At 42.1% G+C, this 69,952-nt stretch overlaps 7 protein-coding genes across 8 annotated transcripts in view; 5 read left to right on the top strand and 2 right to left on the bottom strand.

The window, feature by feature from the left end:
• The window catches only part of tesk2 (testis associated actin remodelling kinase 2), a 27,432-nt gene extending 4,330 nt beyond the window's left edge, over window positions 1–23,102 (top strand). Inside the window, exons 3-13 of the mRNA XM_079173549.1 lie at window positions 171–290; window positions 5,286–5,407; window positions 7,713–7,761; window positions 12,400–12,546; window positions 13,809–13,891; window positions 15,371–15,455; window positions 15,948–16,031; window positions 16,689–16,775; window positions 18,285–18,423; window positions 19,976–20,509; window positions 21,203–23,102. Of these exons, the coding sequence (XP_079029675.1) occupies window positions 171–290; window positions 5,286–5,407; window positions 7,713–7,761; window positions 12,400–12,546; window positions 13,809–13,891; window positions 15,371–15,455; window positions 15,948–16,031; window positions 16,689–16,775; window positions 18,285–18,423; window positions 19,976–20,509; window positions 21,203–21,528 (1,776 nt within the window). The 3' untranslated portion in view covers window positions 21,529–23,102. The remainder of the gene's footprint in view (window positions 1–170; window positions 291–5,285; window positions 5,408–7,712; window positions 7,762–12,399; window positions 12,547–13,808; window positions 13,892–15,370; window positions 15,456–15,947; window positions 16,032–16,688; window positions 16,776–18,284; window positions 18,424–19,975; window positions 20,510–21,202) is intronic.
• Window positions 23,103–24,755: 1,653 nt separating this feature from the next.
• Window positions 24,756–28,643, bottom strand: LOC306706797 (uncharacterized protein). Its single transcript, XM_079174019.1, has 4 exons — window positions 28,156–28,643; window positions 27,971–28,074; window positions 27,278–27,368; window positions 24,756–26,698 (listed from the first exon to the last, which is right to left on the bottom strand). The coding sequence occupies exons 1-4, from the start codon at window positions 28,367–28,369 to the stop codon at window positions 25,731–25,733; spliced, it is 1,377 nt and encodes a 458-aa protein (XP_079030145.1). The 5' UTR covers window positions 28,370–28,643; the 3' UTR covers window positions 24,756–25,730.
• Window positions 28,644–31,343: 2,700 nt separating this feature from the next.
• LOC306705722 (uncharacterized protein) lies at window positions 31,344–41,569 on the top strand. The gene is made up of 13 exons (XM_079172550.1): window positions 31,344–31,665; window positions 33,345–33,447; window positions 33,549–33,693; window positions 34,390–34,472; window positions 34,913–35,020; window positions 35,793–35,911; window positions 36,075–36,249; window positions 36,511–36,608; window positions 36,909–36,980; window positions 37,526–38,272; window positions 38,363–38,544; window positions 38,670–39,271; window positions 39,483–41,569. The coding sequence occupies exons 1-13, from the start codon at window positions 31,578–31,580 to the stop codon at window positions 40,960–40,962; spliced, it is 4,002 nt and encodes a 1,333-aa protein (XP_079028676.1). The 5' UTR covers window positions 31,344–31,577; the 3' UTR covers window positions 40,963–41,569.
• Window positions 41,570–42,080: 511 nt separating this feature from the next.
• LOC306706787 (uncharacterized protein) lies at window positions 42,081–45,656 on the top strand. The gene is made up of 2 exons (XM_079174005.1): window positions 42,081–42,411; window positions 43,482–45,656. Exons 1-2 carry the CDS (start codon window positions 42,138–42,140, stop codon window positions 44,468–44,470), a joined length of 1,263 nt encoding a protein of 420 aa, XP_079030131.1. The 5' UTR covers window positions 42,081–42,137; the 3' UTR covers window positions 44,471–45,656.
• Window positions 45,657–46,335: 679 nt separating this feature from the next.
• Window positions 46,336–53,647, top strand: LOC306706425 (uncharacterized protein). The gene is made up of 4 exons (XM_079173504.1): window positions 46,336–46,707; window positions 48,764–49,390; window positions 49,948–50,754; window positions 51,246–53,647. Exons 1-4 carry the CDS (start codon window positions 46,479–46,481, stop codon window positions 51,983–51,985), a joined length of 2,403 nt encoding a protein of 800 aa, XP_079029630.1. The 5' UTR covers window positions 46,336–46,478; the 3' UTR covers window positions 51,986–53,647.
• A 1,958-nt stretch (window positions 53,648–55,605) lies between these two features.
• On the top strand, window positions 55,606–58,671 carry LOC306706795 (uncharacterized protein). The gene is made up of 4 exons (XM_079174017.1): window positions 55,606–55,939; window positions 56,211–56,272; window positions 56,905–56,998; window positions 57,102–58,671. Exons 1-4 carry the CDS (start codon window positions 55,732–55,734, stop codon window positions 58,154–58,156), a joined length of 1,419 nt encoding a protein of 472 aa, XP_079030143.1. The 5' UTR covers window positions 55,606–55,731; the 3' UTR covers window positions 58,157–58,671.
• Window positions 58,672–63,912: 5,241 nt separating this feature from the next.
• Window positions 63,913–69,410, bottom strand: pnp5b (purine nucleoside phosphorylase 5b). 2 transcript variants are annotated; one of them, XM_079172513.1, is made up of 6 exons: window positions 69,316–69,410; window positions 67,632–67,795; window positions 67,428–67,531; window positions 66,375–66,550; window positions 65,366–65,556; window positions 63,913–64,899 (listed from the first exon to the last, which is right to left on the bottom strand). In XM_079172513.1, exons 1-6 carry the CDS (start codon window positions 69,333–69,335, stop codon window positions 64,676–64,678), a joined length of 879 nt encoding a protein of 292 aa, XP_079028639.1. In that variant the 5' UTR covers window positions 69,336–69,410; the 3' UTR covers window positions 63,913–64,675. The 2 variants fall into 2 exon arrangements, with proteins under 2 accessions (XP_079028639.1, XP_079028640.1); XM_079172514.1 differs by having other exon boundaries at window positions 67,632–67,753; window positions 69,316–69,354.
• Window positions 69,411–69,952: the final 542 nt, after the last annotated feature.

Genomic DNA, 69,952 nt, shown 5'->3' with positions numbered 1-69,952 from the left:
CAGTTTATTCTGGTGCAATCAGTCCATGCATCTAGTTTCTTGCCCCACTTAAAGGCAACATTATCCACCTCTGTCTCAAATATCTGCACAAGCAAGTTGCAGCAGCGGCCCTTCAGCATCACATAGAAGATCCTTACCTGTTGATGCCAGTCAGTTCTCGTCTTCTCCAGGTGGGCAGGGTGTGGCCCTCATCCTACAGAGCCCTCATCAGTGCCTTCTCCTGTCTGACGCGCCTTGATGACTTCACCTGCGAGTGGATTGGCTCTGGATTCTTCTCTGATGTCTATAAGGTTGGTGGAGATTATACAGTTCTCTGGGATTCCATAGGCTCTCCTTGATTGTCTTGCCTTTTCTTGATTGACTTTATCTTTTGCCACGTTCAGTCTCTGAGCTTAGACCTCATTTTCTATTCACGCCTCACTCCTTCCCACCCAGCCAGGGTGGATCATCATAGGTCAGACACTCTGTCTGACACATACTCATTTGACCCTGGGATTGATTTATTTTCTCCTGCTACGTGACGGAAGTCGTGCTCGTGCCTTTTGTGCAATGGTCAGGATTAATAGTCATAGGAATAAAAGGGAACTTGTTGTGCATGCATGGCCTTCACTAGAAAATAGCATTTATACAAACTTAAACTGTTAAAACCGAAGTAATATTCCATATGATGTGATCATGTCATGTTAATATGCTTGGTGGGTCAGAGACTTGATTGTTTCTGAGGTATCTTGGTCTTCACTCAGACAGTTTCAGGTCAAGTTAGACTGCAGTCACTTCAAAGACATCACTTAAACACAGACTTATTGACCCCGTTATTTAGTTTCCTCCCCCTCCAGCCGAGCATGTTTGGCATTATTTGTTTGGTTGGTGATGTTAACCAATCAAGCATCAGCAGATGCATTTATTTAGTCTTGTTGGTTGTATTAACAAAGCCGCCGTAACTGTGTGAAAGTAGGGCATGATTCAGTGTGATGTAGATGAGGACCACTCGTCTAGCAGAGGAGCTGAAATAAGCAAGCATGGCCTTTGACGTTGTGACCACACACCACTGTGTACATGCAGGACTGACCTCTTGTTATGTAAAGGTTTAACACGGAGAATAAAGTTGACAAGTATGTTTGTGGTCTCTCGCACATGAATGGGAATAACCGGATTAATGAAGAATAATGGCCTAGAAGACATTGAGCCAGGCTCTGTTTAATTTAGCAGTATTTATTAATTATGTATTATAATTAACAAGGGCTTCTATCTTCCGCTGTATGTGTTTATTGGAATTGTAATATGGTCTCAGTGCACACCGCTAAGCCCTCTACTGTACATCGATGTAACAGGAGATCTCTATTGGATTGGTGAAGTGGTTTGAAATTCAGTTTCCATTGTGTCTCACTGTCGGGCACCAACTCAGCGTCATGCTGATTGATCATAATGTTGATGGCGTCTGACAGTTATTGGCGAGTGTTGGGACGACCCAGGCTGACCTTTAAAGATATGTATTGGAGCAAATCATGGAATATTTAATGGATATTTAACAGCCATATTAAGCCATTTCTTTATTGTAACCCAGCTGTCAGAAACAGCCCATTGTGGGACTGTGATACTGGAGCTTATTCATAACGCACAGCGCTGTGAGTGAGTGAACTACAGAGACATCCACATTCACAGCAGGTATCAGTGAAACAAGTTCGGCCACTTTGCTGTCGTGCTGCTGTTTTTAAAACTGCGTTTCAGCTTCAGTTTTTTGATGGTGACCCGGTGAAGAGTATAGTTGCCCGAATATCATCCACAACTTTCTGCCACACCACTTACATTGTGACCCTTCTCTCTCCATAGATATGATATAGATTATATAAAAGACTGAGACTATAAACCATAACTTTATACAATAAACACTGGCGGACACATGCTTTACAAAACGCTTTATTAAACTATATAAAACAATGTATTTATATTTAGGAGGTGTGATGCAGGTTGTAAATTGTCTGTTTGAAGCTAAGTGTGCACTGTGCAGTTCTATTATTTAGGAAAATGTATGCTAATAGTTGAATCATGACCGTAATGGCTCATAAAGAGTATTGTTTCAAATCAGAAGTGAGGAAAACAACTGTAATAGAACGTCATTTATCTAGCTCTATAGATCTAGGATAGATCACTTACCATCTAAACCAGTTGAGGCTCTCATACATGTTCAGACACAATTTAAACTTCAGACACATAATCAAGCTAACCAACACATCTACGTGGGCCGTGCTTCCAGTGTGCAATTTATTCTAAGTACCACCGTGCCCTCTAGTTGAGTAATGGAAATATCCGTTAATAGTTTCTTTTTTCTGTGAGAGAGAGAGAGGAATGCATAGGTAAACCGAGAGAAGGGGAAATGGAGCAGAATGATGAAAAGCCTAAAGTCGAGGAGGATGACAGACAGAGACGGGAACAAAAAGGCGGTGAAATTAATGGTGACAGAGGTTGAGGCTAAGAGAGGGAGGAACCGGAGGAGGACAAGCTACTGATGTGGGAGATCATGGCAAGACTATTGAAGGGGATGAAAAATGGGGATGTTTTCATCTAAAGAGCGCAATTCTGGAGAAGAAGGGGATGTAGAGGTTTTCTAGAGCTTTGGCTAGGAAGAGGAGATAAGGGAGGAACGGTTTTGGTATATTTGGTATATTTTCAAGAGATATTAGAGAGAGAAGAAGAAGAAGAAGAAGAACTTGGGCTTGAGTACTGGGGGAGATGAGTAGATGAGGATTAGGGGCGACGGTTTGTCGGAGGCCACAGCGAGGAGGAGAACGAGGGGGATCAGGAATACATGCAGATGGGGGGATGTGAAGAGTGAGGAATGGGGGGTCGGAGGAGGAGGAGGAGGAGGATAGACCCAGGATGTGGGGGAGGAGGCCTTCAGAGGAGTGGCCATCTGTTGTTTCTGCCGTCCTGTGGTGGAGCCCGTCGGCTCTTAGCCAGGCCCCCTTTCCTTTGAACTTGAAACAGAGCGATTTCTGTCTCTGCATGTACGAGACAGACCGAGGAAGAGAGTAGCGTACACAGAACACTCCCAACGTCTGTGATCTGTTGTTCTTTTTCTGCTATATATATATGGAGGGATTTGATAACTTTGCTTTTCACAGCAACAGACATGTCCATTGCCTTTTTATTTTAACACCTCCTGTATAACTAATATAGACCCAACTGTCCAGTCCCGTACCGGCTGTAAGTAAGTGAAACTGCCCATCCGTCATCGTGGCTGTGATGATGGAGGTTCTCAACCTTTTTGATCCCTAAAAATGATCTTGCATCCCAACACAGAGAACCACCGTGTTAGCAGATGATTTGAAGCCGCCCACTGTTATGAATATGACTTATAGTGCAACATATTTCCATAGATGCACCTTTTGTAGGATTTTCCCACTCTGAGCTGTTGTCTTCTGCTGTTTGCAATGATTACCCAAGAAAAATGCGGGCTAACCAAATTATGCGCCACCATTTCTGTTAAGGTACACGCATGTCTAATCATACATACCGTGTCACAAGTGCATGTTGGCAGCATTGACACCTCCCTTTTTTTCATACATCACGTCTTTAGTGGTTTAAAATAGTCAAGCTGTTGATGTAATGTGACAGTAAGCAGCTCTAGTCTAATATCTATGAAGCTTCCCAATGATTTCCTGTACTGGGGAGCTCTTGATAATGTTTGAATGGGCTCTTTGTTGCTGCAGACTCCCCACCTTCAGACGCAGGAGTATATATTTAGGCCTTTCAGACTATTGTATTAAAACCTGCATCATGGTCTGATTACGTTTCTGCTGTCAGGAAGTGCGTTAGTAAGAGTCTGCAGCAGCTCAGTCATTTGGAGCGCTGCTCTCTGTGGTTTGCAGGTTGATATTTCCTATCTGCACCCACAGGAGTGTACTCGGAAAGAAACCTAATTCTTGGTAATTAATGCAATGCTTGGTTGTGCTTTTAAAACCTGCGGTGTGAAGACCTCAGGTCACTTTCCTATTTCAAAGGTTGGGAAGTGATCGGGGGCGATGAATAGACATGCATCATGGGACTCCCCCGTCTTTAATGGGAGCCAACGTTTACAGCACACTCATTTGTATTTGCTTCATTAGAGAGATTAACTGTGTTTAGAGCTCTTTCAGAGGCTTTGCACCCTGTTCAATGGTGTGTTTGGAATTACTTCAAATTTACATCTTTGAATTACAAATTCACTCTTGAACACATAACACTGCCTGTTTTTTTTCAAGAGGACAAGAGGTAAAAGGCATGTTAGGAGTGTTTTTATATTTTATTTTGTATTGACAACTATGCACTAGTTTCTTTATTTTTTATTTTGTCCAAGTTTTCTTGGCTTTAATCTTTTTAACGCATTACTAACATAATACCAGTATAAGCTGCTGTATACGGAGTATACTGTAAACTGGCATTTATACATATACTATACATATCCACCTACGCTGTTTATATAGCAACCTGTTACATTAGTTATTTATTCCAGTATATTCCAATGTGTATTTTGCACTACTACTACTACTACTACTGTATTATTGTGTGTAATTCATGAAACAGTCTGACTTATAGACAGTTCATACATGCACATGTATACTTTTCTATACTTGGAATTTACTCCAACCAGACATTGTTTACATTTAGCTTTTTTTCGTAATGTGATCACAACAGTAATTCAGTAATATTAATATTTTTCAAAGATTTGAGAAACAAAACCATTTGACTTCTCTTGCTGTGGCCACATTTGTACTGTTTGAAACGTCAGTAGGAAGTCGGTGTTGTCTTCATGTCGTGACCTGTCTAGTGTTTGCTTGCCTTCCACCAGAGGCATGCTGGGATCGGCTCCAGCCACCCATGGATGGGTAAATGGGTGGATGGGTGGGTGGATGGGTGGATGGGTGGATGGGTGGATGGTGACGCTACCGCCATCTAACATTTAGATGGAAACTAAAATCCCATTGCTCAATAATACAAAATTGATTGTGCAGCTCTGGGTTGACACGTCGACTTTGTCATGGCTGGTCAGCGGTGTCTGACCCCATTTCAGTTCTCTTTTATGAGCTGCCGTCCTTTTCTGCTTCCTCTGTTTCTCTGCTGCATGAGCCTGAAGGCACCATAATAGAAAAGCTTCAATGTGTTGATTTCTTTTGTCTTATATAATCCCAGTTTTGTTTTTGCAGCCACCAGAATATAGTTAACATAGCGCAGGTACTGGGATTCAGCCCTTTGTTCTGTTGCACTTGACTTCATTTTAAATGTGGCATCGTTTGACTGTTTTACAGGTACGTCATCGGGCTTCAGACCAAGTGATGGCTCTGAAGATGAACAAGCTCAGCAGCAACAGAGCTAACATGTTGAGGGAGGTCCAGCTAATGAACCGGCTCTCCCATCCGTACATACTCAGGTTGGTAACTGAATAACTGACAAACTCATTATATCCAAGAGGCTTACTGAAAGTGTTCAGATTTGGCCCCGGTCAAAGAAACTGATTATTGTTTAAAAGTCTAATCCAAATGGCCTGTCAAGTATCAGTTCATTGTCACAGATTCAACAATAAGATGCGATAATCATTTGGAATGAATACATTCACACAAGGCTTATTTTAAGGCTAATAATAAATTGGAGAGAAAATCCCCAATATTTCCGCACAAATGACGTTACTCATTATATTAGTCATTTCTTTTAACACCTGGCGCTTTGTGTGATATTATATTAGTGTCTGCCTCTCTCACTGGCTCATGAGTCTGTGGTTGTGACCCGTTTCCTTTGGATTTGGCTAGAAACTGTGTCAAAACTCGGAGCCTATTAACTGCCAGCTCCTGTTAGAGCTGCAGCAGCTGCCTGGAGGCAAAAGGCGAGGAGGACCCTTTTCTGTGACAAGTGAACAGGACAAAGCTCTGAACATTCAGGTTCATTTTTTTTTTTTGGGGATTTCCAGTCAATGATTGGCCAAACTAAATGAGCAAAGCATGATGCTGTGTAAGCGCCGTACGCCTGACTCTGTGGTCCCTGAAGCTTTCGGGTTCCATCAACAGCCAGCAGTTTTTTATAGCGGTGGCTGCAGAATATCAACCACATATTTTTGTGTCACAATAGTAGAGTTTATTTAAATAGCAAGTTTAAAAACAACCAGAGTTGAACAAAGTGCTTCGCAAGTACAAGTGAACAGCGAGTGTGCACAAACTTTGTCAGAGCAATTTATAAAGAAATGCATTATTTTGAATGCTAAAACTTTAAAACTGCTAAGAGCAACCAAAGGCCACTGAGAGCAAGTCTGTCTGGAGGTTTGTGTCGATGACACAAACAGTGAAACTGCTTTTAGCTACGAAGCTGAGAACAGATGGAACCAACTTCTCTATGATCTTAAAGGCGCCCTTAACTTTAACTCTCTCAAATTTAGATGAAAAATCCCCCTGTGGTCCTGCGGTCCCTTTTTGTTTTAATGTCTCCGCTGAATTTTATGTCCTTTATTGAATTTAGGAAAATCTAAATTGTAATTGTTTTTCTGATGCACTTCTTCCTCTTATGTAAAACATTTTAAACTGCCTCTGTATTTAAAAGGTGCTACACAAATAAATGGACCTTGCCTCGCAATTTATGACAGGAAAAGGAAAAGTCTGTAGACTAAATAAAAGTTTATAGCGATGAGAATTCAAATGACTTCAGCAGCCCAGAATAGTATCACTGTTTGCTTTCTTGTAGTAAACATGTTCTGTCCAGCTCACATTCTGCTCTGGGCTCCTGTGTGGGAGAGTGTGTGTGTGTGTGTGTGTATGTGTGTATTAACACGCACATACATGCATAGATGTGTGTGTGTGTGTGTGTGTGTGTGTGTGTGTGTGTGTTCTTGTGCATACACACACGCAGTATCTTTTACAATACCATCTTTGTTGAGCCAAGTGTATTGTGCGAGTGTGTCTGTGTGTTAACGAGCAGACACTGAGGGGGTCATTGTTAGCTAAAAACCCAACAAGGACCCACAAAGTCAACCTTTTCATTGCCTTGAGAATTACGAGGCCTTCAACGCTGCTCGTGAACAAAGTGGCTCTGCTCACACACATTGTTTCACTTTAGTTAAAGGGGTGCATGGTCCTTTTTTGGCTTTAGGATATTCTCCAACCTCTTCGGCTTAAAATGCATTAAAAAAAGTTAAAAAAAAGCATTGTCATGAAGCTAAAAACAAGGCTTTTCTCTGATATACTGGCATCCAATGTGATGGAGCAACACACACAAGCAAAAGAGCATTGCGGAAGATTCCGCTTGTGTTTATTAAGAATGTAGAAATTGATAGGCTTGCTTTAGGGAGAAATGGATGGTATGCAGGTGAAGCAACGGAGCTGTTATTATCCCGCTGATAACAGACAGTCTGGCAGTAATCACTTGTCTCGTCTTGCCCGCTGGAATTTTAATCTTTTCTCAACTGCTCTTCCTGCTTTCTCTGTTTACTCGCTGCACAGAGGGTCATGCAAGTGTTATGGTTCGATATTTCCACATTATTTTCATATACATGACTCATTTGCATGTAGAGCAAGCGCTTGAGCTAAGGGAAGCCAAAAGGGTTGATGTACTGGGAAGATAAGTGAGACAGCCTCAATGCTCTTGATTTAATTGCTTCCTGTCAAAGTCTAACACATGTCCTTGTGTTATCTCAAAGATTGAATCATGGAATTATGAGCACTTAATCCTGCATGTCTTCTGTGGTTTTGCAGGTTCAAGGGAGTGTGTGTCCACGAGGGCCAGCTTCACGCTCTGACCGAGGTATGAAAACACACATTTCACATTAAATCTTTGTTACAGACTCACAATAAGTGAGATCAAAGTGTCCCTACTAATGAAGGGTATAGTGCACTGGTTCGCTATGTTCCAATGCTTCCTGTGAACTGAGACACCCACGTGTTTGTTTATGTTCGTACTATTTTCAAGTGAACATCACGTCATCATGAGCACAACAGAGAAGCACGCTGGTCTGTAATTGTGGAAAACTAAAAGAACTTAATGTTCCAAAGTGTAACACTTAGGCTGTGTGTGTGTGTGTGTGTGAGAGGAAGAGGGAGAGATACTTGTGATACAAGCAGCTGATAAAATCCTTCAGAAAAGCTTGAGGTTGTGTGTATTTTCTGACACAAAGACTATATTTAACCTGTGTTTGTGTGAGAGAGGGACAGATGACTGTGTGTTTGTCATGATCATTAATTAGTCAGGCAAAATGCTTGATGAGCAGTTGATATATTTATCTCCTTCATGAAAAAGCCGTGGCATATTTCTCCTTTTTTGGGAGAGAAATGTGAGGTACAAAGTACAAATATAACCTGAAACCTAATTAATAGGGCATTCCTGTGGTCGCGAGTTGCTCCTTGAATTAGTTTTGGTTGTCTTTAGTTTTTTCTGCTCTAAAAATACACTGAGCCAATGTGAAGCAGATGCACTCTGACAGGATGTAAAAGAGGATATTTGTGTCGATATTGCACTGAGCTTCTGTCGGGGGGTTACGCAATAACTCCTATGGGATAAATACAACTTCTCAAGACCACCGTTAAAATAGAAAATCACTCGTCTGACAAACACAGAAGTCTGAAAATATTCTTCAATTCATATTTAGAACCATTAGCAGGGTATCATAGGAAACACTGCTAAATGATGCATTCTAGATATGACAATTATAGAAGAATTTCGGGTTAAGCTGACATGATTATGCAATTAATGTAAATTAATCAGCAACTGTTTTGACATTTTTTGAGTTTTTGACCACTTTAAATGCAACCGAAAAACTCGCTAGCAGCACTAGCTCCAAAAAATCGATTTGTTGTTTTCTGTCTGGATGCAAAGAACATTTCAACAACTATAACAAAAGTGTTTCTCCAGTACCCACTCTAGCTCTAATAGAGACAATAATTCCCAGATAATTAAAAGAAGCGTGATGTCCGGAGCCGTGGGATGATGTTTTATGTCCCGTGGTCCGTTCACGTATCGGTGCACAAAAACACACATTCACGACCGATGTAACTGTAAACACGTTTGTGCTGCAAATACACGTAACTGTGGACAGATGGTACAAAACATTTGATTCATCGCACTCTGGAAGAAAGCGCACACTGTTAGAAATGCTTCCAGGCGCTCGCACATGTCCGTGATTATACTGTCGCTTTGCTCAGTGAATGCTCTTATTGTAGCTCTGACAAACAAAGACAAACACCAACTTTCTGCAGGAACAGAACACATCTTAAGATGCCAAATACACACACACACACATTTTTCTTCCTATACTGCAGTTGCAAAGTGAACCCAAACATTGTTAGACGTATAAATATACATACACGCACACTGCGGTAGGTCTTGTTTTCCTGCTGCAGGGTAAACAGATCCTGTTGTGTCGTGTCAGGAGCAAGCTGAAGTCTCTGACCCCGGTAGCAGGCTCATGCTGTTTTGTTACCTGACCCCCACTATGAGGCCGTGCTCAGAGGAAATAGAGAATTAAGTTACTGCGTGGCCCAAAGCTACGTCGAGAAACTCGCCGTCTCTCACGCACGCACGGACGCATGCAAATCCACAGACCACTGCAGAACAAACAGAATTTAGGCAAAAGAAAACTGTTTGAAGCACGTATTTCTTCAGAATTAAGAACAACGCGCAATACCACAGCTATTAAGACGATGGATATCCTTCTTCCTCAAGCAGCCAAAACCTGTCCATTAAGCAGTGAGCCAAACAGTGTTCGCTCTGATTTTATTTGTATTGCTCGGCTCAGATTCAGTGTGTCAGACTGTGTTGAGGGCTGCGATGTGTCAGTATTTTCTTTTAGCTCTTTTTACCGCTTGTTCTGACGGTCACTGTGAAAAAAAACGTCTCTATAAATGTACAATAAATAAACAGTGATATGATTCATTTCACGGCACAGCTTTGCTCGTCTTCAAGGCACCCCGGGGTGCTGCATCACCCACTTACAGACCCACTGAGCACCAAGCCTCGCTTTGTCTCCGCTGACTCTCAATCCAATGCACTTCATAGGAAAGGCTCCTGCGAGCATAATCTGGGCTAACGGTAATTCATGACCCTTGGCAGGATTATGCTGCTGTTTGAAGCTGCTCCCAGCAAACAAGGATCTTTCTGTTTTGAGTATTTCCAGGTTTTCTTTTTAAAACCTGAAACACAGACAGTGTAGCGGAAACAATTTCCGAAACAGCATGTTTCTCATTTCCTGGGCAATCTAGGTTGAACACGATGATGGCGAGGCCCGTACATGGCTCAAACATGTGCTCCGTCAAGTAATTACTGCGGTATATCAGTAACTCTGCAAATAGGATGACGCAAATTCCAGGAAAAATACCGTACACAGCAGGTGCACTCTTTCACTAAAGCGTGTGATTGGCATATTGGATCAGGCACACCTTGCCCTCGCAGCATATTCTGTGAGCGTGAGAATAAAATGGCTGCTGTCTGGATCTTAAATGAGATGATAAAGGGAGGAAGTTGGATTAGTCTGAGTTTTAATTGTCTCTCCAGTAGAGTTTCCCCTCTCAACCAGGCAGACAACAGATGTTGAGAAATGAGGAATTTGTTGGACAAATACTGTAATCCTCTGACATCTTGATTTGTGTGTGTGTGTGTGTGTGTGTGTGTGTGGCAGGGAGCTCAATGTTTTTAAAGCATTGGTTTATCTTTTCGTCCACAGACATTTCTAAATAATAGCAATAAATAAAAGACGCAGTAGACATGACAGAGTATTCATGTCTGGTGGAGTATTTTTATTAATGGATGTTTCACTCTATAGGATCCAAAGATTTAATTTAAATAGAGTACCAGGCTGATCAAATGGTTGTAGGCCTAAGTGTAGATCATATGTGAGACAATAGTTCAGCTCACTTCTTATCTTCATCAGGCGACATTCTAGCAGAAGCATTTCCACACATTAGGTGACATACTGACATCGACTGTCTGAGCTAACTGTGTCGCAATGAATTTAACTTCCATATAAGAGATTCTGGGCTTCAATCGAATGTGAATATGTTTATTCTGTATTTTTATTCTTCTTCAAATGAAATCCCGAATGTACAAGGATACCTTCTTAAAGAGGCTACTGATTGATAACTAGTTGTTATCTGTTGATGTCGTCCTTGTCCTTGCTGAACCATGACAGCATTTAAGATTTAAGTGGTCTAAAGAGATGATTAGGGACGTCAACCTGCTTTCAGCTGGAAAAGTCACGCACAGCTTAGTAGTAATAATGGTCTTTGTGGTAAGAAGGCTTCTGATTGAGTTGATATTGTCATTGTCTTGGTCGGGTTATATTATCTTCACCAATTTTCCCAAGACGAATTCATTTAATACTCACTGTAAATATAGGATGAGATCATTTTAGAATTAGAATTAATCGGACGATAAGAAAAGATAAGAAAGGAAATTTGTCTTTGGCTCCAAGCAGCTGCATCACTTAAATTGCTTAAATTTACATGTTGAATTTGAGACAGAAGTTCTGAAAAATATGAAAAGAAAAGAAAATTGTTTCTAAAAGATAAAACCAGTTATAATCAAACCATAAAATATAATCAGGTCGCAATATATTAGTCCCCAATAAAATCATATCATATAATACTACGTGTTGCTATTTAGTATTTGAATGGAGGATGGAATTAATTAATTAATTTTGTTGTCTGGCACTTGAGGGCTAAACCGATAAAAAAAGAACCAGTTTACTCAACAACCACTTTATTCAGTCGCGTGAAGAAGTAGAGACTTCAGCAGCAGCCCCCTTATGTCCTAATTCTCTGTCGAGTTAACCACTGTTGTGCGTGATATGTGACATGGGATTAGTGCGTCTGTGTGTCTGCATGCAAGCGAGCAGCGAGGTCAGACAAGTTATTCTGGATCAAAGCCGACAGGCAGAGTGAAGGACCCCGGACACTTTTAAACCCACTGAGCTGATTTGTCCTCTTGGCTGCCCAATCTTCAGCCGGTCCACATTCATGCACGTGGGAAACTAGCAGTTCTGAGAGCCAGTTGAACAAAGCTGCCAGCCAGATTTTATTCAGCCTTTTGCTTGATACAAGCCCCCCCAGGGCCACTGTCACCAATCAGGCATCCACTCTGTGAGCCAGCTGGATAGACGGTTAATTGGTCTAATGTCATTAGTCCCTTATCTTTATGTAGTTTAAACGTGTCACCGGTTGACCGATGCATTTTCAAGGCAACTAACCAGTCGAGTGTTTTGACACTACGTCTACAACATCTCACATTCATTTCCTGTGAAATGTGGTCTGACATCTTCCCCCAGCTCGCTAATATGATGGCTTTATGCAGCTTTGTTTATGTTGTTTTATTCATATTCTTTCTGATTTACGTGTGTGTGTGTGTGTGTGTGTGTGTGTGTGTGTGTGTGTGTGTCTCTTTGTCTTTCTCCAGTACATCAACGGTGGAAACCTGGAGCAGCTTATAGACAGCAACAAACACCTGAGTTGGCCCACGAGGGTGAAACTGGCCTCCGAGATCGCCAGCGGTTTGTCCTACTTGCACTCCAAAGGCATATTCCACCGGGACCTCACCTCCAAGGTTAGCTCGGCGGCTAATTGGTTGTTAAGAGGAGAAACCGTAGCTCTAAATAGAACTGCAGGCCTTCTCGAGGGCCTCGGTACAACACATTAGCATTTCCTGTAAATTTGTATTTTTACATCTCCATTGGCCTAGTATTTCTGCAAAGTACTGTACAGTATATATTCAAGTATTACTGCTTTTGACAGCTCACAGTGCAATATCTGTGTTTGGTCCGAGGATAACAGCAATCTGTGAACATAAGACTCGTCTTCGCTGTCAGATACAAATGTTCGAGGTGTGAGGTGTCCTGACACACGTATCTCTTTTACTCCTACACCCGATAACCTCTCTGTAAAGAACACAGTGTCACAGTCCGATGTGATAATCTGTACCAGACAGCTTCTAGTTTTCCAACTTGACCCGGAGCCATGTTGGCATGGAGCTGGCAGGGAGCGGGGGGGCAGCATTCACTCTGCTGTTGACTCGTGTCCATTGCCTGTCTAAGATAAGAATAAAAAATATAAATGATGCGGTCAGAGCAGTTTATAGTTCCTCAAATTAATTTGTTATGACTCATATCTCAGTCATGAAGCTCAATAGACAAAGCAAATGTCACTTTTTATATATTCTATTTAATGTAATGTACTTGTTCCAGACATCTCTCCTTCCAACTGTAACTTTATGCTATATCCTAACATTGTGATAAGTTATAAACTATAACTTAAGTACAAGAAAGGCAAAGGAGAAAGGCTGTGATGTAGAGGTATAAAGGGCAAAGTGACGGCTGTAAAGCAAACATGAACCGTACACTGAAGCAGCAAAGTACAGCACTCTAACCCATTATCACCAAGTAGAAACAAATTGTGAGTATATATAGAACATTATCGTTCAGCTCAACTCAGTATAAAAGGCTTCCAAATGTCGGATTGTTAGCTGTCATGTTGTTGTGCACATTCAGTTTTTTACAGTGCAGTTACAGAACGGCTTGGGTAATATGAACTATTGTAACATCTACGGTAACTGTAGATTTACAGATAGTTCCGTTTAGAGAAGGAGGAAGAGTCCGATCTTCATATCTGTGCATATTCATGTCCTGTTATTTCCTATTTTATAATCTACAGAGAATGAGAAGGGGAAAAAAAGGCCCTAACTTCAATCAGGAAGTGGAGGTTTTGACTCAAAATTGTTGTCCCACAATTTCATTTTTCTTCTAATCATTCTGTCACAACTTCCTCAACGAAACATGAGAAAATGATGACGATGCTTTTGTGTGTTCACAGAACTGCCTGATCAAATGTGAGGACAGCGGCTACACAGCAGTGGTGGGAGACTTTGGCCTCGCAGAAAAGATCCCCACCAATCCGTAAGATGTGCTCCGTTTCTTTCATTTGTATCGGTCCGAAGACGATCATGCATCCAGTATATAGTTGTGTCGATGCTCCTTTACATTTACGTATAAAAATATGGAATTATATCCATGTATGTTCACAGAGGATATAAAGGATTGTATTTTGAGATTGGAACAGTAATAAATATACCAAATAAAAGAAGGACTTCAATGAAAAATATAAATCTTCTGGAAGCTCATCTGTTTTATAGTAAGCCTTACTAATTCATTATTCTCTACTTTCGATATTAACGTTGAATCTGATGAATGTGAAGCGAGAAATGAGCCGTTTTGGTTTTTACTGGCACAATTACGTAGTTGAGTCTCAAGCTACTCTCATTAACTCCCGTCAAGTTGTACACAAACCCATAAACTACCTGCCAATCACCAAACGGTAAACAGACAGCTAGTGTGTGTGAGTGGCTGAAGAAGAAAGCCGAGCATTCAGCAGTTAAAGCCCATAAAAGAAGAATATTAGACTTTATTTAGGTGGCGAAACACGACTCCAATGGCGTGTTAGAGTTGTTCTTTGTCTGCTTGATGTGTGACCGGGCAGTTTGTTGGTATATACTGCCCCTCATTTTACACCAGGAGTTAATCTTCTCATTGACAAGCTGTGATGTATAACATCTGGGGGCAACTTCTTTAAAATAGCCATAAAAAGAGAAAATGTCCAAATTCTGTTTTTCCTGTTCCAGCTGTTTGTAACTCACTTGAGCGTGTTCCTCCTCCTCATACCAGCGACGGGTTATTTATTAAAGCGGGTGTGTCTGGCACTGACATTACCAGTAAGCCGTACAGATCACATTCCTAACTTTAGTGTTTTGATAACAGGAGGATACCATCAGTGCAGGGTTGTGTTACTGTAATGCTGCAGTAGCACAATGAAGGAGAGACGATTATCTTCTAAAACATCTTCAGGAACAGAGTTGACGCGACTCAGAAAACAGCTGAGCATTTATTTAATATTGTGTATCTATGCATGTGTGTGAACATGTGTGAATAATGCACAGATGTAATGTAGCTACATATATATTGTTACGCCTCCTGCGGGCGACAGCGGAGGCCGGAGGCGTTATGTTTTGTGGGACGTCTGTTGTCCGAGCTCTTCGTTCTCGCGGAGCCATAAAACGGCGACGCGGTAAATCTAGTGTGTTTTAATTGAGAAGGTTTGGTTTTTGCCAGAGAATGACATTGAGATGAAAGCTCTGGTCGACTTCACCTTATCTAAATCTAAACGGATGCATCCGGGGACACAGTGAGCTTATTAGCTTCTTTTATCTCGCAGGTTGTTCTTATTAATGTTACAGAGACATTTGGAAGAGATGACTTCACACACTCCCACAAAATGCCTCGGAGCCTCTGAAGTTTTATCTGACACAAATGGCTTCCTCATTATAATGTACCAAATACATTAACATGTTGTACGTGATCCGTGTGTGTGTGTGTGTGTAGTGCTGAAGTAGAGAAACTGTCAGTGGTTGGTTCTCCTTTCTGGATGGCTCCAGAGGTCCTGAGAAATGAACCCTACGACGAGAAGGTAAAGTCAAGAACCTCTAACCTCGAGTAGCAAGTAGTGGTATAAACTGAGATGATGTGGAAATAACTGACTATTTTAGTATTTTTAAATAACAATCTTCTGTTGTCTTTGATCAATCTCTGACACAAGAATCTCCTTCGGGATGAATAAAGTTAAACTCAAGTATGATTATATTAGATGAGTTTTAATTAAATGTAAAGAAAAACAGGGAAAATGATCATAATAACCAGCAAAACATAGGATACAGATTAAAGTAAATCACCAATGATGCATAGAAAACAAAATAAGGTCGGATGAAGATGCACAGTTTTTACTGATCTTGGAATTTCTGTGAAATTGGAGCTCAGAGAGTTTGGTGCATCTGTAGCATAAGTTAGAGAATATCAGGGAGTTCCACATGTTTTTTTTACTTTATATTAAACCAGTTTGAAACCAATGAGGACATTTTTTTTGGTGTTTTCATGTCTTAACGTGTGTCTCTGTTGTTTTCAGACCGATGTGTTCTCCTTTGGGATCATCCTGTGTGAGGTCATTGCACGGGTCCAGGCTGACCCCGACTTCCTTCCCCGCACGGAGGTGAGCGCTCCTCTATTCTCACCTGTTGTCCACCTCGTATCACTCCGCCTGTTTGCTTTGTACACAGGTTGATCTGTTGCCGTCCCGTGATGCACACCCTGTTTATACCAATATCAATTATAGCTTATGTCATACAGTATTTATGTATCCAACATATTTATACATGATCTTAAACAGATATGGGTTATTGTATAAGAGGCAGATTTTAAAAGGCCAGTGTGTTGCCTTTTAGGGTGTTTTCTTTATTGTATAATCATTTCAAAATAAGAATCGTGTGTTTTCAAATATTGATATCGGTATTCGGCCGTTTATCAACTGCAGCTCTTTTTGCAGGTTTTTTTTATGCATGTTTATTCATTATTTTTTCAAAATATTGTAAAAATATGAAACTGAGCTTTTGGAAACCCACAGGCACATTTCTTTTCCACACAGTGTTATTCGAAATGTCAGAGCCAAACCGCAAACTTGGCATTCGGCAGGAGCGTGTCCGAGGGATTAGTTTGACATGAAGCTGGTTTTGGCAGAAGAGCTGCAGTCTGTCAAACATCTGATGAAGCTCTGTCTATCTTTGCCTTCATCCCACTTTCAGAATAGTAAATACAGATTTCCTGTTTAACGATTCTCTCCGTCGCTCTGTCTTCTCTCCCTCCTGAGCAGAACTTCGGCCTGGACTATCACACGTTCCAGCACATGGTTGGAGACTGTCCACATGACTTCCTCCAGCTGGCCTTCAACTGCTGCAATGTGAGTCCACCAATCAGTCCGACTCAGACTCTCTCAATTAAGACATTTCAGTATTTGTAACGCTGTCTCAACATGTGTCTGTGTTGGGAGAAAGACTTTTCCCAAATGGCTAGCCTTTGTTGTTGTTTCTTGGGATTCCCACTGTTTTATTTTTAATTTCTTAAGTAACTATTAGTTGTTCAGAATAGAGGGGCAATCTGATTATCTGAGTAATCTGATTTAGTTCACTATCCGGGGGGGTCTTCTGTTCACTAAAAGCTAGATCAGTTACTTGGCAGACTCGGCTTTTCTCTATCGTCATTTATTTAACTTATTTAACTATTGAGATCAGGAGGAGATTAAGTAAATCAAACCAAAGCAAATACAATTTATTTTTGGTTTTGCTCACATCCTAATCACTGGACTGGAACTGTGGTTTTTAATTACAAACCACAGAGGCTGAGGGCATTAAAGGGTTTGGAACCCCTGCTGATTGATCCTGTATTGGCTCCCTCCATCTCTTCTCATCCTTGTCTGAGGAGTCTTCCAGGACACCCCAGCACCCCATTCTTTAATTTTCTTAATGAATTAATCAGCTGTCTTCATCTTTAGCCACATTTATGTCCCCCGTCTTGTTTTTTCTCCCTCTTATATCTGTTCCCCTTCCAAACTGTCGATCTAATTCTTCTTATTCCTCCCTGTTTTGTTTTGCTTCCCCCCTTTTTTCATCTTCAACTTTAGACCATAATATATCTTTGCATTTTCCTCAGTTTTCAATATTTTCATCAAAGACACTTGATGTCACATCTTGACATGTTAAAGCTACTGCGAGGAACTTTCCTCTTGTCTTGATTTGGGCGTTTCCTGAGGACAAAAGCGATAGTGTTATAGAGTCCCTTTTAGAAAACCTCTCATGTTACTGCAGCAGGGTCTGACAGTCCTGGTCCTGGTTCTCCTGGGCCTCCCTTCCCTCCAGTGGGCCCAGCAATACAGCAACCCCAGCAGTGTGGTGTCGGAGTTGGCTCCCAGCGGGGGGGGAAGCTCTGCTCTTGGCTTGGGATCGAACCCAATGACAGAATAACTATGTAGAAATAGCCAATATGCTCACTGATGGTCTGGTTTACTCCTGTAGGTCATATAGAGGCAACAGTATTACACTTAGACTGTTTCATAACCAGTTAAAAGTTCCTTGTAGTGACTTTAGGATGAGAAACTGCATGTTTTCAAAGTAAAGTGCCAATAAAAGCCATAAAACAATCTCCCTATGTGCCATAAAGAAATATAGATTTCCTGGAAAAACAACTTGTAAAATAAAATGCAAATGCTTGTAAAAGGCGTCAGCTCTGGTCTTGTTTGTTTATGTTTATTATTATAATGTTGGATAATAAACATGGTCATATTTTATTCATGTTTTTTAATGTAAAGTGAGCTTGTTGGTGTACGTTACTGTTAAATACTGATACTGATAAATCTCATCCTTCTCCATCTCTCTTATGTTTCATATCTCTTATGTTTTTTTTCTTCCTCTAGATGGACCCTAAACTGCGTCCTTCCTTCCCGGACATCGTCCGGCACCTCGAGGGGGTTGTCGCAGGCCTCAAAGTTGAAGAGATGGAGCACGAGTGCGACCCGCTCAGCGGGGACAACGACAAGAAGACCGTGTCCAAAGGTAACGGCGCTGCGTGACGTCTCACTCTGTCATTTCAGCTTTAGCTTTACAGTCAATATAAGTCCCCTCATTTTTGTTTACAAGACACCTGCAACTTCCTGTATGGGTACCATCCTGTAATCCAATGAAGGCAACAGAAACCTATTTTACTGTATGGCCTCTCTAGCCTTTCCCCTCCAGGCTCTGCTCGTCCTCTTATCTAGTCAGACTGTCCTCCGCTCGGCTGATCAATGTTTCCCTTGTCGTGTCGATACCAGTTCTTCCTGCAAAGCACGCCGTTGATTCCATGTTTGATTCAGTCAGTTACAAGCAAACGGTTTACACTGTCGTCCTCGCCCCAAACCCAAACCCACAGCCAGGTTTGTTCAAGATATTAAACTTTACTAGTCAGCAGAGTAAGATCTCTTTTCCCATCTGGATCTCCTGTTCTTTGCACCGCAGTAAGTGATTCAAATAAAATCTGTTCAAACATTTAACTGTATCGCACTTCAAAGAAGTCTTTTAGATGCCTATTTTGAGATACTTGATCCACGCAGGCCCAGGTTTCACTTCTAATTTGGTCCAGCGTATCGCCGCCTGCATGTCTGACCGTCCAGGAGTCGGGAGGCAGTAATGTAATGTTTTTGTTCAGACGAGCCAAAACGGCTCCTTTTTCCTCAGTTCTTGAAGAAGGAGAGCCACGAACATATGACGTTCCAGGTTTATAGATGTGACACTTCTGGTGTAGTTCAGTCTAACATCTAGATTTACAGTCTGTTGGCATAAGTCATATATCTTTTATCTTATTATGTGGGGAAACATAACCTGGATCTGACAGTTGTGCTGCTCCCTCCTCCAGCTCCTTCGCTCTGTTTATCTGATAACATCACCATTTCCTCAAAAACCAGCATCGTAGTAGGAAATATTTCTGTTGCGTAACCACTCTTTAGCCAAACATTTTGGTCTTTTTTTGGCCCTCATGAGTCACATGAGTAATTCTCTCAGATATTTCCTGGCATAAATGAGACGCACAATCTAAGAAGTGCAGCACTAAATGAGATGTGAGAGGAGATTAAAATGAGACGTTTTCATGGTGAGCTCATTTGTTTATATGTATCAACTTTGGGAATAACTGATTTTTACAAACTAGGGAAATCACTGCTTTTGTGCCTGTATGAACAATCTCCTTCTTAATAATGTGACTCCATTTCAAGACGTGCCATTGTTTTCATCGCTGTTTTCAGTCATACAGTTTATGAGAATATTGAGATCCAACTACAATTAGGTGTAGATTTCTGTTTGGAAACATTTGAAGAACCGGGATTTAAGGAACTCATGCCGTATGCCGCCGTTGTCTCCACAGGATTTAGCCTGTATTGCCACCTAGTGGTGTCATTAGATTATCTATTGTACTGTCGGAGCACCAGCAACAAGATATATGGTATCTCTATTTCTCTCCAAAAAAGGAATATACACCTCTAGAATTAAAACTCGTGAATTTGACTATCAAATGTTATAGTTTTATGTAACTTTTACGCCAAAAAGCATCACAAAACTCATCTGTCTCTTCAAGGGGAGAAGATCCAGGGCTTCAAGCGACTGAACCCTCTCGGTTTCCAGGATGATAAAATCCCTCCGAAATCGCCACGCCCCCGACGAAACATCTGGCTCAGCCGCAGCCAGTCGGACATCTTCTCATGTAAGCCAGGGAGAAAGGTCAACGTCCAGGACCCTTACTACACCCCTCCCATTGCTGAGAGAGCCTCCAAAGCCCGCAAGATCAACCCATTCACCGCCCGAGAGGACCTGTGTGGGGGCAAGATAAAGTTTTTCGATGTGCCCAGCAAGTCGGTCTTCTCGCTGGTGTTTGACCTCCACTCGCCTCCGGGGAGCGTGTTCAGTCCCCAGCCGTCTGCTCATGGACCCGGAGGATCCCGACAGGGGACGTCTTACTACTGGCGGCAGCTGCCAGGAAGACAGTGTCACTCTCTACCGGTGTCCCCCAAGCTGCCCCGCTCCGAGGCCTTCCACCTCGCTGCTGATGTCAGCACCAATAACAACGGTTCTGTTGCCTGTAACTCCAGCCAGCTCGCCGCAACGCTGCTAGGTGAGTTGTCCGTGAGGTGTCCTTTGAGCATTTTTTAAATGCTCTTAAAATGTTCCAAAAAATAAAAATAAAAAGCGTTTTTGATGCTTGCAAAGAGCTTAAAACGTGAAACAGCAATGCAACATTATTTAGCATTTATTCATTTGGGATGCTCCGGATTTTGATAATGTTCATCATAGACCCATGAAAAACAATGTAGATCTATTTAAGAAATATAAATTAAATGTGGAAATATAAAGAGGATTAAATAAAAGAAATATTATAAATAAGGTAAATAAACAAAATGTGGAAATACATAAAAGTATAATAAATAATAAATAAATGTGGAAATATAAAGACAAATAACAAAATAATAAATATAAACTTTATAAGTTTTTAGAAGAATAAAGAAAAATAAAAGGAATACAATTATATAATTACATAAACAAATGAAAATAGACTAATTTATTTGCAACATATATATATTTAAAAGTATACAAATAAATATATACAGAAATAAATGTGAAATAAAATAAATTGAAATACTTATTTTTCTGCTATATATATATTTTTTTATATTTTATATACGAATATATTTTCACATTTTAAAATGTACTTTATATTTCTTCATTTATTTTCTTATTTTACAGATATATTATTTTTATGTATAAACGTGGCTTTTGGCGGTTGGTTTCTCTTGTTTCCTCTCCTCAGGAATTAACTCCAGGTCGGACGCAATCCTTTTGGGAAATGACGTCCTGCAGAAAGCGGTGCTGAGTGGCTGGGCCAAGAAATACGTCGTGGTTGAGATCCCACCTTACTGCAGGCAGCAAGGAGGGGAGGAGGACGGAGAGGTGGAGGAGAGGAAGGAGGAAAGGGAGGAAAAGGAGGAAAAGGAGGAAAAGGAGGAGGACTTTGGGGAGAGCCGGTCTCCGATGGTCCCCAGCATTGAGAGAAACAGTGGAGAGGCGATGGACTGCTCCAGCATCCTGGAGGAAGAGGAGGAACGAGAGAGAGGGACCGACCCCTGCCCCATGTAACACACATGTAACTACACACACAGACACACACACACACACACACACGGTGGAGGTGGTGGGGAGGATGTGGTGGATGTGGACAAGAGACGGAGACTTTTAACTCTGGATGGAGGACATGGAGGCTGTAGACTGAGACCTCACACATTTAAAGAAAATTGGGAAAAAGACAAAAATGATTTTTATCTTTCAAGTGAATGTTTCATGTTGATTCATAAAAGCACACCTGATGGAGATAAATAACTAACTTTCAAAGATGTTATCGTCCCAGGTGGGACAGAACAAGTCTCCATTTAGCACACAGAAAACCTGCTTTTATCAACACAATGGACACTCGGCACAGAGATTATTTTTTTGAAAAGGTTGTTTATATTTAATATTGTGAGATGATGTAGATTTGTTTTCTTTTAAAGGTTTCGTATATTAATGCGTCTTGTGTATGGAGATCCGTCGTGTTGTGTACGTGTTTAAAAATCAAAGCTTGTGTTTTGATACTTTCCCTTTGTGTTCTTTGTTAGACAAATGTTTATAAGAAATCAAATCTGATTCATGAGACGAGATTCAGACGAGAAAATGAGGCGATTTATAATAACTGGGTGCCTGAACAACACTCAGACAGTTGTTTCTATGTTTCACACCAGTCTCCTCCAACGGATTCACAGGGAACTAAATGAAATGGTGAATTTAGAGAGGAGGTGGCTTTAGTTCAGGATTAGCCAGTCGTTGACATAGTGGCGTTTTTTGTTTGGTCAGACGCGCGATAAATCAGCATTCATCCGTCAAAGCAGAGGATTCACAAGCTGGTGTTGTCGAGACATTAAATTCAGAACACGCAATGTAGGCAAACATGAATATTGTAAAAATGAAAAAGTCCTTGTAAAGTTTTTTTTTGCTGCTCGAAAGCCAACTTTCAAATCTCAGATGTCAGAGTTTACTTGAACTCGCCACACGTTTTCAAAACAATCCCGTCTTGCAGCTTTATTAACACAGCATGAAAATAAAGGTAAATATTAGTGAAAGAACAAGTTTAAAGCAAGACTATGTAACTTTTGAAAGACACAATAACACAATATTTCTCTAACAAATGAAGAATTGAATTCATAAACGATAAAACTCACCCTGTCTGTCTTCAGTACACTCAGGGATTTAGCCGCTAAAGCCTCTCTTGGTAGCTTATGGTGGCTAATAGCAGCAAACTTCAGATGTTGATGACTCACACTATTTGTGTCACAAATACAGTCTTTGAGGACCAGGATGCACTTTCACCCTCGAGAATAGTCGTCATTAAAGCAACTCGCATCAACCATTCCTGAGAAATAACCACAGCCATCACACTGTAGTTACCACATGAGGCCACAGGGGCTGCTGTTCTGATAAAGTTACACAGTCTAGCTTTAAAGTCAAACCTATAAAACCTATAAAACCTATAAAACCTCCCCTATGCTGAAGGAGATATGAAAGGAAACATCTTTCGATGAAGAAATGCGACTGTAGCTGCAGGCAGCTCCTCACAGGACGTTGTCTCTGTCCGTGCTTTGGCTCACTGGACACAAACACATTCCTTGAAGCAGCAGGAGGAGGAGGAGGAGGAGGAGGAGGAGGAGGAGGAGGAGGAGGAGGAGGAGGAGGAGGAGGAGGAGGAGGAGGAGGAGGAGGAGGAGGAGGAGGAGGAGGAGGAGGAGGAGGAGGAGGAGGAGGAGGAGGAGGAGGAGATGTATTTTCATGTTTTTGAGAACCTTCCAAAAAAAAAAAAAATCTTATTGCACAAAACAAGAAGTCTATTCACTGTGTCAAAGTCCTACAAATATGTCCTGAAACAGTGTTATGAAACAAACGATGTCTTTACAGATGTTTGCATCAGTCTACCAGAAAGGTGCTGCAATGAGGAGACGTTTGACTAAACAGTGTATGCAGCTATACCTCTATTTATACTGTCTCATCAAAGTCAAAATCTCACGTGGTGAACATTTTTTTTGAGTAATAATTTCTGTAGAATTCGTCTCAAACTCCACTAGATTTAATTCCATGTCATCCCCAGCGTCTTAGAGGAAACCCGGTGAACTTCACTCACCTATAAACTCAAAAGAAACGTATAATTGTACCTAAAGAGGAGCAGATGAGCGAGTCTCACAGAACGATATTTAGATTCGAGGGAAACGGCACGACCTGCTCTTTAACCTCTGAGCGTCTGATGTCGTTTCCACACCGAAGAAAATATCCAAACCAGACGGAGAGCCGAGCTTAGTAGTGTTTGAAATAAAAAGGTTTGTTCTGTCACAAACGATTAGTTCTAAATGAATATAAATGTTCCTTCAGTTTTCCCCTGAAGAGATGGTTCAACTTGTAGTGGCAGGATTTTACTTACATTTCAATGTATATTTTCTGTTAATGAATAGTAATTGTATCCCCAAACGGAAGCTAACTGTCTCACAGCATCACACTCCCTCATGTGCTAACATTTGGTTCAAGCGGTGGTCTCATGATGTTTCCTCTTGTTCTATCGAGTCTCTCAACAAAGTGTCATGAACTTTAGATTTATATTTGTTGAGCCAGTTAGTCTGCTGATCTCCGTGTGATCCCTTCAGTTGGAACTAGAATGCACTTGTACAGCGATATATCTCCTCTGAACTACTCGTCACTACTTTTCTATGCAACCAATGTGTTTTACAGTCTAAAGGATCTAATTTGATATTTATGAGAACACATTTTTAACGTCTTACCTTTTTGTATATAAAGTTTGTTACCTGCTTTGATGAATACAGATTGAGATGTTTTTGCTGATCGAATAGTTTCCCTTGTTTGTCTTCTTTTCTTCACTGCCTGCGTTTAAGATGTTGAAGACGTATTTGTTTTAAAATGAGTGTGAAAGCGTTTGCTCTCAGGTCTTGATGACGTGTCTCAGTAGAGCTTCTACAGGTGGGTTGAAATAAGAAGAACGGTTCGACGGGTTCCCTTTAGGTCTGTTTCTCTCTCAGAGCTCAGCGTCCGTTTTCCTGAAAGATGATTAAAAACAAAACTGGGAGGTTGACGGACAAAACTTACTGCAATTTAAAGTTATTTCTAAAATCTTCTGTCCATCCAGACGGAAAACACGTGTCTGCTGCAGAATAAAGATATTATTCAAAGTGATTTTTCAAGTTGCAACTAAAAAAAGATTATAACCAGAGATGACACATCTTGCTTATTTTGTATTTAATTTAATATATGTTCTTTTGTTTTGTTATATTATATGTATTTTATGAAAATATGAAAAAAAGGGAAACAACATTGATTGAATATATTTGATACCAAAATATATTTTTTTGGTAAAAATCAAGTAAAGACTTTAATGATCACACATTCGAGGCACAAACTCAGCCTCACTTGTGCTCATTAACTTACAATGTCCAACATTAAAATGACCCCAATAATAATAATAATAATAATAATCATAATAATCATAATATTTGGTCCTGTCGTCTGTATAGTTCACCGCTGGCACCAATAAATCTGACCGATTTTAGTTTGAAACACGGGACCAGCAGACGACATGACGTCCTTATCTAAAATCATATTTAATGAGTTTATCCTTCATATTTCTGTCTGTGTAGAGAACTTCTCCTAATGTGCATCACTGACAACAAAACATGTAAAACAAGCACGATATATATATTACAATATAATGTGACTGTTGGTGCTTTTTCAAAAGATATCAACACACAACAAATATTACAAATAAAGACCAAAGTAGTAACGGTGTTCGTGTAACTCATTAAGACACATGGAGCCGTTTCAAAACAGGAAGAGACGCATTTAAAGGGCCGTACCAGGCTGGATGCACTGATTTACTGTGTTTACAGAGTTTGATGTATTTTTGCTCCGGTTTCAGGAAGCCAACTGAATTCTGTACGAACATTTAGTCAGTTATTGATTGTTGGAAGAGTCCACTAACGTACTAACGTACTAACATTCCTGCAGAAAGGATTGGAAACTAGTGGCTGCAGAGAGAGGAAGGAAAAATAAGGGGGCGAAAAGCATCAATTCAAAATATACATAGATGTAGTTGAACTTGCAACCACGATGAACCTTAAAGCTAAACGATGATACGGTATTCAGAATCCAGTCTAATTTTTTTATCAAAATTGTATTAAATATAACATGAAAACTGTTTTTAAACGACTAAGAAAACCGTTGAGTCAGACGTATAAAAATACACCGCTGTGATCTCAGTGCGCTGTTTTCTGATGCGACTTGAGGCTGGAGCGCTGCGTGAAGCACTTCCCACACAGCGAGCACTCGTAGGGCTTCTCCCCGCTGTGGACCACCGCGTGTCTGATGAGGTTGCACTGTTTGGTGAAGCTCCGGCCGCACTGCAGGCAGCTGAACGGCTTCTCCCCCGTGTGACTCCTCAGGTGCTCCTTGAGCTGACTGAACCTCACGAAGCTCTTGTCGCAGTACGTGCAGCTGAACCTCTTCTCGCCGATGCCGGACCTCCAGGGCGTCCTCATCCTCCTCGCCAGGCCGAAGCCGCTGCGGCTGTGCCCGCAGAAAGAAGAGGCCGCCGGGTTTGGCGGCGTCAAATCCTCGTTTGGGTTCCTCACTTGAGGCGAATCTCTGTACTGAAGCTGTGGTTGTTGAGGAACGGAGCACTGATCCATGGTGTTGATCTGCGATAACGCACTGTGTCCCTCATCTGGTTGTGATCTCTTGAATCCCAACGCTCTGGCTCGTCTTTTCACGCGTGCTGCACTCACCGCCGCGGCTGAATGTGATTTCCCTACCGAGTGAATCTGAGGCACCGTGTCGTCCAAATGCAGTCCGCTCTGGGACGGGAACACAAAGGCAATCGGCTCAAACTGATGCTCGGCGCACGAGAAGCTCGGATCACCGGCGTCCCCGCACAGATCGGACGACCACAGCTGGCGGTCGCCCTCCTCCGTCACAAACCCGTGGGCCGGATCGAGAGGAGCCGCGTTCTCGTCGGGCTCTTCCTCGTTCTCGTGTTTCACCACGAGCTCTGCCTCGTTACACCGTCCGTCCGGCTGCTGCTGCTGCTCCGGGAAAGTGTCGTAGACGTCTGAAACCAGAGATCCGGGGTCGACTGGGTCCTCGGCTGAGTGGTAACGCTCCACGAAGCCGTCGGTCTGGGCGGGTTGTGAGGCGTCGAAACATGGCAGCTGCTCGGCTCCAGAGTCTAAAGAAAGCACAGGAAGCACACATCGTCTTAAAGTGGAGGTTTTCAAGATCTAAGACAAACAAATCTTATAATATCACCTCTCTGTTTATTAACAAACAGCAGTGTGCCAAACATTTAAATAGCACCTGAACCTGAACTGAACTCTGAGGAGATGAAGGACGATTCAAACACAACCGGAGGACCTGAATTCATTACATTTGTGCTGCTTCACATGTGTTTAGAAACGCTCACAGTGGTGGTTTATGGTTAATGACTTTCATTAAAGTTGCACATCAAGCTGCAACTTTATTGCAGCTATGTTTGTGACCTGCACAAAATCATTCATAACAATGGTGATTCTTTAGTGAGTGAATATAAATGGTGTTATTCTAAGAGATGTTGCCACACTGAGGCTGGACTCTCTTCTCTTTATCTCTATTCTCTACTCTGAAAACAGTGATGACGCATTCAAATGTGCTAAGAAATGTGGGTATTTAAAGTCACGTGTTTCGTCATATATACACACGCTGCCACAGCGATTTTTAACAGTTTACACCGATCATGTGATGAGCAACGGAAGCGTCTGATTGAACTCACTCAGTTTGTCGTCCGAGTCGTTCTCCTCCTCTTCACACTCCTCTTTGATCAGGATGTGTTCAGCTTCATCAGCAGGCTGCACGTCTGCACACTGCAACACCAGCTCAATGTTAATACAAAGGAGATTAACTACCACAACACACACACACACACATAAATACACACAACAGATACATACATACATACATACATACATACATACATACACACACAAGTAAAGGAAAGCCCCATCTACGCTGGTATTACATCTAAAGATACAGACATTTACTGAGACATGATTCAAGTTAAAAGTTAACTACACTAAATTAATATTTATTGTTTTGTGTTTACCCATTTTATTTCACTTTATTAAGTTGACAAACAAGTACAATAGTTGATCCCCCAAAAAGTTGTCTCTAGACTGGGGTTAACGAGATGAATCATACATAAAATAACGCTTTTCATCAATTGATTTGTATTTAAGTGAAAATGTAAAACATGAATTGTTACAGTCATGGATCTAGCTTATGAAATATGAGGATGTGTTAACTTTATCTGCTCAATTTAATTGTAAGTGTAATATATTTATGTTTTGGACTGTTGGTCAGACAAAACAAAAGACATTTTTCAGAAGCATTTTTCATTATTCCCTGACATTTTATAATCCCACATTGATTAATCAAAAATATATACAATATGTTGTAGTATTCATACCTGCTGGGGTTGATTTTGAGCCTCAGCATCCCAGCCTGTGCTCTCTTTGTTCAGCACTACTTTGACGAAAGGAGAGAATCTCTCCGCTGCAGGAGGATAAAACACTGAAGAAAGAAGAACAAAAACACATTGTATCAGCAGAAACTACAGATGATTTGAACACCAGGACAGTAAGAAAAGCTCACCTTTCCTCCTGGCTCTCCTCCGAGTCCTCCTCAGCTCTGCCTCCATCCCCTCACACTTCCTCTGCAGCAGGTCGATGTCCCGCCGGCTCTGGCTCACCTCCAGCCGGAGCACCGCGCAGCTGACATCCACACTCCGGTTTATCTCCGCCACGGCCGCCTTGGCCAGGACCTCCATGACGGACAGCAGCTGGCTCTGGAAGCCGCTGTTCTCCATTGTTGAACGCCGACTTCTGCTTCTTATTCAAATACAAAATAAATATATTATCCCGTACGCGGCTGTCTATCGCTCACTTTCCAGAGGGAGAATGTACACAAATGGCTGGTCGGAGGAGTGGGTGCTACTATGTTGTACTCGAGCTGCTAATTTCTTCCGGCGATGGGTGGGAGGAGAGGGTCGCTCGTTTTGTTTTACCACGGTGTTCGCACGGGCGGTCTCACTCCCTCTCTGGTTTAGTCACACAAATAATACATTTTTTACTAACATACTTCAACGCATTCGGCTATATGAAATGTACACAAGTTTGGAATTGTTTATTTACTTTCTTAATGTTAACAGTGTTGTAATGTGTCGTTACTTCCGCCTCTTAGGGACGTCCTGGAATCTACAACGAGAATACCGTTGCAGCGTCACTTGTTGTATTACCGTAAATATTCTAATATATCCGCACTCTTCAGTGGCGGAAGTCAGAATTTACGGTCCACAAGGTGAATCCGGGTGATAAAAGACATTTGCAAAGTTGCTAATACTACTTTTATTTTCTTGTTGTGAAACATCAAAAAATTACTTAAAATAGTGTCGAAGTGTAAAACACTATTTTTCATGATTTTAGGAACTACTTACTCAAGCATGATCAAAGTGTAATTAATAAGCTTATATTAAACTATACATCTCATCAAGGTCATGAGCATTATGCCAATATTTAGACATGTGGTTGTGTGTCAGAGAGGAGCGGACATTCAGTGTATTCGCTGTACCTCTCTCTAGTAAGTCACCCCTTATAAGTGTTTATATGTTGCAATTTATGGTTAATAACTCATTTATTATGTGTGTATAGATCAGTTATAAGCCATTAATAGTGACAAGAATGCACTCTAGTTCTGGAGAATTCGGACCAAAAGACATTTATTAGCATATTGCCTTGATGACATATTAGAAAGTGAGAAACCCACGAGCATGTTTTAATGGATTACCAACGTTTACATCTGCATTATTAGATATAGATATCTATAGAAGGTATAAACACCAAACAAAGGGATTTTCCACAACCTGGCAATTCAAATGTTGCTCTTAATGGCTTAAATGACTCTATAAAACATTGGTACAATATTTATATTTATTAACCATTAATACATTTCTAAACAGGGGGTTCGATTCATGACCACTATCAAGGAAAGACCCAGGCAACTGGTAAAGCCACGAACTACCAGAGACAGAGTACTACAGTATCACAGACTATTACAAAAACTACAGTATTGTATGTTATAATGTATTATTAGCATTCAATTTCATACAATATTGCACAATACATAGTACCCTAACAACCAATTAATATCCAGGTATTTAATTCTTACTGAATGTCTCTAAAACACAACCGTGGAATATAACTAGACACATTTAGTACTGTGCTTAAGCACAATTTTGAGGTGCTTTATACTTCCACTCCATTACATAACAACCACTAGTTGATTTTGTTGTTGATACAAACATTTTAAATACACAACATTTACTTGTAGTATATTTACATTGCGGTATTCTTTTGGTAATTTGTTGTAGTTTGTGGTTATTTTAGTACTTTAGAATATTTCAATGAGGGACATTTTTGCGTTCCTTAGTAGTTCTCTGTGGAAACTGTTGATACTTTGGGCCAAGCCGATCCATATTCTTTGTGGTTCTATGTACTAATTTGGTATTTTTATGCACTTTGGATGCTTTGTGGTTGTTTCCAGTCAATTGTAGTGATTGCTTCACTATGTGTTACTGTTTGATAGTCATTTGTGCTACTTTGTGGTTTATTTGTGGTCATCTTAGTTTCTGTTTTGTCATGATTTCTGGGTTTTCAGGATAGTTATTTTTGTAGTAATTTGTAGCACTCATTTGTAGTGATTGTACTAGTACTTTCTAGGACATTGTTGTACTTTGTGGTACTTCTACAGTACTCACTGGGGCTCTGTGTGTTGCTTAAGTTTGTAGGGGTTTGTGTTGGCATGTATTAATGTACAACTGACACAGTCAAAGGAAACGGGCTGAAATTAGTTGAACTTGTCTTATACGTACACTTACTGTCCATTTCTCACTGTGAGGGGAACAAGCACACATGCAGCTCGGTCTACACGGGGAGACAAACACGACACATAAAGGGAAATAGATGCATCATACAGATACACTAAACTGATTTCCCTACTCAGTCAGCAGAGGCGGAGAAACTGTGGGCCACATACAGAGAGCAAGCACAAGAGAAGGAGAGACGCGCAGGAAGTTGACAGGGGAAGTTTAGTGGTTTCTTGCGTCATCATTTTGTGCTGCTACTTGTGTGCCGCTGCAGAGTGAAGGTAGGAACACTCGCTTTTTAACGTTTTATTTCCTCACATTTCTACACTGAGACTCTTTTGTAAAAAGTGGACAGACGGGGAGGGATGGTGGAGAAAAGGATAGCAGTGGCAGGTGTCAGGAAGATGGAGGCAGTGGGGAGCGAGTATGAATGTCTGTACGAGTCTATATGTTCAGGCGTAGAGAGTGCTCGACTTCCGCTGCAATGAAAGAAAAAAATAAAGGAGGCCGCAATGGCCGTAACATGTGGGCAGAGAGGACAGAACCAGGCCCGTGCTGGGCTCAGTCCTCAAGGTGTGAAGGTTTAGGTGGGTCCACCGGCACAGAGAGACTTTATGGTTGTGATTAAAGTGAAACATTCAGAGGCTCACTTCACTGAATAGGAGAAGTACAGAGACAAGGGTGTGGCCTTTCATTCGAAAAAATAAATTGAGTGCATCAGGGGGAAGTGGAGAGGCACATTTGCACGCTGAGGATTCAGAGCAATTTGTTGTTTGATTTTGGGGGAGATTGTTGTCTGCAACCTGGCGCTGGTGTCTGCTCAAAAGAAACTTTTGTTATTTGGGCTTTTGCAGGGTGGAAGATAAACCAAAGTATGTCCTAACACGCAAGCTTTGACATATGAACTCCAATGCAACGCAGCGTACAGAGGAAACAACCTGCAGCCAACAAAAATGCACTGAGGAAAGGAAACAGAAGCAGCCGCACGGTCAAATCTGTGACATGTGCAAGTGCCTCTACAAAGTCAGTGTCACGTTAACCGAGTTGGGCAACACATCCGGCAGCCGCAGAGACACTCAGTCGGTCTGAACGGTCACAAACGGAGCAGCTCGGGCGGGTCTGAATGTGAAGGTGGATCAGCAGACAGGAAGAGATGCGGAGAGTTCGGAGAAAAGGAGGGAACAAGGAGAAGGTGTTTGGATGTGACCTGCTGGAGCACCTGACCGCCTCCTCTCAAGAGAGTAAGTGAACAGACTTATTTTTGTAACCACTTTCATGACAGACACATCACAACACACAGTAAACACAGATATGTACAGAAAAATAGCAATAAATGTGCTTGTTACCTCACCAGAAACAACAGTGTTGTCTAACCGAAGTCGCCCCAATAACCGTGCAATGTTTATATAGAAATGTGTGTATGGATATGGATAGATATCCTCATTCAATCTGACAGGATAGAAGTTCTAACTCAATCTGTTCTTGTGACTATTTCAAAACCACAAACGACATCCTCTCAACGTCACCCTACAAGTTGGTAAAAGAATCATTGAACGCGACTGACTGTCGACAGCTTTTTGTCAGTTACTCATCCTATGCGGTCAGAACATTTGTCATGTTTTTAAAAGGCTCGGTTTCAGTTGCAGTTATGAGGCCAAAAAAGGACTCGCCTATGCCTTTTTTTTGTGCTTGTTCAATTATTTCTTAAGACTCAAACCACACACCATTAACCACACCAGGTCTACTTGAATGCTCTTGATCATTTTATATCGTGAGCCTTGTGAGTAAATGCTATTACACGGTCCTAAATTGAGGAGACCTTTCAAAGAGTTTTATGTTCTCAGCTATGTTTTTCCCTGGGTCAATATGTTCAAATCACTCACAGCTCACAGCCTACTGATGTTATTCTTCTCAATACTCCATCAAATCTTAAGGCAAGACGGCTTTCTTGACTTTTGACGTTTATATGTGGCTGAAAATATATTTACTGTTCTAACGCCAGTTGAAACGTCCATTCATTTGTTTGCAATTTGAATTGTGAAAATAGTCCTTACCAATCTATAACAATGTTCAATTGTTATAGATTGCCAATTAATTTTCCTTTAGATAGTAACAAGAGTCTGCAGCCATGCTAGCGGCTCTGTGAGGCTGTGCTTTGAGCTAAATGCTAATGTGTGTCAGCATGCTAACACTCTCACAATGACAATGTGAACATTTGATGTTAAGCAGGTGAAATGTTCACAACCCTAGTTCAGCGTGTTTGCATGCTAACATTTGCCAAATAGCACTAAAGACAAAGTACAGCCGAGGCTGATGGGAATGTCTTTAGTTGTGTGGGTGTGTGCTCATGAACAAATATTGGACAAATTGAAATGTTGAACTGATGAGAGCGCGAGATGAAAAGTCAGAGGATCATTAGAATGATTACAATTCATGCTGAGGGGAACAGCAATGTCTGTAGCAATCCATTCAGTAGTTCTTGAGACATTTGGCTCCACAACACCACAAATAGGAACCTCATGGTGACGCAGGAGGAAATGTCAGAGGATCACCAGAGTCTGTAATTCATCCTCTGTGGACCATGAATATCTGTACGACATTTTAGAGCAATCCATAAAATAGTTGTTTGGATATTTCTGGAAAAAACAGTTTCCCAAAATCATTTATGTTATAAAAATGTAATTTATTAACTTGTCTTACATGATTTGATACAGTACTCATACGCCACACTTTGAACATGTTATGATACGATGATGATTGGAGATGCAAAACCGAACCGAACAACCGTTCAATGACAAACAAACCGAACCGGGGACTTGTTGAACCAGCATCTAATACGCCTGCTAACTTATTTAACGAGGTGCCAGATATTTTGCATAATAAGATATTGATAATTTCTTTATTTTATCGCCTCCCACAGTTCCTCAGGTCTTGCAATGCTGCAGTGAGTATGTTGAGAAACATGGAGTCGTGGACGGCATCTACAGGTTGTCTGGAGTGTCGTCCAACATACAGAAACTGAGGTAAGTTTCTTTGACACTATATCTGTAAATGTACAATGCAGCAAAGTTCTAATGATGCCTATGTATTGTGTTGGTATAAATCTATGTGCGCTTGCAAACAGGGGGGAGTTTGAGAGCGACGGGAGTCCGGATCTGAACAAGGATCTGTACCTGCAGGACATCCACTGTGTCAGCTCTCTGTGTAAAGCTTATTTCAGAGAGCTGCCAAACCCTCTGCTCACATACCAGCTGTATGACAAGTTTGCTGTGAGTAGCTCAGACACGCAAACATTTCACACCACCACCCTCCCCACACCACCACCACCCTCCCACACCACCACCACCCCGCTTCTTCTGTGTTCACGGTGTGTGTAGGACTGATCACAGGGGTATAAAGTACCAGAGGTGTTGACTCCAGTCACACACGAGTCACAAATTTGATGACTTTAGACTGGATGTGGCAAATTCAAAAAAGACTTGGACTTTAAAACCAGTGACCCGTGACTCCAGCTGGACTTCATACCTTCCTCTAAGCCCAACAATTACAGAATCATATTTACAAACTGTGCCACCAATCATTTCATTTCCTGAATCAACTAACGTTTACACTATTCATTCCCAGCAAGTCGACACTTAAGTCCCCAGATCCACTTTGTTTGAACCAATCTGTTATGTTAATTTGAGCGGCAGTTGAACAAAAATGATACCAAAGATTATTTTGTCTGCACACAATAACTAAAACACAAAATATGTTTGAAGTTTAAAGTTTAGGACTTGGCACTTGAGTCCAAATACTCGAGACTTGAGACTTGCAAAATCAATTGGTCCCACCTCTGTAAAGCACCTTCCCTGCCAATTAATTGTGGTATATATTAATCAAATCTCTTTATGTGCCATATTTAATTGAAATGAAGGTGATAAATTGTACTTACTTGTTGATTCAGAGTCACCTCTGTGTTACAGGAGGCTGTGGCCATCCAGCTGGAGGAGGAGAGGCTGGTAAAGATCAGAGATGTGCTGAAGGAACTACCACCACCACATCACAGGTAGAGTCCAGTGTTACAATCTCAAGGCCTCTTTTATTCATCTCATGAAGCTTTCCCATCCAAGCCTACATGAAAAACTGTCTTTTTTATACCATAGAGAGTTATACCATCCAGTGGATACTCTCACTCACTATTGAGGAAGAATAGGGGCATGCACCTGCTGCCTGCCTCTTGCTCAGTTTGTCAACTCTCTGAATGTGTAGATAGGGACTCAACCTTTAGGAAGCCAGGTAGGAGAAGGTTCAGAATTATACTGTTGCTTTGGGTAGCAAACCCACAGAAATACACATAGATCTCACAACGCCATTAGTCCTGAGAAACCCTGTACAACGTGATTTTGGTAATTAAAAAGGTAATTGACATAGAACTAAATTATTTGGCCAGTTTACTTGTATTTTTATTTACTCATTGACTTCGACGCTTCACTGTCTTGCTGACAGGACTCTGGAGTTTCTGATGCGCCATCTTGTCAGAATGGCCTCATATTGCTCAGAGACCAACATGCACTCCAGGAACCTGGCCATCGTCTGGGCCCCCAATCTGCTCAGGTTTGCTAACATTATTATGTATAAAAATATATGTGCGGTCTATATCTGGTGAGGTTCCTACGAGCAAGACACACTGAGCCACAATCTGCTCGGACTCTGCAGGGAAATATACAAAAGCCGTTTGTGTTTCCGGATTGATTTGTAACTATGCTGTGGGTAAATTATTAACTGTTAAATCTTGGGTGGGTAATGTATTTTAAAATATTTTTTTTATATATCAATGAATCAGAAAAAATATGTTATTTGTGGCAGTCGCAGGACTATAATATAATATATATGACCTGTCTACCTGCCTCAGTCTTCCAAAAGCTGCTAGCTTTACAGCTGTGAGTACTAACAATAGCAATGCTCATTGTTCACGTTTGTTATGATGAACTCATTTTTGGCGAGTAGCTTTGGAGGGATGCCGGAATGGACTACGACTTTCTCGCTAGATTTAGGTTTTGGAGCTAGTGCTGGTAGATACCTTTATTGGAAAAGAGTTAAAAAAAGGCTGTTTTAAAAAATAGAAATCTATAGCCACTCTTGCTGGTTTCTCCATTGTGTTTACCCACTATAAGCTAATTATACATGATTCAAATGACCTAATATGACGATATTACACATTTTTACACGTTTCTTTCTTCATTTTCCTTCACTGTCCATTTCTTTCGTCATTCATTCATTCTGTCCATTTATTTATTCACTTGTGTTCGTCCTTGCTTCTTCCCTTCCAACATGCATTTAATTTCTTCCATTCTTCCTCAATCAATGAATGAATCTGTATGTTAAGGTCAAAGGACATTGAGGCGTCTGGGTTTAACGGTACAGCCGCCTTCATGGAGGTCCGGGTTCAGTCCATCGTGGTGGAGTTCATCCTCACACACGTCCCTCAGCTGTTTCCTGAAGAAGGTAACACACCGGCATGATAATAACACTGAGTCTTGTTTCACTTCATTTCTTCTGTATGAAATGCAGCTATTTGAGCAGCAAGTGAGAAGTCTGGAACCAAGCCGAGAACACACACACTTACCTGTGCAACACTGTACCACTGACCTACTTCTGCCGTATTCAGGTAAATCAGATGAGAGAAGGAAGTCCCTCGACTCCCCGTCACCAATGCCCAATCAGGACGAAGGGGTTTTCAAGTCCGCTTCTACTTATCCTTTCCCCCACTTTGGTCATATCAGTCCAGGAGACGGCCCTCAACCCATAAGACCATACCACGCAATCATTGAAGGCACTGACAAGTGAGTAGACTCATTTATTTATTATGCCAGATGTGGTTGATAGGAAGTTTTTCATACAGAAGTCAATCATTATCAGCTGGTACATACTCAGTGTTGCAGCTTGGAAAATAAACAGATTTTATGAACGTGACATATACCATGCAGGCGTTGAGAGAAGCTTACCTCATATTAGACCTCATTTAAGTTTGCTGCAATTATAATATTACATCATTGAATCTTAGAAGAAAGGATACTGAGACTTCTTTTCTGTGTCTCGTTCAGGAGGAAAGGATCTCTCAAGGGCAGGAAGTGGATGTCCATCTTCAACATCGGAGGACGATTCCACGACCCGCGGCGGAAAAGCAAACAATCATCCAAAGGTACAAAAGCTCGTCATGGTTATTAGTCCTGGTAGCTGCTGGAAGTTACTCACTTCTCTGACATTTCTGTTGAACACTGATGATCATAATTTATAATTTCTTACAGATATTGAGTCCTCCGGTCATGTTAGGGTTAAGAATTTTTTACTCATAACAAAACTTAAAATCATCAAAACATCCGATTGTTCTTAAAAAAATCTTTCTGACACGGGACGTTTACATTTTTTATGTGCTCCCTTTTTCTTTATCCTCAACCCACTTTTATGCAATTTGTCCTAAATACTTGTTTCTTTGTTCCAGAGAAAGACAGGCCTGCTTTGAGACCAGCGAGAAGCATGGACTCCCTCAGCATGTCGCCCTTTCCAAATGAAGGTGCTGCTCACATATTTACCAACAGATTTAATCAGAGCAATGAATGAATATTTCAACAATAGTTGAATTAACTCTTTACACACTGAGTTTAAAAAGGACTAATCAATCATTTAAAAAGGACATTTGAAATACTCGAAATGACATGTCCTTACATAAACAACGCCCATGTTACTCTGTATCATCAACATGGGGACTATTCTATTCATACATACTATTTATTTTGGTAAAAAGAAATTCCAGAGTGAAATGTTGGCAGTGAAGCCTGAGGATTATTCAGAGTAACAATTGAAAGATACAACACATTGTATTTCCAGCTGACTTTCTCAAATGTAAAGTATTTCTTTATTTTAATGCTTAGAGCACCACAAACAAAGTTTCAGAGACACATTGGTGACATTAGACACAAAATAACCTATAAACTGCATCACAATGTTTACATTTGTTTTTTTCATAAGGATTCAGTCATCCTTCACATCAGATTAAACAGCTAAAAACAGTAAACCGTCTAACTGCGCCTCCGGTCTTATCTGTCTGTATTTTTCCAGGTTCCAGACATACGGCCCAGCATCCTCCGTCCACCCACATATCTCCCCTCGTCACCCCCTCCCCCCAGCCTGGCTCTGAGGTCACGGCATCTGCCGGTGCGTTAGGTGGCAGTGAATACGCTGTAACCTACCGCAGGGGAACAGGGTTAGTGAGCGGGTGTACGGGGACCCAGGGCACCTACACGTCCCTCGACCCCGAAGGTTTAGGACTCTCAGACAGCGATACTCTACAGTCCAGATCCCCAGGGCTCTCCACTAAAAGCCGAAGAGCAGCCATGCACATCACGGGGCCCACCATGGTTACTGTGCCCCTGCATATCACCAATAACCTGGCATATAAGGTGCTGCAAGGGGGCGGGGGCGACAGGGTCATCCACCGGGGCAGGGATAGAGAAGGAGTAGACAGAGTGGAAGGTAAGGAGCGAGGAGAGAAGGTGGGGAGGAGGGAAAGCAGAGGAGTGGAAAGGAAGGTGGAAGAAAGCAGAAAGGTTGAGGAAGAAGAGAAAAATCCCACGGGGAAAGGGACAGACGGGGGAGGAGTCGTGGATGCAGAAGGGAGTGAGGTGGTCGGTGGTGGTGGGGAGGAAGAAGGGAAAGAAAAGAAAGAGGAGAAAGAGGAGGAGGTCAGAGAAGAATGTAAGTGGAAGCCGGAGCTGGTGGTGGAAGGTCCATGTGTGCCCACAGAGCAACGAGCCAAAAGCCAGACCTCCAACACTGAGAGAGATAATGATGTCGATGAATACATGGGTAATTTCACCTATTTCGTAACCATACAAGTTTATTTTGTCTATACCACATGAATAAATAATGTAAGATCGGCTCATGGTTCATTTACAGACATGGAAGGGGTGAAGCCGGTTGATTGTCAGCCAGAGGCGACTCAGCGTGGCGATGACTGTGTGTTCGATGCTTCCAACGTCCTCAATTCAACGGTGGAGGAGGAGGACCAGGAGCTGTCTGGCTACGTTCAAGATAACTTTGATTTCCTGGACCACATGGACTGCAGTGTCCCCCACCAGGTGTGTGTTGCTTGATCTGTACAGTACAGACGAGGTTTGAACTCTATTTAAAGGTGGAAAAGATAAATGTAAAGTTTCCTCCCTTGCACTCTTTTTCTACTTTTCTGTCTCTTTGCACCTCTCAGGTGAACGAGTTCTCCGTTGAACCTCCAGGTCACTCAGATGACGAGTATGAAGTTATGGAGGAAGCTCATCCTGCAGAGCTGCAGGCGGACCTGCAACCAGGCCCTGACACACAAGCCCAGAGCCAGACAGAGTTAAATCTACACAGGCCGCTCAGCATCGACTCACAAAACCGACACACCAAATCCCTCAGCTTGCCTTACATGACCTCACCCATCTTCGGATCGGCGGAGTCCTGCTCTGAAGAGGAGGCTGCAGTGGAAGACAGTGATGATAATGATTACTATAGTGAGGATGATGAGAGCATGTTTGCTAAAAGCCTTCCCGCTAACTTCATTTTAGATGATTTGACCTTTGATACAGACACTGATAAACAGGACAGCTGCACTCTTGATGGGGTTCCTGTGTCAAGGAGCTCTGAGGACGGAGAATGCCAGTCCCTGAACGTTGAATTTTCTGCATGTAAAGAATCAACTGCTGCAGACCAGGAGCAGGTGGAAGTGAAAGACAAAGGGGATGAAGATGGACTGAGAGAAGAGGAGATAACAAAGAAGGAAGAGGAAGATCACCAGGGAAGAGACCAACTAGAAAACAATAGAGAAAGGTGAAACTTTGACATTTAACACAATATGTACCCCTGTACCAATGCAGTATTTATCACAGAATGCACATTTAAGGCTGCTTTAATCATGATTTTTATATCAGGTTAGACATGTAATGTGAAAGGAGTCGCTTGTAGTGACAAACCTTATAAACCACTTTTCCAAAGCAGGATATTGCTGTCTTAAATATATCTATCTGTCATTCATCCGCAGCATAGCAACAGAGGAAGATGTCATGGAGGATTCTCAAAGTGACGAAGAACAGCTTCTCCCTCCAGAGGCATCAACCTACTGGTACGCTGACTTTCCACCGCCCAGCGATGATGAATCAAGCGCCATGGCCGACCTGAACATCGAGGAGGAAGAGGCGGACATGTTTGACAATCATCGCAGCGATTATCCACCATGTCACGAAGTTCCTCGTGCTACACAGGAAGACATTGTTGACATTTCTTCAGAGGAGTTCAGAGACTTTCCTGTAAGTGCAACAGAACAGCCAACAAAAGAGAGAGACCGTGATGAGGGAGAGGAGAGTGAGGTAAACAAAGAGATAGAGCACATATGTCAAGAAATGGTGCCGGAGATAAAAGAAAGTGATGATAACGTGTGGGAAGAATCCACCGAGGAGGGCAATGAAGTGATAGCTGAAGAAAAACACGAAGAAAAGATGCAGGGAGGTGACAAAGAGCAGGATAGCGCAATTTGTAGGACAGTCGGGGACACTTGTGTTGAACTTCAGGATGTTATGTGGGAAGTGATAGAGGTTGAGGAAAGTAAGCAGGTTGAGAAGATGGATGCAAGTGTTGCTTGGGAGGGAGATACGATCAAAGATGTCAGAGTTGGAGACGAGGAAGTGCAGGCAGCAAAGGTTTCAGGAGAGGAAATGTTGGAAGTTGACGAAGGAGAGACAAACGAGGCAGAAGTTAGAGTAGAGGTGGTGGAGGAATCAACGGAGACGACTGAAGAAAAGCTCACAGACCCAGAGATGCAGCGAGAGTTTGAGGAAAAAGAGGCTAACTCACCAAAGACAAGTGAACTAGAAGACCCAATTCACAGGAATCCTGCCATCAATGATGAAGGACAGCATAATGAAAGAAAAGAAGTGGTTTCAAAAGAGAAAGAAAAAGATGACGATGACAAAGAGAGAGCTGATGAGCAACGTAGAACGCAGCCAAGTGCAGATAAACAACTTAAAGAGGCCAGGTGTGATGTGAGGGAATTGAACGAGGGCAGAAAGTGTGAGGAAAGTGACAGCAGCCAAGGAGGAGTAGGAAGGAAACTGGTCATCTCCAAACATCCAAAGGTTTACCAAGCGAAAGCGGTGCCGGTCGTGCCTCCGAAGCCGCAGCACTGCAAAATCACCGCCCTGACACTCCGACAGCAGCAGCAGCAAAGAGATAAAAGAGAGGACACGGCGAGGGTCCCGACAGAGCAGGACAAGGTCTGGGTGGGAGACGGCGAAGACGAGGGCAGGGGGAGGAAGGAGAGGCCAACACTCTGGGGAGGGGAGAAAGGAGAGAGGGAAAGGTGGAGGGACGGGGAGGAAAACACCGCGAGGGACTCGAGCAGAAACAGTCCCCTCAGCATGTGTTTTGACGAGGCTGTTGCCAAAGCCACCATGAGGCGAGAGAAGGAGAAAGAGTGCGAGAAAGAGAAGGAGAGGCAGAGGGATTGGGGAAATGAAGGACAGTGAAGGTTTTTTTTTCTTTTTCTTTATCTGTATATTGATTTGAAGTGATTTGACTGTACAAACTATTTTTCTATGTGTAGCATACGGGGCTGTATTTTTCATTCAGAATAAGTTGCAGTATTGTCTATGCAATGCTACTGGAGATGTTAAGTATTTTTTATTAGAGAAAGAACTGTAGTGAGAGCTGAAAGGTAATGAGGGAAAAGTGATGGACGAAATGCAACACCCCATCAGGAAGCTAATAAATGAATAGCTGCAATTATGCTACCTGAAGTTAAATAAAACTGAAAATGTAAGCAAACAAAGAGGCCGGACTAAAGGTGAAGAGCTGCTGAAACATGTCGAGGATGAAATATTACATGTAAAAGCCAGAACTTTCATAGCTTCCATGCTCTATCTCTGTAAAACGTTACAAAAAGTAAAGCGCTTAATCTTATATCCAGCTCACTCCTGTCTGCAGTTGTCGTTCAATTATACTTTGTAATTATATAAAGTATATGGTAGGCCATATGTATAAATAAACGGTAGGTAACTATACGGTTAAATATTAGATTTGAAAGAGAATGAGTGATGAATATAATGTCTGCAAAAGTAAAGGTTATTTCTTGGTTACGGAAATAAAAACATGTTTCCAAGATAGTGTCTGTCCTTTATTTCTAGAATTATTATTATTGTTCTTTATTTTTCTTCATGTTTATTAATTTAAACTCTCTTGGAACTAGATAGAGCCGTTGTATTATTATTATTATAATAATAATATATGTAAATATGGCATATGCGGCTTGTGAGTTAAATGTATCCAGTTTTTCACATTTTAATACAGTTTTATGGTCGTGCAATTGTGTATTTGCAGTTTGACACCGAAAGACAATAAACTAGAAATTGGTTTAAGAATTTACTGGTGTGAATATGGTATAAATAAATAAATTACTTGATATTTGATATTTTTTCTTGTTATGAACTGAAAAGGGAGATGGAGATTTCTGATTCACGTTTATTAGAAGAGTTACGCCAGTTACGGCTACGTTTGCCTACCACGTCACATCCGCCCTGTAATTTTACCGGAAGTAAACCAAAATAAAACAGCTGGGAGGCGCTGTGCTTCACTGCAGAAGCCCCAGCTGTTTAATGAAGCGTGACATTTGCGTCTAACCGTGTTTTTAATTTCACTCGGCAGGATGTCTTTCGCCTCCTCTTTTGCTACGCAGATGGCCGCCATCATGGATGACTTAACGAAGGCTGCGGTCGCCGAAATAACGAAGCTAATGGAGGGCGGGAGTGTGGTCCTGCGCCTGGAGATATGTCGTAAAGACAGTGAGATCCAGGAGCTCAAAAGAAGTTTGAAGCTGATGGAAGTTGAACTCTACAACGCTCAAGAAGCAGCAGCCACGAGCCGAGCTACGGAGGTCAATCGGGAGCAAACAGCAGCCGGGAATCAGGTCCTCCGAGACGGTTAGACCTCATCTGGTTCTGCACGAGGGAACCATCTCAACCAAACCTCATCCAGAAACTATGAAATTCAGAGTTTGCATTCGTTTAAACAACATTTTTTGCATGTTAGAATATAACTTAAGATCCTTAACGATTGTTTATGATATACTGTTAAATTCGGCTTAAATATGAATCCCTCATTTTAATACAATCTTATTTATTAGACTGTAAGTACAACATTAGGCACTCATGTTTTTCATTTTATCTGTAAATTGCCAAACTCAAAGTATTACATTTTGGATAGTGAAGTTAGATCACTAACGTAGATGATGTGTGCAGCATCTGTTAGTTAAAAAAATAATAATAAAAAATGTCCAAGATGACATCCTCAAATTGCTTGTTTTTATCCAATCAACAGCCCAAAACAGAAATACATGCAGTTTACTGTCATCTGAGAACAAAAATAAAACTGTTAATCAACCCAACTGAGGAGCAAATTAATTTATATTTTCATTATTGGCTGATAGTGTCAGAATAACAGTGAAAATGACCATCACAATTAAAGTCCAAAATGACTTAAATTGCTTGTTTTGTCTGAGAAAAAGTCCAAAAGATAAAGATAAAAGTTGATTCACTTATTGATTAATAATTTTTAGGCCTAGAATTGACTAAATATAAACTCACAAGCAATTCTGATGGTGGAAAGTTTATTGTAGTAAGTTGATGCAATGGACATGGTATACTGAGTTGATGAGGAGTTCATGTGTGGTGTTCGGGAGAAGTAATTTCATGCTCCTCCAGAAATGGACATCTTCCAGTAAATAGGATAAGTAAATAGCCACAAGCTCTCTTTGTCCTAAGGGCTAACGAACAAGCTTCATATCCAAATGTCTACCAGTCGAACATCAAACAATGTGGAAAACCTGATGGAAATATAGCCGCAAGCCACAATTACGGATTCAACCCTGTTATGTTCTACAGATGCAAGTAGTTCTAATTACCCACGAAATTATCCCGGTTGCGTGCTTTGATATGTTGTTATTTTCACAAGTGTTTAACTTACATATTTTCTTTTCTTCTGTCAATTTCAGATAAAAGGGAAGATCAGAATACATGTGCCGTGTATCTGGAAGCCAAGTCGTCTCTCTCCCTGTGCGGGCCTGGAACAGAGGAGAGCCACGACATGAGGCCGGCGCTGAAACACGAGCCCGCGGACGAACTCGCCACCCAGCAAACAGACAACACGATAACGGCGGGTATTTGCTTCGAGGCGGCAGAGCGAGACGACCCGATCTGGCCTCCTCCTGCCTGCAGCATGTTTGAGGAAAGCTCTATTGCAATGCAGCCGCACATACAGATCCTCCTCCCTCAGGCCGAGCAATACGCTGCGCATAGAAACACGGAAAGATCCGGTAACTCTTCGTCAACGGCAGCAGAGCAAATCGCAGATGCTTCCTTGGGTGTGCCGATAAAAGTAGAGGTGGAGATTCGACCTACGTGCATGGGAAGCACCACTTTAGAGTCAGTTCATAATGAACAGCTCAGGCACGCTTCACACCCTGCAGTCAGTCAGGACCAGGGCTTGCACTCTGCTTTGCAACAGGCTGGGCCGTCACTGGCCCCGCCTCACGCACAGAGGTCAGCGGCGAAGACGGTAGGACTAAACACGGAAAATCCCATCCTCGGTAGAAACAACCAGACAGTAAAAACGCTAATGAATGTTTGGAAAACAAATCAGAGACTGTTCATCTGCTGGGTCTGCAACAGGGGTTTCCCTCGCATGTGTCAGCTGGAGGAGCACAAGGCCTCCCACCAGCTCTTCAAACCTTTCCGGTGCCTCGAATGCGGGAAATCCTTCACCCAGAAGACGCGGCTGAAGACGCACCAAAGCGTGCACACGGGGGAGAGGCCGTTTAGCTGCAAGATCTGCGGCAAGGTGTTTTCGAGGCAGGACAACTGCACGAGACACGAGCGGTTCCACGGCGGGCTGAAGCCCTACAGCTGTGGACAGTGTGATAAAAGCTTCACTGTGCTGGGTAACCTCAAAATACATCAAGAGATTCACCTGCAAGGGAAATAACGATAATTCACCCTCACTGAGAGAATTCGCTCAGTGTACTTTGACAGTTTATGACGCATTGAATGCAGCCATAGAATGTCCAGCATGCATTTCAGGGGGAGAAGCAGGGAAGCAGGTTGTTATATTTATGAATATCTCTAAACGGTGTACTTTATGGAAATGCAGACTCCTCATCTCGCCCAACCATACCCCAAACACATGCTGTTATCTGTAGTCCGTAATGTTGATTTCAGCCTTGGACTCCTGTCGTGTAACGGGCTTCTTGTGGCTGTTTTTGAGGATGGCCTCAGATAGATTCACGGCGGTGAAACCGTTTCTATTAGAGATGAAGGAAGCTGTTTTAGCTACGGTGCGGTCACTGACTTTATGAAGCGGGTTGGGTATCTGCCATGAACGATCCAAATCAAATAAACTTTATTGTCAATATCATAAAATGTAGTGCCTCCGCTGCCAGTTGAATTAATTCAGTCACCGCAGGCTGTCAGTCTGTGGTTTTTTTCCATGGCTCATGTTACATAATAATGATTCCAGATAGTTCCACGCTGTTTCAGAGAAAGAGAGCACACGTGTCAGATCAGTACTCTGCATTGACGGATATGAGGAGAGAAAAAGTTGGACCACTTTTTGTTTTCCAGTTTCATCTCACTGTTGTCGGGGGTGTTTCAGTGCCTTGGAAATGTTCTGGTAATCCTTTCCCTTGGTGGTACTTTTGTGACGCTCCTTTGTCTTCATGATGGTGGACCTTTCCAGATACTGACCGAGTATTTGACCTAAAATTACTTGTCACACAAGAGATGTTTATTCAACGTATCATGCGGACCATGCAATCATTTGGGTGCACCAGTGACTATGTAAATGTGTCATAGTTAAGGGAGTTTGGTTGTATGTGCCTATGCAATAAATTAATGTTTTGATATTTGCACTAATTTAAATCTGTCTGTAGAGATTTGATTTCTCTTGACGTTAAAGTTTGTAAATGTTCCCAATTTTGTTTTCCCTGCATCATTTACAAATACATACATACATATATGTACTTTTACATTTATCTATTTATTAGCTATTGGGTTTTTTTCCGTTGTCTTTGTTTGGAATATGAACTTTCTATATTATGAATACAGTTGAATTAAGTCATTTTGTTGGGAGAAAAGGGGACTTAAAATGCTTTAAAAAATAAAGTAAGTTAATGGTTGTCTAATCACACTCATTGTGTCTCCTTTCATACATGGAGTCTGAAACACAATACTGCTTTTTGCAGGAGGCAAAAAACGACAAACTATTTTGATGCTTTTTTAAATGCATACAGACACCATTTACATTAAAAGTACAGCACTACATTTATCTGACAACTTGAGTTACTTTATTAATAGATTATTAATACATAATATAATCACTAATAAATTATATATTTTCTCTTATTTGCCATTTCTTCTCTACTCATCCGCTGACTGTCAGAACTCCTTACGTTTATGTAAACATTATGTAAATATATATACTCTTATCTAATTTATTATAATATATATTATTATATATATATATTATTATTATTATTATTATTATTATTATTATTAAAATAATTATCCCTTAAAAGCCTAACCAGTAACTATAAATTAGATTCGACTAGATGTCTATACATATATAATTACTGCTGCTTGGATTATTTCCAGTATGTACAAAATTGAGCTAACCTGTTTAATCTGAAGGGCCTTGACAATATGCGTTGCGCTTTTCCGCCCGTCTTTACGGTATTTATGTCATCACTTCCGTAAAACGAGAACTTGTGTTTATTCTTTGTACCAATTAGCTGCTGCTAGCGGAAAAGCGGTCCACATTAAAGCCAACACCAAGCTAAGGAAATAGCCTCAGTTTGTACGCGTCCAGCGGCTTCAGCCATGCCTCGTTCCGGTTAAATAGGCGAGGAAGTTACAGCCACTTTTCTCTCGCTGTGGAGTTCAGGGCTTCCCCCGCCACGTTGTTGTTGTTGTTGTTGTTGTTGTTTTTGTTAAAAACTATGATGAGCAGCGTTGCTCTGCGGGCTCAGATAGCCTCCATAATCGATGCCTTGTCCAAAGCAGCCGTGGCAGAAATCGCCAAAGTTGTGGAGGACGGCATGGTGGTGCTGCGGCTGGAAATGTGTCAGCGAGAAAACGAGATCCAGAAGCTGAAGAGCAACATCGAGGTTCTGCACGGCGAGCTGAGGTCGCTGCAGGAGAGCGTGACCCTGCGACCCGACAACCACGGTGAGATGGTCCTGACACAGACAGACCCAAAACACCCGTTATCTACCGCGTTAACCCGGGATGCACTGTCTTGCAGCACACCGTAGTAGTACACTGATGTAGGAGACACGAGGACGAGTTTATTAGGGCTAGAAATGCACAAATCAATGCTTTCTACACCCATCTGACCGGATCATGGTCTGCTAGACTCTGTCTGTCTGCAGGGGCTTCACTTAATAAGTACCTTGTGGAGCAGGACACTGAAATAACTTCACATTTATGAACACTACCACGAAGGTGGTTGAATGCCAGCAGTATAAAACAACACCTGGCTGTCACGTGACAGCGCCCAAGATACCATCAAAGACAATCAAAAGCATTGATTTGATGTAAACTAAAAGAAAAATGATGCATCCACATTACATATACAGTCCAAAATAATCGCAGTGTATTGAAAAAAAGTAAATGAAGCCCAAAATCCTTATAATAGCTTTTATTCCCATGCATGCCAATGCATTGGGAACACTGCACATTCTATTCCAAATCAAAACATGAAGAAACATTTCTCAAATGTGTTATTACTTTACAGAAAGGGAAGAAAAATGAATATGAGGCTGTTAAAAAAAAAATAGCAGTGTCTGCATTTGTCTTTACAAAGTCAAACATTTACTGTATAAGCTGAAAAATGCTTGAAGATTTAGCTTTCCTGTGAGTCACTGAAGTAACATTTAGTTGTACAACCACTGCTTCTGAGAACTGCTTCACATCTGTGTTGCATGGAGTCGACCAACTTCTGGCACCTGTGAACAGGTATTCCAGCCCAGGACGATCGGACTACATTCCACAATTCCTCTGCATTTCTTGGTTTTTCCTCAGAAACAGCATTTTAAGGATTTTGGGCTTTACTCACTTTTTTAAGCACACTGCTAATATTTTGGACACAACTGTATATATGATGCTGATGCAGTCAATCTTTGTATCTTTGCATTTGCAGTTTAATTACCTAGTAGTTCAAATTACTTCTGTGCTTTCAAAGAAAATTACTTTTTCATAATTTCTTTCATTTTGAAGACCCTATGATCGTCTTCGGTCTTTAATCCATTCATCCAGCACTGCCAACATTTATTATGACAGGGGCATAGCATAGGAGTAGACTTTAGCCCCCTCTTTCCTCTCATGTATTGTCCACACATAAACTATAACATGCCCTCACTCGACTGGGCTTTACAGAGTCTTATAGTGAGTTTCAGTTCAGTCTGTTGCTTGAATTGACTGTTTTTGTTTCCTCTCATGATGTCGGTTTCAGTGAAAAAGCTCTTTTAATTCCCCTGTGCACTGCCCTCACAGCACCAAACAGCAGACAGAACGTAGTGGAGCATTTAGCGGCTAAAGAGACAGATATTTCCCTCGGGAGTTGGTGGAGACCAAACACAGAGCTAAAATAGGGTAAATATTGGGATTGTGTTTGCCAGGTGGGCACAAAAACACACACTTAAAATGAAGTATAATGTTTCTCTGTAACTGTTTGATGAATAAATACGTTGGCAAGTTCATATATATCAGCTTTAAATATGATGATATGTCAATGTCATAAATGCTGAAAAAGCTAACTGTGTTTACCCGAAGGGGAACTGGATAATGGGGTACTGGGAACAGGACCCTGGGAACTTAGGACCCTGAACTTAAGACACTGGGAACTTAGGACCCTGAACTTAGGACCCTGGGAACTTAGGACCCTGAACTTAAGACACTGGGAACTTAGGACCCTGAACTTAAGACACTGGGAACTTAGGACCCTGAACTTAGGACCCTGGGAACTTAGGACCCTGAACTTAGGACACTGGGAACTTAGGACCCTGGGAACTTAGGACCCTGAACTTAAGACACTGGGAACTTAGGACCCTGAACTTAGGACCCTGGGAACTTAAGGCACTGAATTTAGGACACTGGGAACTTAGGACACTGGGAACATGCATACGCTCCGTTGGTCATTACCATTATTTTTTTTTTACTTCATCTATCAATTTCAAGACAAAACATTTTTACGTTATTCAACTTTCTCATTGCCTCTCCACAGATAGTCAGAGAGTCGTTGGTGATGAGAGGACCTTGTTTGAAAATGGGCCCGCCGATAAGAACCATAACTATGCGGACCATAACGGCCTGTCTATACCTGAGGTGCAGGTGAAATGTGAACCTGTGGAAGAAGGAAGTGAAGAGAACAGAAGACAACCTGCCCAGCTGGGAGAAGAAGCGGCCTTGTATCAAAGGGACGGTGCACAGTGGAGGCCAACGACACAAACTCAGACAGGACGCAACAACTCAGATTATTTAAATTTAGAGCACGACTCCCTGTCGTCGCTCCCTGAATCTTCTCTGGACACCGGACTGGCTGCGCCCTGCAGCAGCAGCTCCGGTGGGTTTCAGCCGAGCCCGTTCAGCCGCGGGCTGCTGGGTTACAGTCAGTACCGCAGCTCGTACAACGCGGTGCGGAGGAGGACAGCGGCGGCGGCGGCGGTGAAGAGGTTGATGTTTAAGAAAGGCTTCATCTGTTCGTACTGCGGTAAATGTTTTGAGCGTGCCGGGCACTTGGAGAGGCATAAAATGATTCATACCGGTGAGAAACCGTATCGCTGCGAGATATGTGGGAGACTGTTCAATCAGAAAAGCAGCCTGAAGGAGCACATGAAGATTCATGGAAGATGTAAGTTTAAAAAGTACTTCATTCTCTAAGCAAATGACGTCCTTCCTTTTAGTCAACAACCGCTTTTAGAGTTGCCTTTGAGCAAAACATTTTGTCCTCTGAAGCCCATTCCATGAATAAGTGAAAGACTTTTTAAAGTGTCAGATTAGATTCACATGCTATGCAGGGTGTTGTCCCGAAAGAGTCTGCTCAGGCAATATTCTCTTGATAAATGTCTGAAAATGAAGACATTCTTCCTGCTCAGGGAGGTCGGGACCTTTAGCAGTGGAGCTGATGTGGAGCTGATGGGGATTTATGTGTCTAAGGTCTCTTCAGCAGAGCAGGATTAGGGAGACTCACATGGTCCTTGGGGATCAAACCTAGATGCCTGTGATCACTGGCTGTCTGCCAGCATACAGTTTTAATTTGATAAATTATTTGATTCTCTTAAAGTTCATAAAGTATGAAAACTTCCCCAGGACCTTTTTAATAATGTTTAAAATCTGTGTGACTCTTTGCATGACCGACACATATGACAGTAAAAGTACATGTCATGTCTTTTTTTTCTACCTAAACAGGTATTCAGCCCAAACCCCTTGAGATGGAAGTAGGCGAACAGAAGCATATTCTTCAGCCCAAACCCCTTGAGATGGAACAGAAGCACATCCCCGAGGTGAACCCATGTACCGATGCTCTTCGCCCCGAGGAAGAGAGCCAGGTGAAGGCTGTGGACGATCTACCGAAGAGCGAGGACATTCTCTCAGCACCCGTCCACGTGAAGTGTGAGCCTGCAGAGGAGAACATAGCACCGCCGCTGTTTCTCGGAGGAGACGAGCAGACAAGGGAAGGAGGTGACGACCTGAGTGAGAACTTAGCGGCGTTTGCGAGGGACAGCCACCAGTGGATGTCCAGGTTGCAAGCTCAAAGCAACACGGAGCTCAGCGGTGCAGAGTATCTCGGCAGCTCGGCTCAGAGCGTGGCGTCCTTCCCGGGGATGGCTCAGTTACTTCCGCCAGCGGTCGAAGCTTCTTGTAGCACGTTCTCCTTTCCGGGGAAACCGTATGGGGAGCTCAACAACGGCATGGTCTCCCACACGCCCTATGGCTCCTCAGACACGCTCATGATACCGAGTGAAGCCGGTTTGCACGGTGCGACGGGAGCCTCGCTGGATCACCTCCTGCAGAGAGGGAGCAGGTCTTTTCAGGTGATCAAGCCCAAGAAGTGCTTCGTCTGCTCGTACTGTGGGAAGGTGTTCGAGCGCGTCGGCCACCTTGAGAGACATTTACGCATTCACACCGGGGAGAAGCCGTACGGTTGCCATATCTGCGGGAGGTGCTTCAATCAGAAGAGTAGCCTCAAGAGCCACATGAAGACGCACAGGAATGGTAAGAGAGGAACTGTGTCATTCCCAGATAAGCTGCGGACCTCAGCGGCCCTCTGCTGCATCTCATCCCCAAGTCCAAGTTGTCACGTTCAATTTGCTTTTTTTTGTCCAAAAGTCCAAAACTCTACATCTTTAGTTTATTATCATTGAAGACCACGTAAAGCAATAGAGTTGGTCCCAGTGAATTTTTTGACATTTATTTAAAGAGTTTAAAATAAATCAGTGACCAAAACGTTGACGACATCCATAACAAAGTGTGTTCTCTGAATTTTAGAAATAGTGGATGGAAACATTTCCTAAATGTCTTGAAGTAGAGCTCTTTAGGGGGAAATATTAAAGTACCATATAATTAAACCTGTATTTAATTTTAACTCCACCGTTTACTAGATCCATGTCTTGCACGCAAGCGTCACTGCTGCAGGTGAAAGCAAAAGAAGAGTTCATCTATTTGCTCATTTAATTTTTATCGCCTGCTTTTTCCCCCCCGAACAGGTGAGAACACGGACGTGCTGGAGGCACATCACCCGATGTTTGCAATGCCCGAAAATCCATCGCCGAAGCACCTGGCAGATCCCAAGACCGGACTGGCGGCTTCAGAGGAGCAGTTACTGGGCAGCGCGTACGGCGAGGCAGCTGGTGAGCAAACAGTGATGGTGAAGCTGGAGCCAAACGGGGAGGACTTTCACGCTCTGAGTCAGGCAGGGACCGAGAACGGCACGGACCAAAGTCAGCTGTGGACGCCTGGGATAGAGAAGAGCAGCGATACTGAACAAACCGCCTGCGTGATGTTACACGACGTCAAGTATCACCTCAGTCCTGCTGCCGGAGCGGCCAGTGAGCAGCCGGGATACACGTCGCCAATAAGAGACATGTCTTTTCTGAACGACGAAGAAGAGGAAGAAATGATGCGCGATGATCAGTATTCGGCGATGGGTTTGCATTCCAGACTTCCTGACGTGACTCTTGAGCGGCAAGATCAACACGTTACACAAGAGGAGCCGTCGGTGAACGAGTACGCAGCCGCTAGTGACAGGACTCACGGGGGGTTCGGCGAAATCGGGCAAAATTGCTTTATATGCTCAACTTGCGGCCAGAGCTTTGATAGCTTCAATTCATTTCAGAGGCACCAGTGTAAAAATGTCACGGAGCAATCCTTCAGCTGTGAGATATGCGGGAAGATTTTTAATCAGATGAGCGTCCTGAAATTACACCTTAAGCTGCATGTAGAGTAAATCCATTTGGAAGTAAAACAAGAACTTAACATTAGTTTTCTATATGCAGTAACGATTAAGTACAATCTTTTGTCACATTTCCAGTACATAATGTACTTTGCACAAAATGTTTTCCGTCTGTTTTGACCTCCTCCGTCTCTCCTCCAGTGTCCAGTGTTTCACGTGGCATCTGAAGCGGTCACGTCTTCTAAGTTATTGTAATCATTTGTTTTAAGAATGGTAATGGTGCGTTAACATTAAGTAAATGTTGATCACTGCACTAACTGGAGTGCAGGTAAAAGTGAACCAGTCCCAAGACATTTTGGTCTCTACTGAAAGTATGATATCATCACTACTGACTGTAACTCAACCTTTCTCAGTCCAACTAACCTGACCTCACCCTCATACAGAATCACATGCTTCACGTCCCTTCAGTGACATTTAATCTGAAATGTGTCCTTTAATGAACAAGTAATGAGAATCATTTTTGCACTGTTGCTGAATTTCCTGATTGGAGGCATGCTTTCACGTGTCAGCGTACTGTTTGTTCATTATTGAGAGGTAGGGTTTGATGATAATGTACTTTTTTGGAAAAAAACAAAAAGAGTATTTTGTGGAATTTGGCTGAATTAGAACAAATGACAGTTTCATGGATTCAGAATGTCAACGGGAGATCTAGCACATGTTTATTCTGTTCAGATGTTTTACTGCCAAATATGAAAAATGTGAAATCAATCAGTTTCATCAAGCTTTCATAAGACAGTCCACTATTGTTTGTTGTACTAAGATACACTTTTGTGTTTATACAATCAGAAAATATGGAATAATGGCAAGTTTTTCTTTTGAGGAGGACGCAGTGAAGGTACTATTTTTTTCTCTCATGGAGATGTGTACTGTTGATAAAACAGACAGTAGTGTCTTCATTTTACGTTGAACCAAACAAACCCTAACCCTACAACAATGTACTGTATACCTCACATTACTATGGCCTTTAAAGCTGCATGTAAATATCTTTTGATAATGTTTGATCAATATTCTTTTGGTTTAGTCTTTCAAAAGGCAGATTTAAAGCAGCTGTTGTCAGGCCAGGACTTCAAACACACCGGGTAATGTTTTTTTTGTTTTTGGAGAAAGGGAAAGAACTGCAATAAGTTATTGCTAAATCATATGAAGCTAAACTAAAGAATAATGAAATACCTCAGTAACACACAGGGTCTCCATCGAGCATTTGGAAAAGCAATTTGAAGCTTGTCTTTGGTTACGTTTTCCCTTTGACTGATATTTATTTTGGGGGAGATATTTCTTACATTACGCCCGAGGTTCATGATATTATCGACCAGATGGAACAAAATACACAGCCGGTGTTGAGCATTAAGCTCGCGGAAGGCTGTAATATAAAAGCCGTTTAACTGGTCGAGTAAATTGTTGGCATTTGTTAGGCGCAGGTGGCCGGACCTGAAGAGGCCATTTACATAGTTTGACATCACTTACACTCCAGCTGAGCCCACAGACAGGGTGACGAGTGCCTGCTGTGCACTCTGCAGTGTTATTCTTTCCTTTTTTTTTTCATTTAACGAGTTCTCACTGATCAATAATTGTCAATCTGACACCCGGTTGTAGCGTGATTCACTGCTATCGCAAATGTTTATCACATTATACAGAATGTTTGAACAGACGGTTATATTGGGAGAATCTGCTTTTTTTTGTTTAGCTTTTTTCGTATTTTTAAAAAAATAAAAAAACTAAGTTAAATGAATTGTGAAGTCTGACGCTCTGGTTTCATGTCTTCGGTCCGTCCGTCCGTCAAAGCTCACCTTGACCTCTTGTCCGTCTCGTTCTTGTGAACGCTTTGAGCGAATCTCTTTACATTTGCCACAAACATCCACTTTGACTCAAGGATGAAGAGATTAGAATTTGGTGGTCAAAGATCACTGTGATTTCTTCAAATTTGGCACAAATGCCGACTTTTGACCTGAGAGTTCAGAAAGGAGCCGGTCCACCGAGAGTCAACTTCCTGCCTCTGAGTCACGTGAGTTGTACCGCTGTCCTGCCCCTTTAAGAGGCTAAACGTCCTGTTTCTATTTACTCCAATGGGAGTGAACGTGAACACAGATTATGACCGATTCTTTTACCTCATAGTCACCAAAGTAAATATTGGGCCCATTTTTCACAAGCCACATGTCCTCCAAACGTCATGACACTCAAATTACATTTTTCAGACGGACAAATGAGGAAATAAACTTTGTTTAAGACATTACAGTCATTTAGCAGACTTACAATTCAGATTCCATCACAATTCTACACCGTAGGCACAGCTACAGAAGCAATTTTGGGGGTTAAGTGTCTTGCTCAAGGACGCATCAACATGCAACTAGAAGAGCCTGAGCCGGGGATCGAACCACCGATCCTCCGATTGATGGCCCTGTGATCCACTTCGCCACAGTCGCCCAAGACCTTTTCTCTGTCTCAGCGACACACTCTTGCAACGTTAAGTGTGTAGATATCTAATGATAGCAAATTAAATATAAATTCTGTAAATTCAACCCAATCTGTTTTCATACGACAACACCTCCAAACGAGGCGGGGGTGGATGGGGGGGGAACCACCCCTCTTAATAGACGAGTGTAAATCATTTCAAGCCATTGGAGGAGCTTTAAATGTAACATCTTCGTTATATAACATCTTTACTTGCACTCGAGGAACTCATTCAACTTTCCTATTCAAAGTTCACTGGGAACTCACGAAACAGGTTTTTTGGCCATGGCTCAAGAATTCATATGCCAGTTAATGTCATTCTATATGACTCGACATTTTGGAATTTGACATTTGGACATATGTGGGTGTAACCTGCAACTTCACTGGTTCACAAAGGCAACATAACAACTGCGAGTTAGTAATTCTAGTTTTGATATTGAAAAGTGTAAATAAATGATTGTTGAATGCTTAATCTTTCTTGCACCGCTTGCTCTTCACACACCCTTTTGTTACTTCTCTCACATTACCTCCTTTCCTTCCAGGGCTTCCACATTCATGGAAATGGTGTAAAAATGTTATGTAACGATAAACAGAAGAGGAACCAATACAGACCCTCAAGGGACGCCTTGGAACAAATTACTAGGGTCACAAATCACAGATTGGGCCTTTAAGGATAGAGTTGTCTTAAACCATTAAGCGCTAACTGGTTCTTAGGTGATTGTTTTAGCTTAAAGGTTGTATTTTAAAGGTCTGAAAATGTGAAGAATATATATAAGCCTTCTTGCTCGGGTGAATTCGTATTTAAAATTGAACACACCATAATGTTTGTGTGTGGAGAGATGGCCGAGCTGATTGGCACAAGACATCGAGCCCTCCTGTCACTTTTAAGGCGCTACAGTTGTCTGACCGACCAGTTGAGGTGAGTCACTTTTTAATTTCACTCTAGACACTTTTCAAGAAATGGCAAACAAAAGGTGAAAGACATCAAACGTTCCGCTCTCTCTCTCTCTCTTTCTCTCTCTCTCTCTCTCTCTCTCGCTCGCTCTCTCTCTCTCTCTCTCTCTCTCTCTCTCTCCCTTGTTGGTTGTAATTTCCTTGCGCGTCTACTGGTGTATTTACGGTAAAGCCCTCCGCCGTCACACGGAATCAACGGTTCCAGCTAGCTAGAGACAAACGGAGGATGTAAGATGTTGTAGTCCGTCGGTTGTTTTCGCTTTTTTTTTTTAATCAAAACCATCGCGTGGAGGGATTTATTTGTTATTCTCCGCCCTCGCATATTTGCACGAGTCAACATGGCGACGTGCATTCCCTTTCAAACCCAGTTATCCTCAATAATGGAGGTTTTGGTGAAAGCAGCAGTGGCAGAGATATCCAAACTAGTCGATGACAAATGTGCGTTTCTGCATCTAGAAATCTCTCGAAAGCAAGGCGACAACGATATCCTGAAAAGGAAATTGCTGATGATGGAGAACAAAACCGCTCAGCTGCAGCGCGGGTTTGGTGAGATGTTTAAACGATTTATGCTGTTAATTAACGACGCGAGTAAACTATTACCGTCATGCATATTAATGTTTAAGTATCCTGATCGTCTCTTAAACGGCAGGACAATGAGTAAAAGCCAGCACTGTAGGAATGCTGTACATTACTCCATAAATTCATGTTATGTTAATGTACATTGATGACTAAATTAGATGTATTTACTCCTTTTAAAAAAATTAATTTGTCTTTGATCTGGCTTTTTAAAAATGTATGTTTTCCTTTCCTGCTGTAGAAAACTATATGGACCGAGGAACTGATGTGGGGAGCTGTCCGCATCCCACTGGAGATATTAAGGTCCGTGTCATTTTCATACCCCATAAACTGTGATTTATGCTCTGTAGCATGGATGTACCTGAAGCAAGGCTGGATCACCAATCTGGCAAAGTGGACAACTACCCCAGAGCTCTAATTAACACATACCATGAACACAATGCTCAGAGGGAAATGTTTTAGTTTTTGCCCCGGGGCAACCAAGGTGTGTTTGAACATACTTGTATTCAATTAAAGCTGCTCCCAACATGAGTTTTATAACCGCACTGCATCACGTGACCGTGCTCTCACGTGCCAGGGCCGTACATCAGGGGGTAAAAAGCTGAGCCCTTACTGGGGCCCCAGCCGCCAGCCGTCCACACGACCCGAGTCATCTACTGCTCTGAACTACTTATTGGATCCAATATCCAAAATTGGATCCCTTAAGTGACTAGTCGGTGAACATAGTGGAGCGTTAAACACCTAAAGAGTTAGATATTTCCTTCAGGAGCTGGTGGAGAGCAACTATTGTAATATGGGATTTTCATTCGCCAGGTGGTCCCGAACGTGACTCCAAATGAATGCTGGTGTTGCTGTGTGTCTGCCCGATTCTGTAAATACACAAATGTTTTCCAACGTGTTCTTCAAAGAGTTTAATTCGTCCTCTCTTTCTCTAGTTTTCTGATATTGACGACTCGACGGTTTCGTTCACAATTAAAGAGGAAAGTCCAGATGAGATGCTGTGGATTAGTGATTCTGCTGGACCGATTGGTGAGTTAAAGAACTGGATTTTAAGCAAGAATGAAATCCCCCAAAAACGCTTAAATTAACTGCACGGTCGAGCTTAAATTCAGCTAACGACTGTCACTCGCAGGTTCTGCTGTTCAATACCGTCACCCAGCAAACGCAGCTAACGCTCCGGAGAGCCGGCATCTCGAAGAGGGCTGTCAGTTAAACCGCTCGGAGGCCGCCGCAAGGAAAGCATCGGAGTTCGGTGACTTGTATAACGCTGGTCAGCATGCAGGAGACACCGGCGGCCTTCAGTTCACTGTCAAGACGGAGAAGGAGGAGGACCGGTCGGGATTCAGTCAGGATGAGTGCCAGCACGGCGCGGGGAAGCAGACTCAACTCGCTGCTGACTTTTCCATGGATGAAAGACAGAATCAGCTCTGGTCGTCCATAATCGAAGGTAACGACATCGATGCCGGTTTCCCTGACTTTTCTAGCGTGGTGGAGGAGTATTCCAGCACATTTCCGGACCATTCCGATGTTCACGTGGTGTCTAACGCTACCAAGTCTGCCAGCGTCCAGCAGCTGTCCTCTCAGAGGCCGTGTAACGGGATCTACAACAGCGACGTTCCGCAGTCGTCCAGCTTTCAACCCAGACCCAAGGGTAGCCAGTCGCAGCAAGACCGGCCGAAGAAGCAGGTTTACGCGCAGAGAACCGCCTCCCAAGTCGCACATCCGAGGCAGCCGGACGAAAACACCGAGAGGGAGACCGCAGCCGGAGACAGACCGGCCGTAAGTCACTCGCACAACACTTTCACGGCGGGCGGCTTCCACCCCCACAAACCATTCTCTGGCACGGCGCGGGGCTACTCCTGCTCCCTCTGCGGCAGGATGTTCAGCCGTCTGCACCAGTTCAAGCTGCACCAGCAGAGCCACAAGAGAAAGCGGGCGTTCTGGTGCACGGTGTGCGGGAAGAGCTTCCAGTGTTCGTCCCACCTCAGCATACACCACCGGACGCACACGGGCGAGAAGCCGTACGGCTGCGGACAGTGCGGGAAGAGGTTCACGCAGCAGAGCAGCCTGAGGGTCCACCAGCGGACGCACAGCGGCGAGCGGCCCTACAGCTGCTCGCTGTGCGGGAAGACCTTCATCCTGATGCACCATTTGAAACGGCACAGAATCATTCACACGTACAGCTAAGGTGGAGACGTCCGCGGGGACGGTGCTCAGGTGAAAAGACAGAAAATGACCCTCAAAACCAAACTTGACAACATGGTCGGGATTTTCAACCTCGTGTTATTTCTCACAGACTTTGTATATTAATGCATATTCCACTATGCAAAATCCATCTGGATGGATTTTAAGATGCTTGCTTCATTTTTAAATACCTATAATTATTAAAACGTCAAACTGAATTCACACTGTATTTTTTCACACCGTCAAAGCTAGAAATCCCCAAAAAAACAAGGTCCAAAATGTCTTTTTAAAGAAAAATCCTGCATATTTCCTCTTAAAGTTCCCTGCTGATCTTCATCTCAGCACTGTAGAAGCACAAGCTGCTCACCATCCACATTAACTCTCTGCTTTAGCGGTCACAAGAGCGCTTTCCACTCAGAGCCAGTGAAGCGCCGCTCCTGGTTTATGTTTTGATGTCAACATTGGTAAAAACCTGCGTGACTGTTGTTCCACGTTGAATCCTTCCATTAAACATATCCCCGAAATCCTTTTGCCATTTTATTATCATTTATATTAAAGGATCGTTTAAATCAGCAGCTGGATTTTATTTTTTCTTCACTGTTTGTAATTCTTGCGTTGATGAGCTTATTGTTTGTTGTGAAAATGCATCATATTGATCTTTTAGTTATAACTTGCATCGCTTAAACCTGCATATATGCAGACCACCCGGACTCATATTTGAGGAAGTATGGTTTGAAAGTGAGATAGAGAAGTTATGTAAAAATACTGCTGCTGGCTCTGTTTCTCTGTCTCCCACACAGTGTGAGTTCTTAGAAAAGGTGTGTCTGCATGCGTCAATAGAACGGGGAATGGAGAAGGACGTGTCTGACTGGCTGGAAAGGCAGGGCGAACTCATTGACTTCAGTCTGACTGGCTGGAAAGGCAGGGTGAACTCATTGACTTCAGTCTGATAGGCAGGGTGAACTCATTGACTTCAGTCCCACAGAGGATCCTGGTAAACTGTACAGTAAGAGTCACTCAACTTAAGAAAACACACACCATGGTTTCAAATGTTCCATCTGTCGACATTGGCTGAGCTGTCCGAGGTGCCCTCCTCTCTCTATGGTCTGCGCACAAACATGACGTAGGACTGGGGAGGGGTGCAACACCTCTGGTGATTTCTGTCCAGGCATGAAGAAATATCCACTCAAAACAAGAGGCCGTTGATGGTATTACACCCGTTTTTTGAGTCTTTATTGAATGCTGGTGTCATAGTCGAATGTTATGATTCACCGGTGCGCACACCAAATTCTCCGGTAAAGAAAATTCGAGACATGGGGGGAACCGACTGAGTGGAGATTTGTTCAAGATTTACAAGCAGTTAATGCGTCGGTGCACCCGCGTGCTGTTGCACGTGACATTGTTGGTTATGGTGAGCTCACACTCATGGCTCCTTATGCTGCTTCACACATTAGATTAGATTTGCCTGACATTACTGTGAAACAATGTACTCTCCTTAATCCTGCTACTCTTTTTTCCTGCTGCAGCAGATGGAGAGCCCCGTAACTGTGTTGTTCCTGTTGAACAGGTCTGCACATGTTATGAAATGTGATGCTCACACTAATGCTTCTGACTTTTCAGGTTATTTTGATGAATGATGTTCAAGGATTGCAGACATTGGCTATCCCTAAAGAGCAAAAGTGTTAATTCACCTCTAAACAATACGATGCGTTTTCACTGAAACAGTTGGCTGAATACAGTATAGCAGGGTCACCAATAGGCGGACCCTGGACCTAAAACAGATACATAATTGAGAATTATTAAAATTTTGACGGAGCGTTTTTATTTTAACCTGCGCATCTTTTTCAGCCTTTACGGTACTCGTTCAGTAGCGCAGTAAACAAACCGACCAATTGCATGCGTTGTAAATCACAGCACGTGATGCTGCTCAGCCAATCGCATACGTATGTTCCGACATGTTTCCCGACTCAAGTGTGAGATGAGGAAAGAGAACGAAGAGTAGAAGAATAACGTGAGTCAGAAGTTTGTTCACATGACGTTCTCCAAAGAGAGAAAAGTGGTCAGAGACCAGAGAGACCAGAGTCTTTAACCAAGAACGAACAGACTCGTATAGGTTAATTCTTCACACGGGCAGTTTAATACCAGTAGGTCTCATATGTTCAGAGACCGTGACTATTATTAAAAGTGATAATATGAAGCGACACTACGAGACAAAGCACAACTCTTTTGAGCAAACGTATCTACTCACATCGGAAATCAAGTCACAGAAAATAAACAATCTAAGAGTCCATGATGATCAGAACCCTAACACGTTAATTCACTTCTAAACAATGATGTTAACAGAGAGGAGTAGAGCTGAAACAAGTGGTTTAATAACAACAGAGAAATTCCCTATACTCACAAATGTATCTTATTTAAGAAAAATATAATAATATGGTTATGATTGACATCACTTCACACCTGAATGAACTGAATTCAAGCTGCAGGGCAATTCAGGGAAATTCATTTTTCTACAATTAAGTAGTTTATTTTCAGATGCACATTTTTCAAAAGCTTTCCTTTTGTTATTTCAATCCAGTCCTTATTTTAATAATAACATTCATTTATTATTAGATTATGTATTATTTATAATTCATCCAGTTAAATGTGAAGATGTTCAATTGAACTTTCTTTATTTTATTTATTGAGATACTGTGCGTATGATACTTTTCTTTGTTGTTAGACCTCTGAACCATCTGTGGGGAAAGAGCTCAATCCATTCAGCTGAATTATTATTAGTGTCTGTTCAATAAATATATTTTAAGAGTTTTCTCATCTCGGTTAGGTTATTCCACCACATTATTTTCTGTATTCATTCTCTTCTAGAAATTAGGCTTATAAAACAGTAATACTTTAATGTCCCCTGATTGGGGAATTTGTGGTAGAGCCTAGTTAACAATAAACACAACGTAGACACAATTAAAACACACAACAGAGACAACAACCATAGTCCTTTAACGTCAACATACATCCTCCGGACCCTGTGTTGTTGCACGGCCCCCTGCTGTACCACAGCTCGTGGGTTTTCATCTGAACTCGGTTCTGATCTGAGGAGGTCTGTATCTGAAGGTGGATGAGATGTATGCAGGCAGAACTGGTCAGGTGCAGATGAGACTGCTGCGCCCCATGATCGTCACACAGGTCTTAACTTCTCTTTTTTTAAGTCTGATCCTGTGACTGATTTGTAATTTCCTTACCAACATCAGTCACAGAAACAAACGGATCTGAAACGAACAATATTTGATTGTTTTTAATTATTTTTAAATGTATTCTAGTATTTTTTGTCACGTCAGAAAGTGTTGAACAAATAGGTCAAATAGTTTTCTAGAGGCCAAGATGTCGCCTTCAGATTGTTTTCTGACCAGTATCCAAAAACCCACAATTTACAGTTAACAGTTGTGTAAAACGGGAGGAATGTTTGGCGCTTTTCCTTGATAAACGAGAATTAATAGATGATCAAAGTTGTTGCTGATCGACCTCACTCGAGCTTGAAGTTTTGTCACTCAAACGGCAGCAGAGGGCAGCCTAACTCATCCTTTGACGCATCTCGGTGCAGAGAGGGAACCATGACTGCGTGCCGCCTGAACAGGAAATAAAGCTTCACACTTTAAAGTTTCCGTTTATAGCCCAGAGTGAAAGGAAACACCTGAATGTTGCACTGCTGCAGTAGTAGTAGTAGTTATTGCCAAAGACATTTTACGGAGCATTGATAGCATTCATGCATGTCATCCCTGATTCATTACACTATTCTTCCTTTTGCCGCCTGCTCAGTATTTGATGGTGTTGTATTTTATCCAGTTCAAATGTTAGTTTAAGATGTTTAGAGGTTGTAGCGGGCCAAAGGAGTTTATTCTTCTCCTGTTTCTCCAGAGTTAAAACGAGTCGGCTTTGTCTATGCTGTGGTTTGGTTCATCTCTCCCTATATTTCTAGGAGGAAAGTGGTGTTGTCATCTCCTGGTGCATGTTTCAAGTATACGTTCCATTGTTTATGATGAATCTACTGGGTTTAGTTCGGCATGGAAAGGGTTACACAGGTAGTAAAGTATATAAACACTGCTGTGGAACAGCATGTTCTGTGCCAGAGCCGCTTCCTTTTCTTTTTTTCTTTTTTTTTAGAGACGATTAACAGAGCAGCGCTCACGTTTCATGTTTTGTTTGTACTGCAAACATACACAGTTATTTAAACATACACGCAGTTATTTAAACATACACGCAGTCATTTAAAGGTGTTGGAGGAAGAAGTTAATGATTTCCCTTTATAAACACAAGAGTTCTTGCAGGTCAGTCCACTCATATGATTTACTTCCTGTTTCAAATACAGCAGGTGCTTCAATAAAACATACCGACTGCTTCATCCTCACGCCTTGGTCGAATCAATCTTTTTTTTTTTTACTATAATTTCTAAAACACAGGACTTTGAATTTAGCATCTCACAGTAGTTGTGTTAGATAAGCGTAAGTGCACACTCGTCAGACTGTAAATGTAGATTGTTGAAGAGGATGCGACAGGCGAACTGTGAAACAGGTCTTTGACTTTGTTGTGAGTGAGTTTTTAAAACACACACACACACCTATAACCCCGTGCTGAACGTAATCTGCACACTGAAACAAACCAATCACCCTGAACACGTCAGGAGTCATAGAGCTTTACATAGCCATAAATCAAACCTGTAGAACCGGAGGGTGACCTTATTGATGTATTGATAGCACGTCAGTGTGCTCTAACACAGAGTACTGCCCACGCCCGCTTGTTTGGCTTCCCCACACTGCAGTGCATCAGTACACCTTGGACCTGCTCATTCGCTGCAGCGAAACGGGACAGCTCAGGCTATTCTCACGACCTTGTATGGCCATAAAAAACGCTTGCCTGAGCGTCATGGAAAATGTTTCTTTTTGGAGGAGGAGGAGGAGGAGGAGGAGGAGGAGGAGGAAGGGGACCAGTGGTAGTGGATATATTTTGGGTTAGAAAGTGGGAACAGGCACAGTGTAGACCAGAGTCTCCATGTCAGTGGTCAAAAAATAGAAAAGAGGGTATACATGGCTGATAAGGTGTGGGACAAACACAGTAAAAATGTCAACCATCGCTCACAGAGGACAGCTGTGGACACCACCTGGATTTATCAGCTGGCGTTCTTTCTCTGGGAAGCTCACGTTGAATCAGCAGGTTGAGCTTTAAAGACACAGACTGCTGTACTGGAGACAGAACTTAGTAAACATGATGGTTTATTAATGCAGAATACATTATAGGGTCAAAAGTATCTGGACACTCTTGTCTCCTGTGCTGTTGGTCTGTTGCTGTTTTTCACGGTTTGGAAAAGAACCTTTAGGTCCAATTTGGAAATTCAAAATGTAGGGAATTTGTTTGCTGCTATGTTAAAGCTCTGAATGCCGGATAGAGAACCTGTAATTAACCATCGGCAGCAGTTTACATGACATGTCAATTCCATTTGGTTTTACCTTGGGTCCCAGCGTCTTTGGTGAAACGTGTGCCAGATTTTCAGTGTGTCAATTGGCTTGTGGTAACACAATCTTTTTAAAATGTGCTCCAATGTGTGCTGCATATCCTCAAACTGATGTGCAATTAATCAAAAGCATACGATAAACCTTTTCAGGGCCTTGCCTGCTTTGCCCAGTTAGTCATCTCGGGTTCACCAACAAACAAATCACAAATGAGCACAAAACATTTTTTGTTTTAAACAAAGCGCGCACAAAAAACACTGTTTTCAAGTCATTTTATTGTAAAAGTAGATCCACATTCAGTACAGTTTTTAGTAACATCCTTCTAAAAGACAGAATCCCAGTCTGCTAACACAGTGATGCGACATACGTACTTTGGTAACTGTCTCATGCAGGTTATAAGCCCTTTCTTCAACTGGTCATCAACATCTTGATGTATCATCAAAGCAAATAAGAACACCACTTAAATACAATTTGTATAAATATTTTAGAACATTTTACACCTCTTTTACACTATATGAAATTATTATTCCCACCTTTCAGCTATAATTTTATTAAAACACGATGACGTGACGTTAGCTGGCCCTCGACATTAATAATGTGGATATCACTGTTTTCACATTAGTTGTTAACTGACATCAGGGAATGTAAAAGAACTGAAACAATAAATATTTATATTTAATTAAGTTATTATTTTAGAAATTACAATACAATGCTGTTTCACTGAAACATTTTTCTGAGTACAGTAATAATATATCACAGCAGGAATTTGTCAGAATAACTAAGACGAATAAGTCTTAACACCCCATCAAATGTAAACGTTGCTGGTAAAGGAGTGTATAAAAAAAAAAAGTGGACCAGTTTACAGGATTTTAAGACTAGACTTAAAGTAACAGTCATTGGAAACAAAGCGGATTAAGAAGTCTATCAGGTAGTTTTTTTTTTGCGCTTCAACAAGCGTTTTAAAAGCCGGACAGCTGACCTGGGACCAGGTGTCAGTTTTATGTTATGTCAGTTTTATGTTATGTTAGAAGGAGTTGTTGTTGTTGTTGTGCTCCAGCCGGGACACCATGGTGGACACCAGCTTCTCCAGCTGCTCCGCCCGCAGCTTGCCCGTCTCCAGGACTTCTTCGTGGTTGGCCTTCTCCTGGCTGTCGTAGTCCATCACCGCCCGGTTGGTGATCAGCGACAGGGCGAAGCAACGCATCCCGGCGTGGTGCGCAACGATTACCTCGTGGGCGGTGCTCATCCCTGCAGCAAAGACAACGAGGAGGTGAGAATTCATGCTGCAAAACTTGTTATTTAAATGTTAGTCAGTGTCCCTGTTGGTTATCCAGCATGACACACACACACACACACACACACACACACACACACACACACGTGTGCAGACGATAAGTTTTTTGATCAGAGAATTTGCCACACTGTTTATGACAAAGTAGCCATCCCTTTAATATTTCATCACAGGCAAATGTTAGAAATCAACTAACAGGATTGCTTTATGACAAAAAATGAGAAAGGCCTCACTATAATTTGATTGTGTAAGCAGTGTTGGAGTTGTGATGAAAATCTTTGTAGTTGCTCAACAGCAAGCTTTTTAATGACTCAGTTAGGGTTAGGTTAAAGTTAAGCTTGTAATTATGGTGGTTAAAGTCAGGGTAAAGTCCTCACAAATATAGAAATAAAAGTGTGTGTGGCGGGAAGACTCGACACTCACCGACAGCGTCGGCGCCCAGATTGTGCAGCATGCGACACTCAGCGATGGTTTCAAAGGAGGGACCTCCCACGACGCAGTACACTCCCTCCTGCAGGAAGTTGTTGTAGCCCAGCTCTGATGACACATCATGGGCCAACTGCCGCAGCTCGCGGTCGTAAGCGTCAGACATGCAGGGGAAGCGGACGCCAAACCTGAAGTGAAGATGAAGGTGGTGACTCAACTTGATATCCACACAACTGTGCCATTCAGTACTGAAATTCCCCCCAAATGACTCAGGTAACGTTGGAGCAATACACCAAGTTTCCGAGATTGGTTAATGTCCTTATGAGGTCAATGAAAGACCGTCCTTATGAACACTTTGCAATGGAAGATTTACAATGTCAACAGAAGGGACAGCAGGTCACTGCTGCACTGAAAATATAGCAGAAGTCGTCTGTTCCCTGCATTGATGCTCTGACGTGACACAGAGTTCTGCTCTGAAGCGACAAGTCATGTCAAAGAGTTTGGCTGTGCGTTGTTAAAGCCTCTGTCCTTCGAGGACAATAGGGTGCCTTTGTTGACACTGACATCAGCTTATTGCTGCTGCGGAGCAGAAGTGTGGCTGTTCTGTGTGGGAGTCTGAAAAAAATGCAAATAAAATATGGTGGGGGAGGGGAAAACTGGGCACAGCTGAGTCATTCAAACACTAAATGAGTCGCGAGCGCTTGCTTGAAATACCTTTTTCTTAATCTCCAGAGTAGAGATTTGAATGAAAATGACTTCACGGCCACGTTGAGCTGATGACAAATTGTTTTTTTTAAATGTAAAATTTGAAATCTTTCAGCCAAATATTGAGAAAAAAACATTTGCGAATGATGTTGATATTTTGGAAAACTGACCCTATAATGTGCTAAACCCCCCACTTGAGGGAATAGCATTAAAACATTTTAATGTTACAAAAGAATGTTGTGTTATCTGCCCTCATAGAAACATCCATCCATGCATCCCTCCCTCCTTCTCCTCCACCCACCTGTCGTCATTTGGTCCAGCCAGCGGGTTGATCCCAGCAAACCCCGGCATGTTGATGTGGTCCTTCAGGATCATGACGTCGCCCACTTTGTAGTCCTGGTTGAGGCCTCCGGCTGCGTTGGTCAGGAAGACCGTCTCCACGCCCATCAACTTGAAGACACGCATGGGCAGCGTGATCTGGAGAGCACAAGGTAATATGTTTTTAATTTGATTATTAGTGCATAATAATAATGATCAATATCAGGAAAAAGGACAACTAGTCCATGATTGTTATCATGCAAAAGTGTAAGAGACACAAGTCGCACTAACCTCGCTTGAAACAAAGATAAGGGGACAGAAAGAAAGAATGCGTGTTCCTAGAAATGTTTTTTTTTTTCCACGTCAAGTGGTTGACAGAAAGTATTACATAAGGCCACTGATGTGATAACGCCTGTTTACTGCAGTGGACAATCTGTCTGAGTTTGTGTTCAGAACGAGAATGAACAGTTGGCTTCTCATCGAAAAACCCGCCCTGATATCTCCTGATATCTCCTGATATCTCCTGATATCTCCTCCTCTGCTGGCTGTGACTGTGAGATCAGGCAGCAGCTGTTTGACGTTTTGTGCCCGAGAAAGACTTTTATAACACTCAAGTAAATGTACTGAAAACTGTGCACGGTGAGGTCTGTGGAGCATTCCGAGTAACAGGACTGTATGTTCTGTATGTTATATATACATAATTAGTACTTTTACTTAATTTTGAGGTACTTGTACATGAATAGTTGAATATCCATTCATGCTACTTCATACTTCTACTCCACTTGCTTTATTTGACAGATACAGTTACTAGTTACAGAAAAGAAACCAAACATATTATCAGTTTATAAAATACTATGTGTTATGAATTAAACCAGTGGCTGGTCTTGTTTTGCCCCAGTGCCACGTCTCAAAGTTTCAGACAGTTTACAGTTTGCAATGGAGTACTTCTACTACTTAAGTAAAAGATCTGAGTACTTCTTCCCTCACTGCTGGCCTTTAACAACCTTTACCGACGCTTTTTAAAATCGCTACTCACCTTCTGGATGGGGTAGCCCTCGTACAGGTGGAACCTGCCCTGCATGCAAACACACGGCTTCCCTTTAAGGGTTCCAAACACCAGCTGACCAGCATGACCATGCACTGTAACACACACACACACACACACACTTTATTAGCCACCCAGTGCATTTACTATGAGCCCACAAATATTCAAGCACACGTAAATTACCAGCGTGCATACCTGTGCTCTGGGGGAAGTTGGGAATGTCACTGTATTTGAAGATCTGAGGGTCCTTCAGCATCTTGGCCAGCCCCCCCATACCTGAACCGCACACGATTCCCACCGTGGGCCGCACCTGCGTGCTGGACAGCAGCCAATCAGCTGAGATCCGACACTCCTCATAGCTTTCAATGAGAGAGTCAGATAAAACAAAGAGATCAGTATGTACTCGGCTCTTGGATCAACAAAGTGTTAGCAAGGTAACTTAAGGGTTAACCGTGTCATGCCAACCTTATGTTCAAGATAAGAGATCAACATGTATAAAGGCACCTTCCTCTGACCTATCAAAGCTCGGTGCCCGGATCGTGAGATAAAGAAGTTAATGTCATAATCCAGACTAAAAGTAACAGTTTTAATTTTCAAATGCAGAAGGGACAGCTGGCTATAAAACACAATAAGATGTTGTGACACAATGTTAACACAGGGATTTCCTCTGAGCACAGTCATGCTGCATTCAATTTCCTGTTAACCTGAATATCTGAATCAGAATGGATTTGGGACGTGGTGGTGGTTGGGGAGGTATCCTGTACAGTCACTGCACTGAGATGAATATCTTTCCTGAATTTGAGTCATATTTACACAAACACACACCTACACACACAATACTAATATACAAACAAACACCTCTTTTAAAAGAGTATTAGTGTAACTCAGAAGCTATAACTACTAACTCAAAAAAGGAAAATAAATACAATTGATCAACACATATTAGGTGAATACATATAAACACGTTAGGGTTACTTGTTGGTTATCCCATTACAGGTGTAACTTGTGTGTATGTGGTAGAACTGTGTAAAGCATATAGAAATACTCAGAACTGTACTTAAGCGAGTATTTGAGTACTTTGTTACATTTCACCACTGCTAAAAACTCATTTTTGTTTCCTATCAATAATTTCATCTTTTTTTGTCACCATGACATTTAGGTTCTCAGTTTGTGTTTGAATTCATTGGAATGTATTATTATTATTTTTTGCAGTGTAAGCACATTGCCAGCATGTAGCCATCGTCTCGCGGGCACTCGGTCAGGAACGGGAGAGTTTTGTTGTGGCTCTTTGTGCCATAGTGTGGTTTTTGGTGACTCGGCATAACGGGACAAATAAAAGTCAAAGCAGCAGAACGGAACCCCTCCTGTGAATCAAAACGGGTCGTTGGGTTCACAGAAGTGACGTCAGTACGGAACGCACGAGCCAAGTGAAGGGGGGTGGGGGGGTTCCCGTCCCATCGGTGAGCATAATGTTCCGCGCGCTCTTCCTGCCTTTTATTAACGGATTATCCTTCAGAGGAACACGATTTTGTTTCCTTGATATCACTGGTCAGGAGCGAACAGCCGCCTCTCCCGCGTGATCCATGAGGAATAGCATCATCCCCTCAGGGAGCGCTTCTCAGCACGTTTTTAATTTTTTAATTAAGCGTGACCGTGCGATCCGTTTCTCTGGGGATTTGGGTCAAATGTAGAGCTACATTCAAGCGTATTTTATAATCATTATTAACAAAAAGTATTACAGCCTAAACATATAACTCGCCTTGTAAAATGAGTGATGAGTGAATTTCTGTCAAGTCGACATCACAGCGGCAACATAGCGTATCTATATAAATAATTGGATTATTGTAATAATACAACTAGTAAAACATAATATACTCACCGAGACGCACACTCGGACATGATGCTACGTGACGCAGGAAGAGTCGACAAGCTGTTCTGTGTTAATAGAGTCTATCACGGCGATTAGAGTCTCTTGATGAACCGGTTCTTTTTGTAGTTTACACCCCCTAACCAACCATTCATACGACACGGCCGCCACATCCCACTCACGTCACAGCCAGGCAGAGCCTCTGATTGGTCGAAGCGCAGGCGTTGTTCGGGGGCGCTTCCGACGCTCTCGTCGCACCAACCAATGGTGCGTTCAAGACCTCCCCTCCCAAAAAAAGAGTCAGTCCGTTTTTCCTGTCAGTCAGTTGGGAAAAAGTCTAGACAAAAATAAACACGAGGTATCATTTAAAGGCAACGCAGCTTTTTCTATAAGGCACATTTCTAACACAGAGGCACTTCAAAGTGCTTTTCATAGGCCAAGAAAAGCATTCGATGTTTTAAATGCGGTACAATTTAGTTTGTACTGCAAAGTTGTGTTTGCATGAGTAAAATATGCAGTTTGACATTATCACTCAAAACCCTCAGTTAGGCACTATGCTATGCTTGAAATGTCAATGAAATTTTGAGAATTATTTAGTGCAGAAGGCACAAGTTAATATTTAGCATATTTTAATTTGTTGATGTTTGAT

The sequence above is a fragment of the Pholis gunnellus genome (genome assembly GCF_910591455.1).
Source record: "Pholis gunnellus genome assembly, chromosome: 14".
Lineage (NCBI taxonomy): Eukaryota > Metazoa > Chordata > Actinopteri > Perciformes > Pholidae > Pholis > Pholis gunnellus.
The sequence above is the reverse complement of the archived record's forward strand: the minus strand, read 5'-3'. Positions and strand labels throughout refer to the sequence as shown.

Bases quoted from the DNA above. Each gene is read 5' to 3' on its own strand.
- LOC306706425 (XM_079173504.1), top strand. From the start codon at position 46,479: ATGATGAGCAGCGTTGCTCTGCGGGCTCAGATAGCCTCCATAATCGAT. The intron at 46,708-48,763 runs GTGAGATGGTCC...GCCTCTCCACAG, and splicing joins CCTGCGACCCGACAACCACG to ATAGTCAGAGAGTCGTTGGT. The intron at 50,755-51,245 runs GTAAGAGAGGAA...CCCCCCGAACAG, and splicing joins CATGAAGACGCACAGGAATG to GTGAGAACACGGACGTGCTG.
- LOC306705722 (XM_079172550.1), top strand. From the start codon at position 31,578: ATGCGGAGAGTTCGGAGAAAAGGAGGGAACAAGGAGAAGGTGTTTGGA. The intron at 35,912-36,074 runs GTAACACACCGG...TGCCGTATTCAG, and splicing joins TCAGCTGTTTCCTGAAGAAG to GTAAATCAGATGAGAGAAGG. The intron at 38,273-38,362 runs GTAATTTCACCT...GTTCATTTACAG, and splicing joins TGATGTCGATGAATACATGG to ACATGGAAGGGGTGAAGCCG.
- LOC306706795 (XM_079174017.1), top strand. From the start codon at position 55,732: ATGGCGACGTGCATTCCCTTTCAAACCCAGTTATCCTCAATAATGGAG. The intron at 56,273-56,904 runs GTCCGTGTCATT...CTCTTTCTCTAG, and splicing joins ATCCCACTGGAGATATTAAG to TTTTCTGATATTGACGACTC. The intron at 56,999-57,101 runs GTGAGTTAAAGA...TGTCACTCGCAG, and splicing joins TGATTCTGCTGGACCGATTG to GTTCTGCTGTTCAATACCGT.
- pnp5b (XM_079172513.1), bottom strand. From the start codon at position 69,335: ATGTCCGAGTGTGCGTCTCG. The intron at 67,796-69,315 runs GTGAGTATATTA...TCTCATTGAAAG, and splicing joins ATGTCCGAGTGTGCGTCTCG to CTATGAGGAGTGTCGGATCT. The intron at 67,532-67,631 runs GTATGCACGCTG...TGTGTGTTACAG, and splicing joins CAACTTCCCCCAGAGCACAG to TGCATGGTCATGCTGGTCAG.
- LOC306706787 (XM_079174005.1), top strand. From the start codon at position 42,138: ATGTCTTTCGCCTCCTCTTTTGCTACGCAGATGGCCGCCATCATGGAT. The intron at 42,412-43,481 runs GTTAGACCTCAT...TGTCAATTTCAG, and splicing joins GAATCAGGTCCTCCGAGACG to ATAAAAGGGAAGATCAGAAT.
- LOC306706797 (XM_079174019.1), bottom strand. From the start codon at position 28,369: ATGGAGAACAGCGGCTTCCAGAGCCAGCTGCTGTCCGTCATGGAGGTC. The intron at 28,075-28,155 runs GTGAGCTTTTCT...TTCTTTCTTCAG, and splicing joins GAGGAGAGCCAGGAGGAAAG to TGTTTTATCCTCCTGCAGCG. The intron at 27,369-27,970 runs GTATGAATACTA...CTGGTGTTGCAG, and splicing joins CTCAAAATCAACCCCAGCAG to TGTGCAGACGTGCAGCCTGC.